The following is a 53,654-nucleotide window of genomic DNA, read 5'->3' as shown; positions in this document are numbered from 1 at the left end:
TCTTTTCTATTTTCTACCACAACTAAGAATTTTAAATGTAGAAAAACTGGACTTCACAATTGTTATGTTTTCCCACTATATCTAGTTTTGAAATCCCGGACCACTCCTGTAACAGGTCAGTCCCATCCCAGACAGCACCAGCATGCTGCACTGTGGTGAGATTCTGTTTCTGTCCTCATTTACCTTCCCTCCTTTGCTAAGAAGCAGAGACTGGAGCAGAGAGGAGGGACACTTGGGGCCACCAGGCAGAGTACAGGGTTCTCCCACATTTTAGCCCAGAGTAAGCTCCCCTGGGCATTCCTTCACAACCTTTGTCCCCATCAGTGTGACCATTATTTAATTGTGCACCTTCCTAACTTTATCTATAGGTGAAAATGCAGTTTCACCATGCTGAACTGTGGTTATGGAGATAAAGAAACTATACTTCTGTATAATGACATGAGAGTCTGAGGTGTGTTTGTTGTGCTGTTTCCTGAGATTAAAGGTGATTTGGGATAACCTTTCTGAATTCGCCCCTGAAATCATTGTCACAAACATACAAAGTTGCTCATAATTGTGCTTTTCAGATACAGATCTACTTCTGTATTTTCAGAACCACACCACTTCCAAACACGTAATTTCATTTCTAGTAATTTCTAGTATAGGAGGTAAACGTAAAATAAAAACTAAGGTCATGTATTAAGTTCACATTGTAGCAATTGTAGCAGGAGAACCGTCAGCCCTAGGCATTATGTAGACTGGGCTTTAGTGAGTGGGAAAAACCCTGACACATTTTAGAGGAAAGGGTGTGCAAAGGCATGAACAGTTTGTGTCACAGCTTGTGTGTGAATGCATGTCATTTTCAATAATGAGTGTATGACTGTGTGTTATTTTATGTGACTGTGTGACTGGATTGTGATTGTGTCACTGTGTGTACAGGTCAGGTGCGAAGAGAACAGGAAGGACTCTTGTCACTCTGCCAGCAAATATGTTCACTCTGTGCACATTTTGTTTGACACTGAAGTGTTAAATATGAAATTTATGTACAGTTGGAACCAAGTCATCTGTTTCTTTCTATTTATGCTTTTGATTACTCATGTGCCCTGTCTGACCATTGTGATCATGGATGGGACCTGTCCAATATCAGGGCCAGGGAGGTCAGGTCCCCTGCACTGTTCTTAGCATCCAACATGATCCCAATGGAAAAAAAAAAAAAAAAAAAACAACCACAGTGAAGCTTGAAACCCTTGGATCCAGGAGGGAATCTTGCAGGAGATCTATGGTACACATCCCAGTCCTCAGAGTCCCACACCCCACAGTGGTGTTAGTACTTCTTCCTGCAGGGAGAGGGTCTCCTCCTAAGGATGGATGTGAGATGTACTAAGATCCTGTGTTTGGAGCACTGAGCTGGCAGCCCTTTCAGTTATCCATATGGATCCTGAGATGATGGGTGAGGCCCACCATGCCTGAGCCTGATGAGGCCTGACAGCAGATGGAGGGTCCATGGGATCTGGAATCAGAACAGGGTGGGGGCACACCTGGGGTTCAGACACCATGTGCAGTCATGTCCACCTGTCAGATGGGTGCAGAGCTACACACAGACAAATCACCGTCAGGATGCCTGCAGAACTCAGAGTCAGGGATGGAAATTTAAAAAGACATCAAGGAGCAGCATGTGTACTAAGATGTGCCATCAAGCATATTTTCAGCAGCTGAGCAGGTAGTTGAAAATTAGGAAATGCTATCAAGAAACATTATGCCTTCACTTTTCCATAAAAGCCACATCAGTACGAAGAGTATAACAACACTTAGAAACACACATGAACTATCCATACAAGAAGGTACTCCCCCCACACACTCAAGGACACATAAAATTGCACTTGAAGGTAAATCAAACAGTAGAATTCACCTACACACAGATGCACATATTAACTAACACACTCACACACCTAGAAACAGAGCACACATAAATAGGCATGAGAGGGAAGGTCTATGTGAAGACATTTTTTGAACATGGAGAGGAATTGCAGGCTACTTGAAGAATCCTTTTCCAAGCGTCTCTCTGCACCTGTTCACCTGATGGGCCCCAGGCACCCACTGTCATGAGCAGTCCCTGGAACCCAAACCCATTCCTGACCCTAAAGAAAGACTTTAGTGTCTAGACTGGCACTGTCTTGCTCCATGTGTACGGTACACTACCTTATGACCAAGTCCTTGGTGATCTTGGAGATCAGCTTCAGGGAGAGCCAGATCCAGGACATGTCCCTGGGTCAAGATTCTGCTCTATAGGGGAAGTTGTGGTGTGCACTACACCTGGTCCCATGTGCCCTACTCTGGTAGCCGTGCTCTGGGATTCACCAGTCCTGATGCTGACATGTGCAGCTGACTCCTGACAGGACACCTGGGAAAAAGGGACACATTGAGTAAGGGACACCTCACCTTTTAGGCTCTTTACACACATTACCTAAAACTCTCAAAAGTCAGTTCCTGTGAAGGAGAAGATCTGTAAGCATGGTGTGTCGAGACACACTATTGTCCTTGTGCTCACCCCCAGCTGACAGAAAGGAAAACACAATCTTTCAAGTGGGTTGTGCTCTCCCTGGGACCTGGTTCTCACTGACACATGGGGAGGCCTTTGATCTGTGAGCTGTGGGAGACTCAGAACATATATTAAGTCATGCATGGACACACACACCACACACAGACACATGTCAACACTTTAACATGTGTGTGCACACACATACACACAATCACAATTTTCAACACAACTTCAAGAACCTCAGGAAGGGTGTCTGCCCCCATGTCCCTGAGGTGCAGGGGAGACCATGATCCTCAGGGAACCAGAATGGCTGAATCTGGACCCTAGAAAACATCCAGATTCTGGCTGCTGGGACTGGTGAGTGTTCCCTTCTATGACAGGACTCTGGAGAGTGATTAAGTTAGGGATGGCTGAATTAGAGGTGTTGACCTGGGGATTATCATGAATTCTCCAGTTGGGACATAAATGGAATCACGTGGCCTTTTCAAAAAGAAACCAAAGAACACCAGAGTAACAATACTGTGATTGTTGAAACAGAGTTGGGATGCATTTGCACATCCACCCATTAAATGAGGGGCGAGAGGGTAACAGGTGGCAGGGGGGACAGGGACCTGAGGGTGGAGGTGCTGGGGGATGATCAGGACACCAGTAGGATAAGGGGTGCCAGCCAGAAGGAAGGAAATGTGTGAGGACATTGTGTGCATGTTGGAGAACTGAGAGCCTGAGCTCAGCACACAGGGGCCTGGACAGGGCTGGGCTCTACTTTGTGGGAAATGGTTCCAACCACAGGGAAGAAGAGAGCACTCAGGGTGGTTCACTGTCAAGGAAGATAAAGGACACTATGGACCTGGTGAAGGAAAGGTCCCAGGTACAGCTGGAATCTCATCTGCAAACAGATACCTTCACTTCCTCCTTTGCTGTCTGCAGTGAGAGTGTGGGAATGAGAGCCACACAGAAGGAAGAAGTGTCCCTGGACACAGCTGAGAGTTTGGAGAGGAAATCCCTGATCCCAAGCCAAAGCCCCTTGCTTCCTGCCCAGACCCACAGCTGCCCCTGCATTTGTTCTCTGTGGTTGATATGATCTGAGCTCCCCCTGCAGCCCAGCCCTCCTGGCTCCCCTAAGGAGGTTTGCGTCTGGGCTCACGCTGACTTCCCCTCACTGTGTCTCTCGCACAGTAATACATGGCCGTGTCCTCAGCTGTCAGGCTGCTCAGCTCCATGAAGGCTGTGTTCGTGGACTTGTCTGCAGTTATGGTGAGTCTGCCCTGTAACTTCTGTGCATAGTTTGTGCTACCACTGTTAGGGTAAATTCTCCCCATCCACTCAAGGCCTTGACCTGGGGCCTGCCACACCCAGCTCATATAGTTGCTGGTGAAGGTGTATCCAGAAGCCTTGCAGGAGACCTTCACTGAGGCCCCAGACTTCCTCACCTCAGCCCCAGACTGCACCAGCTGCACCTGGGAGTGGACACCTGTGGAGAGGAGGCAGGAAGGGATGAAAATATCTCTTGACTATCCCTGGCCCCCTCCTCAACCCAGGAACAAAGGAGCCACTTACCTGTAGCCACTGCCACCAGGAAGAGGGCTTTCCAGCTCCAGTCCATGGTGAGGGGCTGTGCAGTCAGGACTTCTTAAGGGTAGAGTGTAGATGTGGGTGATACTCTCAGGGCACAGACAGACCCACATTTAACCCTGTCTACCTCTTCATATTTACATATTCATGAGGCACAGTGTTTCATAGCTGAACACTTCACTCCACCTGGGAGAACTAGAGGACACAGGGTCCATGCTCAGTGGAAGACTCAATGTCCACATCCCAGTCACTGTTGTAAAATGTGTGTCCCCTGTCAGGTCCCTCATCTCTGAGGAGACACAACTTCTTGCACTGAAGAACAGGCCCCCACAGCACATGATCCTCATTAAGAACCCACCTTCGAGTGACACAGAGACCACCTGGACCATTTCTGTACTCAATGCCTGAATGTCCTTCCTTTAATAGTGTGTCTCCCAAAAGCTGCACCCAGTGAGTGAATGAAACAACACCCCTCCCCAGCTCCTGCCAATTCAGATATAAGGAAACTATAGAAATATCCTTATTGAGTGTGGTCCTCATGTTTTATTTGGTTGGATAAATTCTCTGGAGGAATTGGATGTTAATAGTCACCTCATGTGTGAAATATTTTTTAAAGATTTTATTTATTTATTTTCAGAGAGGGAAGGGGGGTGAGAATGAGAGAGACAGAGAAACATCAACGTAAGGTTGCTGGGGGTCATGGTCTGGAATCCAGGAATGTACCCTCATTGGGAATTGAACCTGCGACACTTTGTTTCACAGCCCATGCTCAATCCACTGAGCTACGCCAGCCAATCATTTGTGGAATATTTTAGATGATTTACTGAAAAGAGGAAGACTGAGACCCTCACTGGAAGTCTTGCCCAATCTCTCTCTGCACCTGCTCCTGGACAGCAGCCCTGAGCTCCTCTTCTGCTCCCTGATGCCTGGACTGTACTCTCAAAGGGAGGGTCCTGTCTGGGCTCATAGGACATAAGATTCTCATCATCTCTAGTACAGAATAAAAGGCTTAATCTTACTTTAGGCTGCTCCCTCAGGGACACAAGGTGATTTGACATCTCTGGCCACTGAATTGGCTGTACTAAATCCCAATGACTGGACAGGGAAACCCATAGCCAGGGCTCTTTGAGGCCACCAAGGAGCTTCTTCCTTGGAGCTACATGATGCACTGACTCAGCCAACTCCCCAGAGCCCTGAACATCAATGGGACTTGGGGTCTCTTATGTCCTCAGGTTCCTGTCTTTGCAGGTCCCATATCAGGATCCCAGCATGTGGCACTGATCATACTGCCCATCTCCTGCTCAATAAATCACACACACACACACGCACACACACACACACACACACACACACACACTGTGATGATGTCCATGGTACTGAACCTCAGATCTCCCTTCTCCACACTTCCTGGCACATGCACAGGACCCCATTCTGAGCTGAATCTTGTGAGTGACCTGCTTTGACAACAGACCAAGAAAAAACACATGTGATGTGAAGACGTGAGATTGCTTGCTCTTGTGAGTTCCTTCCTGTTCTCCTGCACCTGGGACCTGTAAAGTCTCTGGTGAGAAGGGTTCGGGATTGCCCTAGGGAGGGTCAGATCCAGGGGACCTTGTCCAGTCAGTGTAGCCAACACTGGCCCAACATTTTGGGGGGTATCACTGACCTATAGCTCACAGGTCCCCATTCTGAAAGGGTGCAGCCTGGAGACAGGAGTCCTGGTCAGAGTCCCTGTGGTGCAAGGACTGGTTTGTTTTTTACTTTGCCCCAAGTCTTTAGCTCCCCCTGCAGTTCAGCCTTTTTGTCTTTGCACAGGGAGGTGTGTATCTGAGCTCACCCTGACTTTATTTCTCTGAGTCTCTCGCTGAGTAGTACAGGGAGGTGTCTGTCTGCACATTGACAATGTTATGAATCATCCCTTTAGATGGAGCATCTGCCCGTCACCTAAAGTGTCTCCTGACTTTAGATTCTTCCCAATAAGACCTACCCCCTCCAGCCCTATTTTGTTGAGCCTCTAACATGGATTTAGTATAAAGTCAGTGAATGTACCATAATTTGCTGTGTATAATGAACACATTTTTGCCCAAATTTTTGAGGAAAAAAGAGGGCTGTGCACTATACATGGATGATAGAACACCCTTATCTATATAAATATTTAATCCTTTTATTTGTGCTTATCCATTAAAATAATAATTCTAGAAATCAATAAAATATCCATATGCAGCTTTAGCTGGTGTAGCTCAGGGGATTGATCGTGGGCTGTGAACCAAAATGCCCCAGGTTCCATTCCCAGTCAAGTTACATGCCTGGTTGGCAGGCCATGACCCCCAGCAACTGCACATTGATGTTTCTCTCTCTCTCTCTCTCCCCCTCCCTTCCCTCTCTAAAAATAAATAAATAAAATCTTTAAAAATTATCTATATGCAAAATAATACTCAGACATATGATAATCAGTTGTGTTTCTAAATATACCTAAATAAAAATGGAAATAAAATATTGAAATTAAAGTTTTATTCCTGAAAATTTTGGACAGAAACATAGGTGCACAGTATACCCAGCAACGTATGGTAAATTACACCATTTACACAAAAATCTCAGTGGTGCTGAGATACAGGAAAAGCTGCAAGGACACAGCCCAGACTGGGCACAACTAAGCCTAAAAATAAGGCTCAGTCCAAGGCTCAGGAATGCTGCTGTGCCAGCCCCCCACTCACACTCACAAGGAGCTACAAGGATTTCAATCCTAGTGGAAATGCAGACGCTGTTTTTAAAATCACTGCTAGGAATGCAGAAGGTCCTACTGGAACACAGATGGTGAAGAAGAATATACTCCAGAGATTATGCTGTCAGTGGAAACAGCTGGACAACAGTTGAAGGAACACAACCTCCCTTCAACATCCCTGTGCAGCAAATACATTCAAGACAAGTGCATTCAGGAGCACAGATTCCACACTGCCAGCCCCTGGTCACAGGCTCCCTTTTCAGGAGAGAAGGTGTCAGCGTCCATCATTCAAGATCAAGCTGCTGGCTGGTGAGTTTGAGCTTCAGGCAGCTGCCACCAAGTGACAGGATTCGCTCTGTCCAGTTGACCCCAGGCCTGAGATGGAGGCCTTGTCCTGGGCACAGCACCCTTGGGACCCAGGTTCACTGAATTCCTCATCCTGATTTGCTGGCAGGGCTCACCCACCAGAACAGGTGGGTCATGCAGACAGGAGCTGCCAGGTATCGAGATCTCAGCACTCAGGTATTTCTGAGTGTGGAGCACAGCCATCTTTGTCACCACCAGCAGGTGAATAACCCACCTCTAAGTTTTGTCTGGAAAAAGGGTAAAGTTCAGCCATCAGGTAGAGTTCCAGATCTTTTCCCATGGGTTTCAATTCCCATGGTCACTGTGTGAGGTGGAAGTCCATTGCAGGCGATGGGTAGTCAGTGGAGTGTGTGCTGCCCTGGGACCTTGTGCTTGTGGGGGAACCAAAGACAGAGGCACCTGGAGGAGACAGCTGCTGTCAGGACAACAGCAGACCTGATGGTGGGTGCTGTGCATTCACAGGAGCCTGGAGGTGTTTGTTTCCCTGTGGGGAGCCGTCCCTCCCTCTGGACCCTGCTGAGAATGAGGGGACCCTCATTACGTGAAGTGCAGCTTCCCACCTGGTCACGGTGAGAAAGGGGCAGAAATCCCACCCTCCCACTGTCCTCCTAGGATCGCCCTGTGAGCACCAGCACACACCCCTTTCTGCCAGGTTCTCTGAGCCTGGCATATTCCAGGTTGAGTGATCACTGACAGAGACCTTTATTCTGTCTATATCAGCTGATCATTACTTTCACTGATGAGTAGAAATCCACTCATGGATGTTCCCTAGTTCGCTAATTGTACAATTAGAAGGACTTTTGGGATGTTTTAGCTTCTACTAGCACAGATAAAGGGGCCATATATATGTGCTTATGTGTTACTATTAACATAGAATTCATAGTGGTTCAAACACTTTTCTGTGATATTTTAAGTATAATTTCATAAGAAAATGTGATGCAATTTTTTATGACAGGAAAAAAAATAGGAACTTGGTGAAGAAGAGCTGTATGGACCCTCATGATATTTCCCCTTGTTTATTGTCTGCAGTGAGAACTTCAGAAATCAAATTCACAGAGAAGAAGGCTGTGTGTCTGGATGCAGCTGAGTATTTCCAGAGGAAATCCCTGCTGCCAAGAGGAAGCCCCATCCTTCCCAACCAGGCCCAACCTGCCCCTGGGGCTGTTTTCTGTGGTTAGTGAGGAAAGGGCACCCCCTGTCATCCTGACCACTCCCTGCAACCAAGCTTTTTTATCTCCCACAGGGAGGTTTGTGCCTGGGCTCACACTGACTTTTCCTCACTGTGTGTCTTACACAGGAATACACAGCTGTGTCCTCGGCTGTGAAACTGTTACAGAACACAACAAGGGGGGCCTGGGATGATATACTATTGAAAGAAGGCCCCGGGTCCGTTATGTCTGCCGCCCTAGGAAAGAAGTCTCTCAATGCCAGAGATTCGTGAAAAGGAAAGGAAATGTTTATTTAATGCTATACTAACTTAAAGTAGTGACCTAATGTCTTTATCAAAAAATCCTAAAGTCCCTAAAAACACCCACAAACACACAGTCCTTCCTTCCTTTCCCCTTTGCCCAGTCCAGAGTACTGTATCTCAGGAAAGGAAATAGAAGTCCATGGCTCAGGCAGTCCTCTGGTTCTTCTCAGTTAGTAATCCCTCTTGACTGGGAGACCTCCCTGGGTTCCCTGCACCCTCGGCTGAGTTGCCAGGATCTCTGCTAAAACCAGGTAATGTTTCCCCTTTCTAAAGCTGTAGGGGTCCCCACTCTGGCACAGGCACGTGGTCCTCTCTCCCAGGGCCACAGGAGTCCCCAATCTGCCAGGCCACATGGTTCTCTCTCTCTCTCAGGGCTGCGGGAGTCTCCACTCTGTCAAGGCTGCGTGGTTCTCCCTCCATGGCTGCCGTGTCTGGGTTTAAATCCCCCATGCCAATCTTCTTCTGCAGCCCCATTTCCAACTCCTCCTACACTTGGTCACACTTGTCCATAATCTGCTGTATTCTCCAGCTTTTCTGGTCACCATCGTGGGTCTGGGCAGGTGTCACCCCATGTCCTGGAGCCAATCTTCTCCCAGCTCTCAAGCAGGTGCTGTAACTCAGGGGACCTGCCTCCCAGGTCCCATCTTGGGGGGGGGGGTCCCTTTCCATCCCCCTGGCCTTGAGCATGGCCATAGCTATTTAGCATATCTAAGTGACCAGCCAAAGGCTATAGGTATGCTAAATGACCATGCCATGGATTAGCTGCAAAGCTGCCCTGCATGTTCTTGCTCTGTGTGCCCCTTCCCCCAACTCACACCTGTGGTAGAAGGGGTGGAGACATCTTAAAATCTTCTGGACACCTTGAGTTCTGGACCCCATTTCAAATGCCTATTTGGGGTCCCCCGTTTTGGCTGCACCCTGTAACAAGACTGCTCAGTGTTAAATAAACTTGCCTCTTGGAGGTGTCCCTGGTGATGCTGAGCCAGGATTTCAGGGCTGGGTTCTATTCTGTACTTCCACCACTCCATATATCACAGACCCACTGCAGCCCCTTCTCTGGAGCCTGGAGGGTGCATTGCACGTGACAGCTTTTAAAAGAGAACCCAGAGACAGCACAGGAGAGGGAGAAGGTCTGCGGGGTTTTCATCAGTCCTGGTCCTGACTCCTGCAGCTACACATGGGGCAGGACACCTGGGGACAAGGTACATCAGTTCTTGTCAATCAGGTACAGTCACCACTATGCTATATACCTATGCCTGACATCTGAGACACTCACCCAGGAGGCCTGTCAGCAGGCACAGGAAGAGACTCAGCAGTCTCATCTTCTGGGGCACAACTCTGTCTTCCCAGAGACCTCAGCCCCATGTGAGGAGAGAGCTGTGAGCACCCAACCCCAGGGGAGGATTTACCCTGGAGCTGAGAGAGAAATTCACATGTGGGGCAGCCTTTCCTGTAAAGTGGGGAGGGACTTAGATCAGGTACCCTCGTCATTCTGGAACCTCTGTAGGGACATCACTTCTTGTAATCTCACTCACCATGTGCATCAGGGACACAGGACACCCTGGTTTATGAGACTCATTGGAATGAGATTAAGGGACGGCCTCAACTTTCCAAGCATAAGAAGAAATGGTGGACCAGATGAGAAGGTGACATTCAGATTTTCATACACTTTTCAACCTGGTATGAAATGTTTTAATAAGCATTCTTCAGATGCTTATTAAATATGAAAACTATAATATATCCATAATGCCCAAATATGTGTATCATAATATAAATAAAAATAGTATGTACTTTTCCATATAAAAATAATGCCAAATCATATTCAAAGTCACATTTCTCTTCATTCATCACTGTTTCTTGACCTGAGAAACTACCTCCCAAGCACAGACAGGTGGTGCGTTATTGACACTTGATGTTGGAAGTGTGACTGTGGCTACAGCTCCCAGTGCAGACTCTTCCCTGTTGCAATCCCAGGACACACTGCAAGGACTCCAAACTAATCACATCAGAAATAAATTTTTGCATGCAGAGAAAACTAGAAATGAGAATAATGATTACGCCTGTGTCACTCATAACAACTCAGAATTCTTCACATGTGAAAGCATCATTGGAGCTGATTAACTGACCTGTTTTCTCAGCCTACTGTTGCCAGTGATGTTGGGCTCCAGAGGGAAGGAAATGAAGATTATCCTAGGACAGATTTGCTCACAGGAAAGGGAACTCCCACCCAGACATGAAACCCTCACTCCAGCCTCCCTTGGCCCTATTTCTGGTGATCATCACTGTGGGCAGAGGGTTCTGGGCTCTCCCATGAAGCATATACCATTCTTAATGTATAATAAACATTTTTGCATCAAACACATGATTTGGAAGTCTTTGCAATGGCTTAATGAAACTTTGTTAGGACACATTCATTTAATTTTAATAAAGTCTAACTTACCAATATTTTAATGGGTTTTCTGTAGAGAGTTTTTACACACACACACACACACACACACACACACACACACACACACAGAAAAACAAACCTGGAAGAATAGCCTACTTCTGTTGTCCCAGTTGACTGATTGTAGCCAGCCATAGGGGCTAGAATAGGCTCTGGAGCCAGGAGTGGAGCACTGCTGGGGAAAAAATCCATAAATCTACACAATCAACAAAAGAAAAAAATCAAACAAAATATAGCCAGAGACATTGAAATTAAGAACAATCTAACAATAGCCTTAGGAGGAGGGGGAGGAGGCAGTGAAGAGAACAGTTCTCAGGAAGGACTATAAAGGTCACATGGACAAAAACAAGGGGGAGGGTGGAAACAAAGGAGGGAGGTGGGTTTGGCCGGGGTGGAGGGAGGGGTCCGGAGAAAATGCAGACAATGGTAATTGAACAACAATAAAGTAACTTAAAAAAATCCATAAAACTGGAAGTGACTTTGGAACTTGGTAAGGAGTGGATGCTGGACTAATTGTGAGTCACATGACACGAACATGGATAATTTTCATTAACAGAGTGTTACTGGAAATGCAGATTTAAAGGCATTTTAAATGAGGACCGAGCTGATAGTACAGGACATATAGAGGGATATCATGTCATTACAAATAGCTAAATATTTATTGACAAGTGTTATTGAAAATAGAAACTTTAATGATTCTGCAGGTAGAAATCAAGGGAAATAAGGCACATGTCATCACAAATGGGCAGACAGGAATTGTGGTTTTCCACATGCAATGTCCCTTTATTTTAAAATACAGCAGTATCTATGTTCTAGAAATCATTTTAGAGGTTGATTCCACAACAGCCCCACCTGTTGTTTGGCTCATGTCCTCTAAGAAGCTGAGGACATGGGATAACAAACTGATTCCGACACACAGGTTGGACCAAGACCCCTGTCCAATTCTATCTCATCATTTCCTTACTTATAATCATTCTTCACATTTTGTGTTCACCAGGTAGTTACTCATAAGGAATCATTACCTCACTTGTTTTTTGTTTTTTTTTTTTTTTCTAATTTTGATGACCGTTAATTGGAATAGGTACTCGGACTCTATTTTATGTTATGCTTGCCAGCTGACAAATGACAATTCATCCCTGCCTCTACTCCATCTTTCTCACACATGAATTCTGATAATAAAGATTCTGCCTTCCCTTTAGGTGCCACTGGGGACTGAAACCACACAAGCCCATGTAAGTAGTATCTCCCTCTCCCACAACCTTGAGAAAATAAAGCACTGAGCCAGCCTCCATTTCCAGCTCTATCAAAGCTCATCTGACTTGCTGTTTGTCCTTTCCCCTTCCTCCCAGATATTTCACTCTGCGTGTAATGAATGCTACATGTCCCCTTGGTGAGTATGTTTTCACCAGCATGGGCATCCACAGCAACCTCTCATGGGTCCCTCTGCTTCTATGTGGTGTCACCTCCCCTTGGTGCGTGAGAATGTTGCCAAGTCAATGACTGTCACCACCAGACATATTTCCCCTCTGGTGTTGGGTCCATATGCAGTTTCTGGTTCCCACTGCCCAGCAGGCACGTGTCCTCCTGATGGCCAGCTTGGACACTAAGCTGAACCAGGGCAGGGTTCACTACTGCCTCCAACAGAGCTTCTGCTTAGATTCAGCAGATGTGGGTCAGAGGGTCTGATGATTCATTGGAATTGTGCACAAGGGTGATTGAAGAGACTGTTTAATGGCCATGTGATAATGTTGTCTACCTTGACAATAGCATTTTCTAACACAGAGAGTTCAGAAGTGAGCTCAGATTAAGGGACCAGAGAAGTTTCCTGAGGGGAATTGTTAAAGGAAAAGGAAAATAGACAAGAAACCCACCCAAACCGCCAACTTCACCTGCACCTGGAATGGTCATTGTGTTCAGGGAGGTAGGAGCACCCTGGTGGTCCCAACACCTCCTGCAGTGAGGAGGTTTGTGTCTGCACTCACACAGACACCCCTCACTGTGTCTGTCACACAGTAATACACAGCTGTATCCTTAGTTCTCAGGCTGCTTATTTGCAGGTTACAGCCTCTTCTTGCCATTGTCTCTGGAGATGGTGAATTAGCCTTTCACAGAGGTGGCATATTATGTGGTAGTAGCATTCACATTAATATCTGAGGCCCACTCCAGCCCCTTCCCTGGAGATGGGCAGAACCAGTTCATTTGGTAGCTGCTGCAGCTGGACAGGGAGGCCATGCAGGATAATTTCAGAGTCCCTCCAGGATGCACCAAACCTTCTCCAGACTACACCTATTACACCTAACACTGGGCACCTTCAAACACAAAGATGTCAGGTCAGTAAACTGTCACCCCTCCACTGTTTCTCTCAGTCATATCCACTCACACACTCAGTGCTTCTTGTCCTCATAAATTACCTCTTAAAATGGAAGCAAGAAAAGTCCAGATGAGCCCATACTCCATGCTGTGTGAGCTATATACTATCCTGACCAGGGACTGGAAACACATTGGAATCCCAGGCTGGCCTTATGTGCCAGAGCTTCAGGGTAGGGGCTAGGGTGCTATTCATGAGTAGACATGACTTGTTTACGTGTTCTCCTACTACACACACAGTTCCGGGTTGGGAGACCTGCAGAGAAGACAGTGCCTCCGATGCAGGTGCAAGTCTCCTGTGGACTCTGGTCATGATAGAATTTCAATACATAAACACAGAATTCTGAACCAGCATGGGGTATGTCCAGGTGACCATGTCTGGTGTAAGTAAGCCCAGAAACTGGCCCTTTGCCCTCCTTCCTGGTCCCACTTCTCCCCTGAAACTAATCCAGGGAAGACTGGAGCATGCCCATCTAGGCCATAGGGGCCCTTTTCTATATGAAATAATGAGGGAGTGCCTGTGTCTAGTGTTACCTACATTCCAGTTCTGGACACAAGTGCACATGTGGGAAAGAGAACACGGGCTCACATCTTGTAGGAGGGGGATCAGTTTACACAGTGGTGGTGGTGCCCTCTGACCTGAATGTCTCTGGCTTCCTGACCTTCAAAGACACAAAGCAGACACAGTGTTGAGGGGGTGCTTTTCTATTATTAGACTCAGAGTGACAGAGAAAGTACAAATTCACAGAACTTATGGAGAAACTATCCATTTAAAACAACTGGAAGGGCCATTTTTAGAGGGTTTCACAGCATAGACACTTATCAAAAACTTTAATAAGTAATAGAAAAAAATAATTAGTGAAATAAAAGTGAATCATAATACTTACCATCAGTAAGATTGACTTCGGTTGTCTGAATTATGCTTGGTTCTGTGAATCCTAAATGGAGACACAAGGAGATGAGACTCCGGGAGAAGGAAGTGATGCGACCACTGACCTCAGGTGACCTGTTCATGGCTGTGGATAATGAGGAAGAGGCCATGGGACAAGAATTTAGTTCTACATTCTGGAAAATGCAAACTCCCTGTCTGAGACTGTTCAGACAGCATACTATAGAATAGTATATGAAATGGAGAAGACAAATACCTTATATGTACAACCCATGGACCTGAACTGGGGTGGAGGCGATTCAGGATTGTAGGGGGATGCAAGGTGGAGGGAAATAACAGGGTTAAAAAATGGGACAGTTGCCCTGGCTGGCGTAGCTCAGTGAATTGAGATTGGGCTGCAAACCAAAGTGTCGCAGGTTCAATTCCCAGTCAGGGTACATGCCTGGGTTGCAGGCCACAGCCCCCAGCAACCGCACATTGATGTCTCTGTCTCTCTCTGTCTCTCTCTGTCTCTCTCTCTCTCTCCCCCTTCCTTCTATAAAAATAAATAAATAAAATATTTTTAAAAATGGGAGAGTTCCAATAGCATAATTAATAAATATAATTTTAGAAATATGCTATTTTAAGTATTGATCAGTATAATTTATTGTTGATCAATATAGTAAATCACTCTTTCAGTTACTCATCTCATATTCATTTCTCCTTTCTGACAATAGTCTTAATCACTTTACACCTGCATTAATACTGGCTTATTTGCTGTTGATAGTGTGATTGGGGGTGGAGGTAATCTTTGTGAGTGTGCACTTGTTTCCTGGTCTGTGTGGTTTTGTCCTGTCAGTGTTAACAAAACTCTTCAGAAGATGTGGTGGGTGGAGTGACACTTAGTCAGCCAGCTGGAGAGAAGCACCCACACAAGGCTGACAGTGATCAGAAGGGAGAGAGGAGGGGATAAAGGAGGAAAAGGCCAAAGGGTTTACAGGAGCATTTATAAAGGACACAGGGACAACAACAAGGGGGTGGAACTGGGGGAAGGAGGTGGGGAGGACTGGGGTAATGGGGAGGGTTGGGGGAAAGGCATAAAACTGTACTTGAAAAACAATTAAAATTGTAATAAATAACTAAATAAATTTAGCTCTAAAAAAAAGAAAAATGACTCAATGACAACCAAACCCCAACTACAACTAGAAAGCTGACATAACTGGCAGAAAGGGCACGCAAAGAGCATCAGGCTGAGGAGATCAAGGTAATGCACCACTGAGTCCCACACATATCCTACAATAGAAGGTCACAACACATAGTCAAGGAGACAAAACAGGTATTTAACAGAAATTAATGCACAGCTGTGTCCTCAGCTCTCAGACTGCCCAGCTCCATGCCAGCTGTGCTCATGGCTGTGTCTGTGGTCATGGTGACTCTGCCCAGGGAACTCTGTGTATAGATTGCAGCACTATGTTGAGGGTCAACAGGCCCCATACACCCTGCTCTTTTCCTTGGGCCTGTCTTCCCCAGTGCACAGCTCAGCTGGTGAAGGTGTGTCCAGAAACCTTGCAGGGGACCTTCACCAAGGCCACAGGTGTCCTCACTTCAGCAACTGCCTGAACTGGATGTACCTGGGAGTGGACACCTGTGCAGAGTGATCAGGGGTGGCTTGAAATCTCCTTTCCCTGTCTCTGGCCCCCTCCTCAACCCAGAAATTGGGATTCTCCTTACCTCTGGCAACTGCCTTCAGGAAGAGGGCTCTCCAGCTCCAGTCCAGGGTGAGGGGCTGTGAAGTCAGCACTTCTGTGGAGGATAGTATTTGTGAATGATGCTCAGGGCACAATCATACCCACATTCAACCTAGTCTACCTCTTCTCATTTGCATATGCCTGGAGAAGATTGATTCATAATTGAAGACTTGACTCCACCTGAGAGAAGGTAGAGGACACAAGGAAAATACTTCCAGGGTGTCTAAGGGTCCCAGTCCTACACAGAGTTGTAGAATATTGGTCCCCTGCCAGATCTCTGAGCTCTGTGCTGATACAGCTCCTCCAACTGAGGAACAAGCTCCCACAGGACATGCTCCTCATTGTGAACCCAGCTTTGAGAGACATGCATACCTCCTGGACCGATTCTGGGCTTTAATGTCTGAATGTCTTCTTCCTGGATCAGTGTGTCTTCAAAATTCTCCACCCAGCGAGTTAATAAGACCGACTCTGTTCATGGTTTCTTACAGTCCAGATATAAAGAAGCCTGACAACCATTGACTCTGGTTCTCATGTGTCATGGAGTTTGGTGAAGGCCCTGGTAGAATAGGATATGTACAGTCACCACATGATTGATTCTCCTTTCAGAGTTTTTTTATAAAAAGAAAAGGATGCAGCCCCTCACAGGAAACTTCTTTCCAGCAATCCCTGCACCTGCTCCTGGGGCAACTTCTCTGAACTTCTGGATCCCGCACACTCCTAATGTCATCTCTGCACCACGCTGGGGAGGTTCCTGCCAGGGCTCACAGAGCATGAACTTCTCAGCATCGATGGTTCAGAATGAACTGTTGTGCCCTGCCTTCCAGAAACTTCCTCAGAGATACTGTGTGTTTAATTCTCTGGGCACAGAGAACAGACCTTACTAAACCCCAGTGACTCTGGGGAATCCCATAGCCAGGGCTCTATGAAGTAATCAGAAAGCCCTTTCCCTGGACCTGCCAGATGCATGACACAGACACCCCTGAGCCCTGAAACTCATGAGGGATTTGGGGACCTCTGATGTCCTCAGGTTCCTTTTGGGGAAGGTCCCATCTGAGTGTCCCTGCATGTGGCCCAAATCCCACTGCACTTCTACTGCTCAGTGAATGACAAGCACATGGTGTGATGATTTTCATGGAATGCACTCCAGGTCTCCCTTCATTGTTGTACCTATCACTTGGGCAGTGTCCCAGTGAATTCTAAGTCATGGTATGTCTTTCTAGGTGAGGTCATCTCTGTGTGTGACACTCTAGTATTTAGTTTATTCTTGGTGCTCCATCCATATGAATATCTTCCCTTCAGACCATGCACCCCATGGACCTCAGGTTCCACATCCCACGTGGAGACAGACTCACTGCTCAATGACCTACAGCTGCACCTCTCAGCCCCTGCAGGAATCACCATCTCCTCCTGCACCTGTGTTTCTTGTTCAACCCTCATGGAGTATGCACACTGATCAAGGCATCAGGGATAATAATTCAGACACCATTGGTCATTACGCAGACTGCCTTTCAAAGGAGATACTCTCTATGGTCAGACATGGAGGAGCAGTGGTAATGTTCCCCATGTGGTCTCCATGTCCTCCAAATCCAGCAGCCCATTAGCCACTGAGTTCTCACTTAGTTCTGGGGACCCACAAGAGCATCTGCTTCAGTGCTCACTGTCTGGGAAATGTCACAGGTGGCTCCTTTGGAGGAAACACTGACAGAGTTCCCACTGTTTTGGGACCATGGATCAGTGCTGGATTAACAAGCATGTGTCAGTTGCGTGTGACAACACATGCTTTAAGTGACTGCACATCTCTCCCCTATGTGGGTCTTGTTATCATAATACAGTATCAACTGGAACCTGCATCAAGAAACATTCTTGCTAAGAAAATGTCCACAGTAATCTTACAAATTGAATAAATCTCTGTTATTTCAGTAAATGTCCATCATGAGCTTTTCCACAAGAAAATAAGGTGAAGTTGGTTATTATGCAAGATCAAGATGGAGAACATTCATTTGCAAGATCGATCACTGAGAACCTGAATCCTGTGGTGTGTTGTCAGCTTTGTCTGCTGAGGCTGTCTCAGTGAGCTCTGATGCCATGCAGTTCTGCTCTGTCCATCCTCAGTGAACTTTCCTGAGTCTTCATGAAGCTCTGGAATTTTCAATGGGCCTCACAGGTCTAGGGAGCAGGGACTGTGTTACATAACACCTTTGCAAATTAATGCCACATTAATTAACACCATCCTCCTGTTCATTCACTGAATGAGTGATATTGAAATTTACATTTATATGGAATTGATGCTCATAGTACAGACTGTGAGATTCCCCAAAGTCCATGAGCTGTGGTTTCAGTCAGAAGACCCAGGAGAGCTGTTCCTGTCACTCAGCCTGGTCTATAGGCTGACAACCAGGGTGCCCAGGGCAGGAGGAGACCTCTGTCCCAGCTCTAGAATCCAGCACACAGGGGGGGAAGGGGTTAATTTTCCCTCTTCAGTTTGTTTCAGCCAGTTCCTTAGTGGAATGAAGGGTGTCTGTTCTCACTGGGGCAAACAGTCTGCTTTTCTGAGCCACCATCTCAAAGGTAAGTTCACCTGTAAACACACTTGGACAAACCTGTGTATAACTATCAGCCAAATGTTTGGGCACTTTGTGATCTAGTCAAACTAACACAAATCCAACAGTCACAACAGAAGGGGAAGAGTTCCAAGTAAGAGATAATATGCATCTGCCCAATGCATGTAGACAGAGGTGAACCAACCACTTTAGACTCATTGTGGTGAATGCTTTCTTAGGCACCTACATGTTGAATGTCAGGTGAAGAGGAAGCTCCCTGCCAGAGATGAAACAGAATCTTAATTAACCTCCTTGTGTACTGTATCTGAAGAACCTGTGGGCCCTGAGCACCCCCTGGTGTTTACATCTCCTCCTGCAGGGAGGTTTTTGTCTGAGTTCACACTGACTTCCCCTCTCTCTGCCTTTCTCACAGTAATAACAGCGGGGAGTCCTAGGCTCTCAGGCTGTTCCTTTGCAGGTAGACGGTGCTTTTAGAATAATCTCCTGAGATGATGAATCTGCCTTTTACAGACACAGCATGTTCTGTTGTGTGATTTTTAGCTTTGTTTCTAATAAAACCTATCCACTCCAGTCCCTTTCATGGAGCCTGGAGGATCCAGTTTATATGAGTCACTGAATGTGAATCCAGAACCTTTGCAGGAGAGTCTCAGAGACCCTCCAGGCTGCCTCAGGCACCCACCAGACTCCACCAACTGCACCTCATATTGGACACCTGTGTACAAGAGATTTTCTTTTTTGTTTGTTTGTTTTAAAAAATAATCATTTTTTATTCTTTTTAAGATTTTATTTATTTATTTCTAGAGATGGAAGGGAGGGAGGGAGGGAGGGAGAGAGAGAGAGAGAGACCAATGTGTGGTTGCCTGGGGCCATGGCCTGCAACCTAGGCATGAGCCCTGACTGGGAATTGAACTTGCAATGCTTTGGTTCACAGCCCACGCTCAATCCACTGAGTTATGCCAGCCAGGGCACAAGAGATTTTCATTAATAGTGGACACACATGCACATGCACACAGAATGCCCCAGTCTGTCTGTAATGTTACTACGTAAAAGCATCAGAGCAAGTGCCCAGCTCAGCTCAAACTTTATGGTGGTTTTTCTGGGTTAACTTGCTACAGTGAATGGAAACTACTGAGACCCAGGGGTTTGAGCTGCTGTCCCTGAGGTGCAGGGGCAGCACCTAGTTTTGGTTTATCTGTAAGTGGTGATGCCCATTTCATGCACTTCTCCCTTTAGTGTCAATAAGTCAAGTGCCTTGGTGATGGTCCCCACTTGACTAGAGGGAAAAGCACACTCATTGTGACAGTGCAGGATTTGATGAGGGACTGGTTAGTCTGAGTGCTGCAGAGATATTCTTGTTGTTGCTAATTTCTAACTTTAGTCATTTTAACACAATTTAATCTAAGGCAACATTCCTCATGCACAGTGTTTCATGCTGTTCACCTCTGCATAAATTCCATGTGTGACCTTGTCCATGTGTCAACACACATAGAGAGGTTCATCCCCATCATCACCCTTCTTGGCTGAGGGCAGTGGGCACTACAAGGGCTGCTCTCTTGTTCTTTCAAGACAGAATCTCTGCCCACTTTTCATCTGTGTCCTGAGAATCCATCATCATGGAGAAAGAGTGGGGAGAAGGAAGAATTGCGTGCAGAGAATTTTACCTGCTCTGGACACTTTCTGCTCTCATTTTCTCCCTCCCCCTACACCAAGTGCTTACTGACTATCACCTCAAATGACCAATGAGCACACAGCACAGCAGTCACTATTCTGTAACGTGCTGCTATGATCCAAATGCCACACCTCTTTATTATACACAGTCTCTGGGAAGATTGAAAACTTGACATGATTAGTTAAACTGATAAAACCTAAGTGAATACTGAACCCATTTGCCAAAGCTCTTTCTGAGTGAGTTTAATGTGATGCCTTCAAGATCACATCACCCATGGCCCTGTGACACGGTGACAGGGAGGACCATGTATTTATGGATTTTACCTCCATTGGGGCCTGGATTTTGTCCCATGCTGATGTGGTAAATAATAAAACTGTTCATGGATTATACCCACTTTTAATGATGTCTTCCTGCTACATCTGTTTAGGAGCCTCCCATGACCTTCAGCTAGGAAATTTTGCCTTTGGAAGAAAACAACTGAGAAAACTTACCCTTGAATATCACTGGAATGACACTCAAGCTCTAATTTTCACAACAAATACAGCAGGGCAACCGCAGGGAGTCAGCCCTTGTGGTCATCTAGCACTAGTCTGTTCTGGGTGCTGTAACAAAGTACCAATAAGAGAAATTTATTTCTCACAGACCTGGGTGTGAAAAATCCAGGAATAGGTGCTGACATTTTTGACTACTGGTAAGAATACCTCCCTCGTGGTGGTTGGCTGTAATTTCAGAGGGTGGAAGGGGAAAGGCAGTTTCCTCAATCTTTTATTATAAAAGTACTCATCCTGTTCAAAAGAACTCCACCCCAGGACTGCTATTTGGCCCAAGGCCCCACCTCCTAACACCATCATATGGGCCATGGATTTTAACATGGGAGTATGTGAGCAACACAAACAGCAACCATAGCAACAACAAATGAATCAAAACATGATCCCACCCAGTTGCAAAGCTTCTCCAGCAGACCTCCCCAAACTGAGGATGTGCATTATCCTGTAGAAGCTTCTCATCTTTGGAAGCAGAGAGATGAAGCAAGTCCTTAAGAACAAGCTCAAGTCCCTGCAGCGTGGACAGGTTCCACCCTAGAAATTGAACTAAGACTTCCATATAATTTATTAATGATCCCTTTATCGCTTACACATGGGCATCATCCTCACTTTCTATGAACTAAATTTGTTTTATACCTGTAATGTTCGGTAGCTCTGTGTTCTCACTCATGCCTCCTTGGTGTTCGGTGGAAAAGTGGTCAGGCTCTAGTGTTTCAGGTGTGATGCTGACATGTTAAGATTCACCTACCTCTCCCCACCCTGCAGACACATGGTAGTGAAAGCAAGGATTCTCCCTAGTTTGCTGCAGGTGGGAGGCTGGATCAACACAATCCCCTCCTGTGAGCAGGACCCTCCTCCATCTTCTCAGGGATAAACAATAAGGCCTGAGCCACTTCTTACCTGACGTGATCCAATAATTCCTGACTCACTGAAAAGTCTGCCCTGCTCTCAACAGACTCCTCAATGAAGTGGCAAGCATTTCCATAGTCCCCCTGTGTGGGAGACACCCTAGACCTCCACACCAAGGACTAGTGGGGGACCCACTACCTCTGCATGATGGCCACTGCTGTTGGGGTCATGGCCAAGAAGTCAAGTCAATGAATGTCCCCACCAAAGTTTGTGTCCTTGAGGTTGTATTCATACACCTCTGGTGCCTGCTGTCCAGCATGCATGTGTCCTTCTGCTGACCCGCTTGGACTCTGAGCTTTGTGGGGTTCCTGTGCTCTTGGATCCTGCAAAGACTTTGGTTGGACTCAGCTGATGAAGTTTGGGAGGTTTGGTCATTCATTAGGATGGGAGGAAGCAAACACATGTGACTCTCTGACTTGGGGCATGTGAGAATGGTTTCCTCCTATGACAACAAGCCTCTGTAACTCAGACACTGAAGAGGTCAGAGCAGAAGTACGAAGGGAGGGAGGCTCCCAGGGGGAAACTGTTGTGTGGAGAGTCAACCCCACACCTGCCAGGAAAGCAGCCCTTAAACTGCATCTGCAGCTGCTCCCAGGCTGATGACTGTGCTCAATGTACCCGCATTGCCCCCTGGTGTCTAGAGAGTCCCCTGCAGCCCAGCCGTCTTGTCTCCAGGGAGGTTTAGGCCTGGGCTCACCCTGACTTCCCCTCACTGTGCCTCTGGTACAGTAATACACGGCCGTGTCCTCTGTTTTCAGGTTGGTCATTTTAAGAGAGACTGTGTTGGTAGGGTCGTCTCTGGAGATGGTGAATCTTCCCTGAACTGATGGAGCATACCACTGCTTTGTTCCAGATGGTTGACTAACTTCTGCCACCCACTCCAGCCCCTTCCCTGGAGCCTGGCGGACCCAGTGCATGCTGTAGTTAGGGAAGGTGAATCCAGAGTCTTTGCAGGACAGGCTGAGAGACCCTCCGGGTTGCACCAAGCCTCCCTCAGACTCCACCAGCTGAACTTCTCTCAGGACACCTGCAAACAGAGAAAAAGACTGAGAACAGCCCCTGAGGAGCAGTCTCAGCTGATTCTGATGCAAGGGGACGCACCTTTGACAGTGATGAGGAGGGAAGCCCAGAGGAGTGCAGACCCCATGGTGTGGACACAGAGGATGGACTCACACGGGAGGGCTCCTCACAGGGCGGTGCAGGTGCAAGAGATGAGCTGGTTTTCATGACTTGGGGAGGGTCCACATTTGCATGTCTTTCCTTGTGTTCATGTCTGAACTGTCAGCAAGGCTCCTCCTCCCTGTCTTGGATGCTGGTGGGGGGTCCGGTGGACAAGGATGTCTGTTCCTGGACTGAGAGGCACTCTGCAGGTCTGAATATTCCAGTTCTTTGTCCATGTTTGCCAATAAAACCACTCAGGGGATGAACTGAGAGAGAACTGTTGTGGCAATAGTGTCACCTAGTGGTGGGTCTGAGCTACATAGTTTGATGACACTGGTCTCTACCAGCGTCCTACAAGGCCCACTGTCTGCCACATGGCAGTCACCTCTGGCATGTTTGAAGTGGTGGCAGCTCTGATCCCTCTGCTTTCTCATCCACAGGCAAGTCTCTGCAAGGACACCCTCAGTCTAAAGACCCATAGAGTGGGGATGAACGTGAGGGACATACACCTTCCTCAGTGCCTGGAACACAGACGTTCAGTGCCAGCTCCTCAGCTCTCAGGTAGGTGATGCCTGTCACCTGATCTGCTGCCCCCACTCACACATACAGTTGTCCCTCATGTGACACACCAGGGACTTTGTGACTCTGAGGTGGGGCCCCTTCATGGCAGTTGTCAGTAGAGCTGCAGAGTGAATGCTGAGCCCAAGGGAAAAACTCACTCTCCACAGAGGGAAGTTCCCTGCCCAGGAACCAGGCCCCTTAATACAGCCCCTGGGAGCTGCCCTCCTGAGACCCAGGGTCACTGACCTGCAGTGTGGTGCCTGAGGACACATCAGTAAGTGCAGTGGAGAGAACTGCACAGCTCTGTCCTCCTCACACTGGCACACGGATGATGTGGCCTCACTTGTTGTACTTCTGTCTGAAAAGTAGATTTGAGGTTGAATGTCAAACCAATGTGTGAACTCCATAAAAGGACACAAGCTCTGTTAGATATTTTCACCACTGATATTAACAGCATTACCCACCTTGGAGGCAGAATGGTCTCTGTGAGACCTCACCTCTGGTTAGAGAAGAAACACCTGCTGCAGGCCTGCTATGCCACACCTGGGACAGGTGACCCACTATCACCCCAGTGCCCTCCCCACTGCACTGAGGGATTTAGGTTTATTTGTTTTACTCATTTATGTTTTAATTATTTTATTGTTGTTCAAGCACGCTTGCCAGCATTTAGCCACCACCTTCGCCCACCAGAGCCACCCCAACTTCCCTCCCCTGCTTCCACCCCCTTGATTTTGTCCATGTGTCCTTTATAGATGTCCCTGCAATCCCTTCCCCCTCCCTGGGTTATCTCCTCCCACCTCCCCTCTGGTTACTATCAGTTAGTACTTAATTTCAATGGCTTTCCCTAGATTTTACTTGCTTATTTGTTTTGTTGATTAGATTTCACTCAAAGCTGAGATCATATGGTATCCATCCCTCACTTCCTGGCTCATTTCACTTAGCATAATGCTCTCCAGTTCCATCCATACTGTCCCAAAGCATAGGGGCTGCTTCTTTTTTCTGCTACGTAGTATTCGATCGTGTACATGCACCATTGATTTTAGACCCATTAATTTATTGATGGTTATTCAGGTTATTTCCAGTACTTGGCTCTTGTAATTGTGCTGCTGAGCATTGGGGTGCATAGGTTCTTTTGGATTGGTGTTTCAGGGTTCTTAGAATATAGAATCAGCAGTGGAATTGCCAGGTCAAAAGTCAGTCCCATGTTAAGCTTTCTGAGGAAATTCCATACTGTTGTCCACAGTGGCTGCACCAGTCTGCATTCCCACCAACAGTGCACTAGGGTTCCATTTTCTCTGCATCCTCTCCAACACTTGTTCTTTGTTGATTTGTTTATGATGGCCATTCTCACAGTATGAAGTGGTATCTCATCGTGCTTTTAATTTGCATCTTCCTGATGACTAGTGATGTTGAGCATCTTTTCATATATCTCTGGGCCTTCTGTATGTTGACTGTGGGAAGTGCGTCTTCAAGTTTGTGCCCATTTTTTTTAAGATTTTATTATTTATTTATTTATTTCTAGAGAGGGAAGGGAGGAAGGGAGGAAGAGAGAGAGAGAAACATTAATGTGTGGTTGCTGGGGGTTATGGCCTGCAACCCAGGAATGTACCCTGGCTAGGAATCGAACCTGGGACACTTTGGTTCCCAGCCCGCTCTCAATCCACTGAGCTACGCCAGCCAGGGCCCCCGTTTTTAATTGGGTTGTTTTTCCTCCTGGAAGGGAGTCATGTGAGTTCTTTATAAATTTATGGAGCCAAACACCTGCCCGAGGTATCATTAGCTGAAGAGTTGACCCCACCTGAGAGAAGGTATAAGACACAGGGCCATGTTCGGTGGAAGACTCAGGGTCCAAATCTCAATTAGTGTTGTAGGATATATTTCTCCTGTCAGGTTCCTGAACTCTGTGCAGATATAGCTAATCCAACCAAGTAACAATGCCCGATAGGACCTGGTCCTCATTGTGAATCCACATGTGAGGGACATGGAGACAACCTGGAAGAGTTCTGGACCTGAATGCTAAATGTCTTGTTCCTGTACCAGTATGTCTCCAAAATGTTGCACCTAGTGAGTTAATTACCATCCTGTCCCGAGCTCCTTATAGTTCAGATATAAAGAAAGCATAGAAATAGCCCCATTGACTGTAGATCTCATGTGCATCAGGTGGTCAATTATTTGATACCATAGGATGTTTACAGTCACCTCATGTTCAAGTCTTATTATAGTTTTTTTTTTTTTTTTCATACAAACAGGAGGACACAGGCCTTATAGGAAATCCCCCAGCTTCCTCTGCACCTGTTCCTAAGGCAGAAGCTCTGATGTAATAAGTCCCTCATGTACGCTGCTGTGCAGCCTGTGCAGTGCAGGAGAGGGCCCCATCTGGGTTCACAGGGCATGGGCATCTCAGTGTCTGTAGTCCAAAAGTAGAGGCAGAGACCTTACTTAAGAGTGCTCCCTCATGGACACCTTGTGCTTTGACATCTCTGGAAAAAGAACTGTCCTTTCTAAACCCCAAAGACTCTTCAGGGAACCACATAGACAGGGTTCTTTGAAGCCACCAGGGAGCTCCTTCCTTGGAGCTTTCAGATGCATTGACTCAGCCAACTCCCCTGAGTCCTGAAGCTCTCAGGAGCTTTGGGGACTTGTGATGTCCTCAGGTTCCTGTACTTTCAGGTCCCATCTGAGTATCCCTGCATTTGATATGAATCCCATTGCCCATCTCTTGCTCAATAAATCACACACATACTGTGGTAATATACATGGCACTGAACCCCAAATCTCCCTTCTCCAGACTTCCTAGCGCATACACAGACCCCCATATTCAGTTGAACCTGGTGAGTGACCTGCTTTGACAACAGACCAAAAGGAAATATGATTGATGTGAACAGTGGAGAGCACTTGCCCTTGTGGTTTCCTGTTCTCCCAGCACCTGGAACCTGAAGAGTTCACAGTGTGAAGATTTCTGGTTTGTCCTTGGGAGGGTAAGACCCAGGGGGCCCTTGTCCAGTCACTGTAGCCAAGTCTGACCCAACATTTGGGAGAGATCTCACTGACCCACAGCCACAGGTCCTCATTCTGAGAGCACTCAGCCAGGAGACACTAAGGAAAGACCATGGGGAACACCGGATGGGGATTTCCCTTGTAGCAGAAACAAGGGGTGTTTAAAGAAGAGGGAGCACAGGAAATTGTCCCTGTCTGGTCAGAGTCCCTGTGGTACAGTGATCGAGCTGCTTTTAACTTCCTCCTTCAGAGTCCTGGGCAGCCCATGAAGTTCAGCTCTTTTTTCTTTGTACAGGGAGGGGTGTGTCTGGGATCACAACTTTTGTATTTCTCTAAGTCTCTCACAGTGAACTACATGGAGGTGTCTGTATGCACACTGACAGTGCTGTGAATCATTTCTTTAGATGGAGCTTTTGCCTTTCACAGATGCATAAAAATACGTCACCTGATTTTAGATTCTTTCCAATAAAACCTACCCCCTCCAGCTTACTTTTTTGAGCCTATAGCATGGAGTCAGTATAAAGTCAGTTCATGTAAATCTACAACGTTTAGAGAAGAATCTTAGAGACACTGAGACATAGGAAAATTTGCAAGGACACAGCCCAGACCTAGGCACATCCCTGCTTAAAAATAAGGCTTAATCCTAGGTCCAAAAATGATGCTGGTCCAACTCCACCCCCACACTCAAAACCTTCCTATCATCACGAGGGTGGGATGCAGCTGGAAAAGCAGGAGCAGAGAAATGGTCTGTAGGGAGGACAGAAGGAGCTTACCTCACCCCAAGGAGGGAGTTCAATAAAGAAGTCCTGGGAAAATTGAAATTTCTAGAACTAATAGCAGAGCTAAACTTCTGCCAAGGTCTTCATGGTGACCAAATTCTCCAGAAGAAGCCCTGGCTGATTCACAGAGACACCCACAGTGAAGGTCTAGCTGGAGAATGGCGGGGGCGGGGGGCTCCTGTTCTAGCTGAGTTAGTTAATCATGAGTGTAAGTTAATGGCCCACAACACAGCACAAAAGGACACTTGTGGCTACTGTCCTTTCTGGCAGCTCTGGTTGCAGTAGAAAGTGTGGGAATAACAAAGAGCAAGATCGGGTCCTAATGGGCATACTTCTTAATGGCATTCCCATGGGACACAGGTATCGAGACTGTCCGACACTGGATTTAAAACAACTCTGATTACTTCTTACAACTGAATAGGACATTGTGGGAAGACCTCAGAATCAAAGGTAACCGAGGGTAAGTGATGGAAACCAAAATAAATAATCAAATAAAGAAAATGACAACAACACTGATCCAGAAATGGATTAATCTGCCCACAGGCTCACAAGCAGATCCCTAGTCATCAGGGACTCCAGATCAAAGCCCCAGGAGGAAATCACCTCACCCATGGCAGGATGGTTACTGTAAAAGGACAGAAAATGAAAGTGAAACAGGTCAAGTGTTGCTGAGCATGTGTGGAAAGGGGGCCCTTGCACACTCTGGATGGTAGAATCAAATTGTGCTGCCACATGGAAAACAGGATGTAGGTTCTACCTCTCCTCAAAATTTGAATCCCTGCACGATTGAGCCATGCAGCTTCCAGGTGTTCATTCAGTAATAAACACCAGGACTTGGAAGAGGTACTTGCACTACCCTGTTCACTGCAGCATGATTCACGGCAGTTAATATGTAAAAACCACCTCAGTGTCCATCAGTGGGTGAGTGGATGAAGATGGGCTATACACTTACAGCAGAGTATTAGTCAGAGTCAAAGCAGAGGGAATCCTGCCACAAACCACAATGCAGTTGAAACTAGGTGATACTATGTCTGTGAAATAAAACTGCAATGGAAAGGAAGATATTGCATGAGTCCACTTATACTACTAATTTAAGTTAGATTTTATTCCAGCCACATGTGAAGGCCTCAACACCTGGTGTGGTGAAAGGTGACTGTAGGAGATGGGAGATCAGTGGAGTGCCAGGTGCCCTGGAGTCCTGTGCTGGTGGTAGAGACCTGAGAATGGAGGCACCTGGAGGGGACAGCTGCTATCAGGACATCAGGCCTGGTGGTCAATACTGTGCATTAAACGGAACCCAAAGGTGTGTGCTTCCTTGTGTGGAGCCATTCATCCATCAGGGCCCTTCTGACAATGAGGGGACTGCTATTTGGCTCAGAGTACAGCTCCCCACCCAGGAAAGGGAGGAAGGAACAGAAAGTCTCACCAATCACTGTCATCCTGGGGTGGCCTAGTGAGATTTGTTTTCTCTGATCCAGCTCCTTCCATTCTGAGTGATCACTGAGATCACCTGTGTTGATGTCTTTATCACCTGAATGTTATTTACATTGCTGAGTAGAATTCCATTTGTGGATGTTCCCCAGTTGGTTTATTTATTTATTTTTTTAAAATTTGACTTATTTATTTTAGAGAGAAGGGAAGGGAGTGAGAAAGAGAGGGAGAGAAATATCCCATGAGAGAGACACATAAATCAGTTATTTCTCATATCTCCCCAACTGGGAACCTGACCTGTAATCCAAGCATTTGTCCTGACAGGGAATCAAACCAGTGACCTTTCAGTTTGCAGGCTGGGGCTCAATCCACTGAAACACACCAGCAAGGGCTCCAGTTAGCTCATTTTAAAATAACATGACATTTGAGATGTTTGTAACTTCTAACACAAAGAGGCTGCAATATTTGCATATACTTTTGTGTGAACATAGAGTTTATTGTTCTGGAGAAAACACTCTAGGCAGATCTACAAGATGCATGCTAAGTATATATTTAATATCATAAGAAATTAATTATTTTTTGTCAAGAAAGGATAACAGGACACAGGGGCTTGGTGAAGGAGATGTCTTCAGTACCTGCTGACATATTTCCTGCAAATAGACCGTGCTAACTCTCTGTTTATTGTCTTCAGTGAGAATATGAAAAATTAGATTCACAGTGAAGAATAATGAAGTGTCCCTGGATGCAGCTGAGAGCTCTGAGAGAAAACCCCTGCTCCCAAGAGGAAGCCCCTTCCTTCCTGCCCAGGCCCACACCTGCCCCTGGGTTTGTTATCAGTGGTCTGTGGAACCTGAGAGTCCCCTTGAAGCATAACACGTCTGTCCCCCACAGGGAAGTTTGTATCTGGTCTGAGACTGACTTCCTTTCACTGTGTCACTTGCACAGTAATACACGGCTGTGTCCTCAGCTCTCAGGCTGCTCAGCTCCATGTAGGCTGTGTTTATGGACATATCTGCAGTTATGGTGACTCTGCCCTGGAACTTTTGCGCATAGTTTGTTTGAATATTTTCAGGGTCAATTCTTCCTATCCACTCAAGCCCTTGTCCTGGGGACTGGTGAAACCAGCCCACATAGTAATCTGTGAAGCTGTATCCAGAATCCTTGCAGGAAACATTCACTGAGGCCCCAGGCTTTCTCACCTCAGCCCAAGACTGCACCAGATGCACCTGGGGGTTGACACCTGTGGAGAAGAGACAGAAGTGGAGGTAAATACCCCTCAACCATTCCAGGTCCCCTTCTTAACTCAGGTACTGGAGATCCTCTTACCTGTAGTCACTGCCACCAGCTCCAGCTCCAGTCCATGGTGAGGGGCTGTGTGGTAGGACTTCTGTAGGGGAGGCTGTGGCTGTGGGTGATGCTCTTAGCCCACAGACTGACCCATATTTAATCTAGAGTATATCTTCTAATTTCCATATTCACGAGGCAGAGTTTTTCATAGCTGAAAACTTGACTCCACTTGAAAGAAGGTAAAGGACACAAGGGTCATGCTCACAAGGAATCAGAGTGTCTAAGTGCTAATCAGTGCTGGAATGTATGTCTCCCCTTTCAAGTCCCTGAACTCACTACACATGTAGCTCCTCCACTGAGGAACAAACCCCCACAGGACAATAGTCTCATTGAGATCCCACCTTTGAGTGACACAGAGACAACCTGGACTGGTTCTGGACTTTAATGCCTGAATGTCTTATTCCTGGGTCAGTTTATCTTCAAATTGCTGTACCTAGTTTGTCAATAAATCCATCACTATGTCTAGTTCCTTAAATTCCACATCTAAAAAATGTCTTAGAAATACCCACTTTGCCTGTGGTTCTCTATTCTTATCAAATTTTGTAAATAGGATATTTACAGTTATCTCTTGTCCAACACTCATTTTATATATTTTATGAACAGGAAGACCCAGACCCTCAGAAGAAATCCCTTCCAAGATACCTCTGCACCTGGTCCTGTGGTAACAGCCCTGGATTTGTTGGTCCCATGTGCCTTTAGCTATCCAGCACCTGCCCTGAACAGAATGGTCCCACCTGGGCTCACAGGGCATGGGCATCTCAGCGTCTCTGATGCTTAAAAAATGTGTGTGCAGTGTATGAAGAAGACACTGTGATGGATCAAACATGTCAAAAGTGCTTTGTTAAGTTTCATCATGGAGATTTCTCACTGAAAGATACTCCATGATTGGGTATACTAGTGGAAATTGATAGTGATGAGGTTGACACATTAGATGAGAACAATCAGTTATTTATACCACGTAGGTGATAAAATTATTGGTGAAAATGAAAAAGAAGACTTTTTGACCAACCTACCAATTTGAAAATTAACCCATCATGTTTACTCAGCCATACAAAAATATTTCTATTTGTGACAACATGGATGGATGTAGAGGGTATTATGTTGATTGACATAAGTGTGGCAGATATACAGAAGTACACCATGATCTCACTCATATGTGGAATCTAAAGAACAGAGTAAATAAACAAGCAGAATAAAAACAGACACATAGGCCCTGGGAACAGACTAGAGATTTCTAGGGGGGGGAGATATTTGGGAGCCTGGGTGAAAAATGTAAGTGGATAAAGAAGTACAAATCAGTGGTTATGGATTAAACCAGTGATATAAAATACTGCACAGTCAATAATGTTGCAAATACTATGTATGGTGCCAGGTGGGCACTGGATGCATAGGGCAATCACATCACAAATTGTATAAATGTCTCATTATTTTGCTGTAGGCTAGAAGCTCATATAAAATAATATATAGAATGTCAACAGGAATTCAAAATTAGAAAAAGAAAATTATCCCAAATTCCAGGTAGGCTAAGGAAAGTGTGTGGGTCACAGTGTGACAGGCAGGAGGCATGGCTGAATTCAGGACTGTGCTCACACATGTCATCATTATTGGAAAAATTTGGAAAATGCTCCCAGTTTATTAGAGACTCCCATTGAGAATAATGGCCTAGTACTATTCTCTGGGGGATCATAACTCAGTAAACAACCTGGGGGCTGTTAACCAGGACTTATTATAATAATCTGACTTGCTGAAGGGCCTTCCCTATTCCTTCCAGAGATTCAACTCTAAATGGCAAATGCTTCATATCCCCTTGGGGTGTGTGTTGTCAGCCTTGGCATCCACAGAAAGCTGTGTGGGTCCCTCTGCCTCTTTGTGGTGGTGTCACCTACACTTGGTGCTGTCAGCATGATGCCAAGTCTATGACTGTCACAACTGGGGGTCTCTCTTCTCTGGTGTTGGCTTCATACACCTCTGGTGCCTGCCATCAAACAGGCACATGTCCTGCTGCTGACCAGCTTGGACACAGCTGTGTGGTGCTGTGTTGAGTGTTGGGTCCGGCAGAGCCTCTGGTTAGATTCAGTCTGTGTGGGTTAGAGGTTTGACGATTCATTGGAATTGAGCACGAAAGTGTCTGGGAAAGACTTTTCCATTTGTCCTTGTGGGAAAGTTGTCTGTCTTTACAATATACATTTCTAACTCAGATAACTCAGAGATGAGCACAGAATCAGGAATTCAGAGAGGCTGCCTGAGGGGAACTGTTACGGGAAAAGGAAACATCACAGGAAACCAGCACAAATCTCCTGCAACTGTTCCTGTATTCAGAGACTCTCAAGGCCCCCTGATGGTCACAGCCTGGCCTGTTGGCAGGTTTCTCTCTGGCCTCACACTAAGTCCCACTCTCTGAGTGTATCACACAGTGATACACAGCTGTGCCCTCAGCTCTCAGGATGTTCATTTTCAGAGAGGCAGTGCTCTTAGAATACTCTCTTGAGATGGTGAAACTGCCTTTCAGAGATGTGACATACTCTGTTGTATGAGTGTTAGCTTTGTTTCTTATAACACCTATTCACCCCAGTCTTTTCAGAGGCCAGTGGATCCAGGTTGTATAATAGTCACTGAATGTAAACCCAGAGCCTTTTCAGGAGCGTTTCAGAGACCCACAGGCTGTCTCAGCCCCTCCCCCCTAGACTCCACCATTGCCACTCACACTGGACATCTACAGGCAAGTTATTCCCTTTAGGAGTGGCAGAGTACACAAAAAATCAAATCCCCAGATTCTTTATAATGTTACCATGTAAAAGCAGCAGAGCAAGTGCCCATCTCAGCTAAAACTTCACTATGCTTCTCCTGTGTTAACTGCAGCAGTGGATGCAAACTGCAGAGCCCTGGGGCCTTGAGCTGCTCTCCCAGAAGTGCAGGGAGAGAGGTGAGGCTGGGTTTATCAGCACATGGGGCACCTCATTTGCACTTGCCCCTCCCATAATGGACAGAGAAGTGAAGAATCTTGGTTAGGACCCCCACTCAACTCAAAGGGACAAGCATCATTGCTGAGATAGTGGAAACTTTATAAGAGGCTGATTAGTCTGAGTCCTTTAGGCTTATCATTGTTGATAATTTCTGCCATCAGTTTAATGCAATGCAATTTACAGTGATATTACACATGCACAGTGTGTCAGGCTATTCAGCTCAGAACAAATTCTCTGTCTGACTTTGTCCATGTGTTGACATGCAGAGAGAAGTTCCTCCCCATCATTTTCCTTCCAGGTCTGAGGGCAGTGGGCACTACAAGGGCTACTCTTTGTGCTTTCAACACAGAATCTGTGCCTAATGTTCATCTGTACACTCAGAGTCCATCAGTTTTGAGAAAGAAAGTGGGGAGAAGGAACAAACAAATGTTGAACACTTTAACTGGCTGGGCATACTCTGCACTTAAGCTGTTATCCTGCTGTTCCCAATGGCTTACCAACTGTCACGCCAAGTGACTGAGGTGCTCACAGCACAAGAATTATTCACCTGTGAGGGATTACTATGATTCTAATACTACACTGTCATTAATATATACAAACTCAGGGAAGTTTGAAAAGTGACATTCTTAATTGAAATGATCAAACCTAACTGAACCCTCAAATCCCCTTGACTAAAGCTCCTCCTGAGTGGTGTTAATGTCCACACCTTCAAGGACATTAGCCATGTCCCTGTGATGTGGTGACTGGGAAGACCATGCCTTTATAGATCTTACCTCCAGTGAAACCTGGTCCTGGCTCCATACTGATGTGGTACATAACAAAAAGGTTCATTCATTATGCACTCTTCTAATGCTTCCTTATTATTATGTGTGTTTAGGAGACTCCCATAGCCTTCAACCAGGATTTTTTGTCTGTGGAAGAAAATGCCAAAGAGAATATGCCCTTGAAAATGACTGGGAAGACACCCATGCTGTACATTCCACAACAAATACAGCATTGGATTTCCATGGAGTCAGCCCTTGTGCTCATGTCACACTGGCATGCTATTCACTTCTGGGTGCTGTAACAAAGTACCATGGAACAGGTCATTGGACAACAGGAATTGATTTCTCACAGATATGTAGGTGGCAAATCCAAGAATTGATATTGGCAGTTTTGATGAATGGTGAGAATCTGCTTCATAGGTGGCTGTTTGCTTTGATCTGAGAGGATGGAAGGGAAGGCAGATTCCTTAGTCCTCTGTGGCAAAAGCCCTAATTTTGCTGATGAGAGACCCACCCCAGGACCATCACTTGTGTTAAGGCCACACATGTCATGAATCTCAAATTTTAATATGTGAGTTTTTGAGTGACAAAATAGCCACCCATAGCAACACCAAATAATCAAATGATGACCCCTTCTGCTTGGAAGGATTCTTTAGCAAACATCCTCAAACTGAGCATCCCCATTATCCTGTGAAAGCTTCTCATATTTGCATGCAGAAAGGGGATGCAAGTCATTCAGAACAAGCTGATGACCTTGTAAGAGTGAACATGTCCCACCTTAGAGTTTGAACTAAGATGCCTATAGAATTTATTGCTATTTCCCTTATTGCTTACCTGTAACCATTATTACCACTTTCAAGGGTCCAAATTTGTTTTCTACCCATGGTTGTTTGTTGCCCTGTGTTCTCACTTATGACCCCTACGTGTTCAGTGAAATAAGTAGTCAGGGTCTAGTTTTTGATGTTTGATGCTGACATGTTAGAGCTCACCCATCTCTCTTCTCCTGTGCACAGGTGTGAAATCTGTAGAGAAAGTGGTGATTCTATAGTCTGATGCAGGTGGGAGATTAAAACCATAAAAATCCCTCCTGTGGACAGGACCTTCTTCAAACTTGTCACAGATGAACAATAAGGAGGCCCTGAATGGGCCTCCTTACCTGACATGACTCACTCACTCCTGACTTTCTGAAAAACCTGCACTGCTCTCAACAGGCTCCTTCATGAAGTGGAAAACTTTTTTCATAGCCCTTCTATGTGTGTGACATCATCAGCCTGGGCATCCATACCAAGCTATGGTAGGGGTCACTCTACATGTGCAACTGCTATTGGCGTCATGAACATGGGGTAAAGTCAATGACCATCACCTCTGGTGTCCATTGTCCATCAGACACATGTCCTAATGCTAGGTGACTTGGACTCTGAGCTGTGTTGGGCCTGGGCTGCACTAATGGGTCCAGTGGAATGTCTTGTTGTATTTAGCTGATGGGAACCATGAAGTTTTGATGATTTATTGATGATTCGTTAGCATAAGGCTAAGCAAATGTATTTGACTCTCTGACTTTGGAGCATATGAGAATATTGGCCTCCTGTGAAAACAAGTCTCTGCAATTCAGACACTGAAGAGATCACCACAGAATCATGAAGGTTGATAGGATTTCAGAGCGAAACTACTGTGTGGAGTCAAAGGCACACCTCCCAGGAAACCAACAGTTAACCTGCATCTGCAGCTGCTCCCTAACTGTGTCCTGTGCTCAGTGTGCCCTGATAACCCCCTGTTGTACTGAGCATCCTCTGCAGTTCAGTCCCTTTTGTCTCCCTCAGGGAGGTTTGTGTCTGGGCTCATACTGACTTCCCTCTCTGTGCCTCTCACACAGCAATACAGGGCCATGCCCTCAGTTCTCAAGCTGTTTATTTGCACACGGAGCTTGTTCTGGGCATTGTCTTTGGAGATGGTGAATCTACCCTTCACAGAGTTGGCATAGTATGTACTACCACCACTACTGCTAATTACTGAGACCCACCCCAGCCCCTTCCTGGGAGGCTGGTGGACCCAGATCATTAATTATTTACTGAAGGTGAATACAGAGGTCACACAGGAGAGTCTCAGAGACCCCCATGCTGCACCAAGCCTCCTCCAGACTCCAACAGCTACACCTCACACTGAACTCCTGAAAACACAAAGATATCAGGTCAGGAAATTGTCACCCATCCAGTATTTCCCTCAGTCCTATACATTCACATACTCAATATTTCTCATTCTCCACAAATTACCTTCTGGAATCACAACAAGGAAAATTCAACTGATCCCAAACTCCATGGTGAGAGGTATGTGTTCTGTCCTGAGCAGGAACTGGAGACACCTGGGAATCTGGGTCTGGGCTCCTGTCTCAGAGCTGCAGGGTCAGGACGGGGCTGCTTTTCATGAGCAGAGGGGCCCTATTTGCATGTCCTCCTACTATATAAGGATCTCTCTCATTGGACGGCCACATGAAGGACATGGTTTCAAAATGTGGCATTTCCAATCATGCATGTCTGTTAAGAATTACCCTCCCCCAGTCTTGCCCAATTTGGATCAGTTGGTCAGAGTGTTGTCCTGTAGCCAAGAGGATGTAGTTTTGATCCTATATTTGAGTGCATGTGATTCCTAGTCTGAGCATGTATGGGAAGCCACCAATCAATCTCTTTCTCTCTCCTATTTTTCTTTCTATAAAAGCAATGAAAAATGTCATCCGATGAAGAAAAAGTAGGAATGAAAACAAAATAATTGCTTCCAACATTTAGTTCTGTGCCCTCTCCTATGATCCAGCTGAACCAGGATATGGGAAGACAACCTAGGAGAGTAAAATGGCATAAGTGGAGAGGGATTTAAAATGAGAGATGCCTTTGAGAGCGCCCAGTAATGAACTCACCAAGAGAATCCAACCTTCATGGCCAGAGGAGGCTCATGTTCAGCAGACAAGAATTTTCTCCTGAAACAATTTCCCCTACAAAGGGATCAGAGTATGAACTAAAAACAGTGTGACCATAGAGCACATGGACCCAGTGTTGGAGGAGGTGGCTCCTCTGTGTGGATCACTGGGAGACAGAAGCATGAACTCTACAGAGAAACAGACAGTGCTCCCTGATCATGTTTCTTCAGTGGAGTTCAGTGCTTAATGTCTGACAGCTTAACTGTCTCATTTTTTTTCTAGACTCTGTAGTGAAACCAGGTACCAATGCTAGAGACACAGAAGAAACTCAGTCGTGACCAGATCTGCTTAGGAGATGATGTAGGTAGAGATTGGGGAGTATATATGTTTAAAATTCGGTAATTTCATTATGGGAAACCTTGATGCAAGTCCTTAATACAAAATGAGAGTTAAGTAACATGTCACTGATAAGAATGTTATGTTCTTTATTCATTCATTAAAGGATAAAAAATCATTCAAGTAAGCTCCCATTACTGAAGCTGGTGGATTTAACTTGATATAAACAGTTTATCCTTGGAGGTTCGGCCTTAGGTTCACCATCAGGACCTGTGTTTGTGCACATGTGACATAGCTGTAATCAGAGAGCAGGGCATGAAGTAGGTTTGGGCCCCCTGGTGTGTCAATGGTTAATTTCAGAAGAACCACCCACTCCCTATCATGGTACCTATCCACATATGCATTGGAGCCTTGGTAGTGCTACCTCCATAGCCACACATGATGAGCACACACTGAACTTGAACCCAGTGTTATCAATGTGTGAACTTGAACCCAGTGTTAGCAATGTGTGCCAATGTGTAAATGGCAAAAGGAACTCCATCCATGGGGACACATTAGCATGAATGGTGAGTGAAGCTCATCTGAACTGACACACCTACAGGACTGTCATTCCTCTGTGCTGTGATTTTCCTAATTGTTTTATCAGTTTGATTTCTCACCATTTTTTCTGAAAGAGCCACACATAACATCTGGACTTGGTCAGATAATAAAACACTCACTTGAAAATGTGTCCATGTTCCAGGTTCCAGGTGAGGCCCACACACCTGTGTGGTGCATCTTGCAGGTAGGTGTCATGACTAAATTCCAAGACTGGACTCACAGTTGTTTAGTCTATGTCAAGGGGATTCGTTTCAAACCTTCAATTTATTCAAGTCTCTCATTGAGAACCTGAACCTGATAGCATTTATTGATGGATCACACATCAATATTAAATCTGGAGGTTGGTGACCAGGACTAGGGTAATTGCAGAACCTTAGTAAGTATCCATTCCTCCACTTGATGTAAAATAAGACCAGGCTTCAGAGGGCACTGAAGATCCCAGGTCTTGTCAATCAGGATGAGAACAGGAAGCAAACAGAGGTCTGAGGAGCAGTGTATGAGTTCTATTCTTTGCCACAAAGTGGGTTCTCTCATCTGTGAGAAACCCCATCACACGCACAACTGAGGACTCTGGAAGCACTCACCCATCCTGGGGAATGGAATAATGTGAGGGTGGAACTCAGTGAAAAAGCTAGTATGGAAGCTAAGATAATGCTGTAGTAACTCATTGTGCGGATGAGCAGACTTAACCAGGGTAAGTATCCCATTTGAGCCCTAGAAGGATATATGGAAAGAAATCCAAAACAGTTGCTGTGAAAGGTCAATGTTCAACTCATGATTTTAGTTAAAAAATAATGGAAGACTTTATAGTTGTTCATCTTACTCAAATATTTGATATCACAAGAAAGGTATTTTTGGAATCAGATAATTTCAAACAAATCCTGTTAAACCCCTCTATTAAACTGTGCATGTGGGATAGACACACGGGTTTTATCTGCAATCAATGCTGCAGTGATAACTTCCAAAGACAGAGGAGGTTGTTTCCTGCACCTGTGTTACCAGAGACAGAAACTCCTCAGCAGCTGTGAAGGTAAGACCTGTCCAGAGACCAGGCCTCAAGGGGCCTTTAAACCATTTAGATGATTTCATCCAGCTTCACTGTCCATGGGGAGTGAATATGTTGCATTTCTTGTGCAGGTGTTTCTTTGATGCCTAGGGGTCATCCCCTGACAAACCTGACTGCCTGTTCAGTTGATAGAAGCTGCTTGAGCTTGCATTTTCCCACTTGTTCATTCAGGGAGGGAGATGCTCACAGTAGAGCATGATCACAAAACAGTTCTGTGCAGTGTGGCCAGGGCTCCTACACTCATGGTCACAACCACTCACAATCTCTGCAAAGGCTGAAAAAGCATTTTTACATAAAACTTATTTAAAGCCTCAGAAACCCTGAACACTTGAGTCCCAAACTCCTCCCACTACCACTGGTGACCTGTTGTTCTCTTCCCAGGACACATCAGTTGTCCTCTGTGACATGGGAACTAGAAGAACCATGTAGTCAGTGACGTTCACTCACAGCTGCCCTCCACCCTACTGCATTTAGACAGGAAAATCATGAAAACGGTCCCTATTTTATTCCACTTTCTGAATCTGGTTAGATTCAGCTGAGGTGGGTCAAGATGTTTGATGTGTCATTTGAACTGAGCACAGGAGTGTCTGAAAGAGACTCTTCATATTGTTCATGTGAGAGTGTTGCCTTTGCAGCATATATTTCTGACTCAGAGACTTCAGTGGTGAGCACATAATCAGGAACCCAGAGACGATTTCTGAGGGAAACTGTGAAAGGGGTAGAAACCAGAAGAAAACTGGCCCAAAACTTCAGGTGCACCTGCTGCTGGGATGGCACTCAGGTACCCAGAGCACCACTTAGTGGTTGAAGCTCCTCCCACAGGTAGGTTCCTGTCTGGGCTCACTCTAACTTCTCTTGACCATGTGTCTTGCAAGTAATACACAGCCGTGTCCTCAACTCTCAGGCTTCCCAGCTCCACATTTGCTCTGCTCATGGCTGTGTCTGTGGTCATGGTGACTGCCCTGGGACCTCTGTGCATAGATCACAGCACTCTATTGAGGATAAACTTGGCCCATCCACACTGCTCTTTTCCTTGGGCCTGCCGCACCCAGTGCATAGCATACATGGTGAAGGTGTATCCAGAAGCCTCACAAGAGACCTTCACTGAGGCACCAGGTGTCCTCAATTCAGCACCCACCTGTACCAATTGAACCTGAGCATGGACATTTATGAAGAGCCTTCAGGAGTGGGAACAAATAGATGTTCACTGACCCTGCTCCACTCCTCCACTCAAGAACTAGGAAGCCCCTTACCTCTGGCAAGTGCCATCAGGAGGAGGACTGTCCAGACCCAGTTCATGGTGAGGGGCTGTACCCCAGAACTTCTGTAAGGGACGGTGTCTGTGAATGATGCTCAGGGAACAGAGAGATGCACATTTAAGCTAGTGTACCTCTTCTCATTTGCATATGTATGGGGTAGAGTGTTTCATACCTGAAGACTTGGCCCCACCTGAGAGAAGGTTGAGGACACAGGGGCAATAATCCAGGGGACTCTGAGGGTCCAAGTCCTACACAGTGTTGTAGGATATGAGTCCCCTGGCAGATCTCTGAGCTCTGTGCTGATACAGCTCCTCCCCCCCCTCGAGCAACAAACTCCTGCAGGGCATGCTTGTCATTGTGCACCCACATTTGAGAGACATGGAGACATCCTGGACCAATTCTGGGTTTCAATGTCTGAATGTCTTATTCCTGAATCAGCCTGTCTCCTAAATTTTTCACCAAGTGAGTTAATAAAACCAACCCTCAATGTAATGCCCTGACTTCCAGAAACTTCCTTAGGAACACTGGGTTCTTTAATTCTCTGGGCACAGAGAACTGACTTTACAAAACCCCAGTGACTCTGTAGGAAACGTCATAGCCAGGGCTCTGTGAAGCCACCAGGAAGCTTCTTCCCTGTACCTGCCAGATGCACTGACACAGCCAACAACCCTGACCCGTGAAACTCTTGGGGGATTTTTGGGACCTCTGCCATCCTCAGTTTCTTCTGGTGGAATGTACCACCTGAGTATCCCTGCATGTGGCCTAAAACCCACTGTAATTTTACTGCTAAATGAATGAAAAACACTCTTCATGCACTGGCTGGTGTAGCTCAGTGGATTGAGCACGGGCTGTGAACCAAAATGCCTCATGTTCGATTCCCAGTCAGGGTACATGCATGGGTTGCAGGCCCTGACCCCCCAGCAACCGCACATTGATCTCTCTCTCTCTCTCTCTCTCTCTCTCTCCCTCTCCCTCTCCCTCTCCCTCTCCCTCTTTCTCTCCCTCCCTCCCTTCCTTCTTTATAAATAAAAAAAATCTTAAAACAGAACACTCTTCATGATGATTTTCTTGGTAATGCACACCAGATCTTTCTTTTCTGCTGTACCTATACCTTGGGCAGTGCCCTCAGGGGATTTAGGTCATGGTGTGTCTTTCTAGGTGAGATCATCTCTGTGCCTGATACCCAAGATTTGTCTATGCTTGGTGCTCCATCCATATGGTTATCTCCCCTTCTGACCTTATACTCCATGGACCTCAGACTCCATATCCCACGTGGAGAATGGAGACAGACTCACTGCTCACTGACCCACATCCTCACCTCTCAGTCCCTGCAGGAATCACAATCTCCTCCTGAACCTGTTCAGGATTCTTGTTCAGCCCTCCTGGACGTCTCCACACTGAGCAAGGCATCATGGGTGATAATTCAGACACCACTGGCCATTACTCAGACTCCCTTTCAAAGGTATTCTCTAGGTTCAGTCATGGAGCAGCAATGGTGATGTTCCTCATGTGGTCTCCACATCCTCCAAATCCAGCTGTCCAGCAAACACTGAGTTCTTCCTTAGTTCTGGGGACAGGAAAGAACATCTCTTTCAGTTTTCACTGTTTGGTGAATGTCACAGGTGGCTCCTATGGAAGAGAACCCTGAGAACATTCCTATTTTTAGGACCATGGATCAGTGGTGGATTAACAAGGATGTGTCAGTTATGTGCCCACTACATTATTTGAGTCACTGCATATATACCCTCTACATCCATCTTTTTTCATAATGTATTATAACATTGGAACCTGCATCAAGCAAGCATTCTTTCTAAGCAAATGCCCACAGTAATCTTACTGCTAGAATTAATCTGTATGATTTCAATAAATACTCATGAAGACACGTTGCAGCTGGTTATTGTACAATACCAAGATGGAGAAAAAATTTTAAAAATCAATCACCGAGGATCCTAATCCTGTGCCATGTGATCAGCTTTGACTGGTGAAGCTGTCTCAGTGAGCTCTGACAGCACACAGTTCTTCTCTATTCATCCTCAGGGGTCTTCCCTGAGTCTACATGAGCCTCAGAGGTTTTCCATGGGCCTCACTGGTTAGAGAACAGGGAATGTCAGGTAATAGCTTTTCAAATTTTAATAGGACATGAATTAATGTGATTCTCCTGTTTGTTTACTGATGACAGATTGAATTTACATTTATATGGAATTGATGCTCATAGTACAGACTGAAAATGTCTCAAAGCCTATGAGCTGTGGTTTCAGTCAGCCGACCCAGGAGAGCTGTTGCTGTCACTCAGCCTGGTCTATAGGCTGACAACCAAGGTGCCCAGGGCAGAAGAAATGATGTGTACCAGCTCTAGAATCTAGCACATAGACAGGAAGGGGTTAATTTCCCTCAAGGGTTTGTTTCAGTCAGGACCTTAGTGGAATAAAGGGTGTCCATTCTCACTGGGGCAAACAATCTGCTTTTCTCAGCCACCATTTCCAAGGTAAGTTCACCTGGAAACACACTGGACAACCCCATGAATAACTATTAGCCAAATGTTAGACAACTGTTGATCTAGTCAAACTAACACAAAACTGACAATCACAATAGAGCTACTTAGGGGAAGAGTCCCAAGGCAGAGATAATATGCACCTGTCCAATGCATGCAGATAGAGGTGAACCAAGCACTTTAGACTCATTGTGGTGGTTCCTTTCTTAGATACCTACGTGTTGAATGTCAGGTGGAGAGGAAGCTCCCTGTCAGAGATGAAACAAAACCTTAATTAGCCTCCCTGTGCCCTGTTCCTGCAGAACCTGCGGGCCCTGAGCGCCCCCTGGTGTTTCAAGAACCACCTACAAGGAGGTTTTTGCCTGGGCTCACACTGACTTCCCCTCACTGTGTCTCTAGCACAGTAATACAGAGCAGAGTCCTGGGCTCTCAGGCTGTTCATTTGCAGATAGGCAGTGCTTTGGGAGTCGTCTCTTGAGATGGTGAATCTGCCTTTCACAGATGCAGCATATTCTGTTGTGTGACTGTTAGCTTTGTTTCTAATAAACCCTACCCACTCCAGTCCCTTTCCTGGTGCCTGGCGGATCCAGTGGATGTAGTAGTCACTGAACGTGAATCCAGAACCTTTGCAAGACAGTCTTAGAGACCCTCCAGGCTGCCTCAGGTCCCCACCAGACTCCACCAACTGCACCTCACATCGGACACCTGCAGACAAGAGAAATTCATTAGTACTGGACACACACACACACACACACACAATTCCCCAGTTTCTGTGCAACATTACCATGTAAAAGCATCAGGACAAGTGCCCAGCTCAGCTCCAACTTCATGGTGCTTCTTCTGGGTTAACTGCAGCAGTGAATGCAAACCTTACAGACTCAGGGGCTTGAGCTGCTCTCCCTGAGGTGCAGGGACAGCAACTTGTCTCAGTTTATCTCTAAGTGGAGATGCCCATTTGCATGAACTCCTCCCCTTGGTGTCAAATAAGTCAAGTGCCTTGGTGATGGTCCCCACTTCACTAAAGGGAAAAACACACTCACTGTGACAGTGGAGAGTTTTATGACAGGCTAGTTAGTCTGTGTGCTATAGAGTTATTGTCGTTGTTGCTAATTTCTACCATTGGTCAGTTTAAAACAATTTAACTCACAGTGATATTCTACATGCACAGTGTGCCATACAATTCAGCTCAAAACAAATCCTTTGTATGACAATTGTCCATGTTTTGATATGCAGAGTGAGGTTCATCGCCATCATCAGCCTCCCTGGCTGAGGGCAGTGGGCACTGCAAGGTCTGCTCTCTTCTTCTTTCAAGACAGAATCCGTACCCATTGTGCATCTGTGCACTGAGAGTCCATCATTGTGGAGAAAGAGAGTGGGAAGAAGGAACCAACACATGTAGAGTGTTTTAACTACCCTGGGCACACTCCGGGCTCAGGCTCTTCACCTACCTCCAGCCAATTGCTTAACAAGTGTCACATCAAATGACTGAGGTGCACACAGCACACTAATAATTATTCATGTAGGTGTTACTAAAATCTAAATTCCATGCTGTCATTATCACATACAATCTCTGGGATGTTTGAAAAATGGCATGCTTAGTTAAAATCATTAAACTTACATAAACCCACAGTCCCACTTGGTCAAGGCTACACCCAGGTGGCATTCATGCCCAATCTTCAAGTGCACAGCAGTCATGTCCCTGTTACCTGGTGACTGGAAGAAACATGCATTTTACCCCCAGTGAAATGTGGACCTTCCTCCATGCTGATGTCATCAGTGCTGAAAGTGTTCATGGACTACACCCATTTCTAACGCTGCCTTCCCACTACCTCTGTTTAACAACCTCCCATGACCTTCAACCAGGGAATGTCTCCTGTAAAAGAAAACACTAGGGGAAAACTGCCCTAAAACCTCTCTGGAGGGAAAACAATTCTGTGATTTTTACAACACATATGGTAGCTAAATTCCAGGGAGCCAACCCTTCTGTTCATGTTACACTGCAGTCCTAATCCATTTTGGGTGCTGTAACAAATTAAAATAGATGGGACCATTGGCCAATTATGTACATTAATTTATCATGAATATGACAGCAGGGATTCCAATAATACAACCCAGCAAATTTGACCACTTCTAAGAATTCACTCCTAGGGGACTTTTGTTTGCTGTAGTCTCAGAGGGTGGATAAAGAAAAGGAACTCCCTCAGTCCTTTGTTATAAAGGCCCTAATCCCATTCATGAGAGCTGCACCTGAAGATGGAAGCTCATCCCAAGGCTCCACCTCCTAACACAGCCACAAGTGCCTCAGGTTCTATTGTGTTGATATTTGAGAGACACGGATAGAAGCCCAGAACAAGAAGGAATGGGTCAAATCAGGATTCCAACCTGTTGGAAGACTACTCCAGCAGATCTCTGCAAACTGAGTATCCCCATGAACCTATTTATGGAAGCTTCTCATCTTTGGGAGTAGAAAGGGGACCCAAGCCCATTAGAAAAAAACAAAGAAACAAAAAAAAACAAAAACTGAAGGCCTCGCAGGATGGGCAGTTTCCACCCTAGACCTTAAACTAAGACATTCATGTAAGTTATCATGTTCCCTTTATTGCTTACATATAGGCCATTATTCTCATTTTCTAGGGAATAAAATGTTTGTCTACCCATAAGGAAAGGTTAGCTCTATGTTCTCCCTCGTGTTTCCTAGGTGTTCAGTGGAATAAGTAATCGAGGTGTAGTATTTCATGTTTGATGCTGGCATGTTATGATTCACCCTTCTCTCTCCTCCTGTGAACACCATGGAGGAAATGTGTACAGAAAGTTGGGATTCACAGTAGATTGACACAGGTGGGGGATTGAACCCACACAAGACCCTCTCATGAGCAGGACCCTCCTCAACTTTGTCACAGATGAACAATAAGAACCAGAACCAAACTACTTACCAGGAGTGAACCAGCCATTTCTGAGTTGCTGAAGCCAGCCCTGCTCTAAATGGGATTCACAGTGAAGTGACATTTTGAATGTTTCTCTGTGTGTGTGAACTCATAAGCCTGGGCATCTGTACCAAGGTACAGTGGGGACACTCTACCTTGGTGTGATGTCAACTGCTATTTGTGTAATGAACCTGGATTCCAGTCAATGACCATCACTCTCAGGGGCCTTTGTCCTCTGCACTGGGCTCACACACATCTGGTGTCTGCTGTAAGCATGAATGTGTCTTGATGCTGGCCAACTTGGACTCTGACCTGTGTGGGGCTCGGCTTCAGTGATGGGTCCAGCATAGTCTCTGGTTGTAGTCAGCTGATGTGGGTCAGAACAACTGATTATTTATTAGGGCAGGGGTAAGTAAAAATATGTGGCTCATTGTCTTGGTAAATGTGAGAAAGTTTTTCTCCTGTTATTGCATACCTCTGTAACTCAGATATTTAAGAGGTCAGCACTGAATCATGAGGGAAGGGAGGCTCCCAGAGGGAAACTGTTGTGTGGTAAGTTAACCCCACACCTCCAGAAAAACAGAGCTTAACATACAGCGGTGATCCTGGGGTGACCCTGTATTCAAAGTGCCCACAGCGCCCCCTACAGTTCAGCTCTCTCTTCTCCTGGAGGAAGGTTTGTGCCTTGGCTCACACTGTCTTGCCCTCGCAGTGTTTCTTGCTCAATAATGCAAGGCCCTGTCCTGGGCTCCCAGGCTGTTCATTTTCAGGTATAGATCGTTCTGTATGTGGAGTCTGGAGATGGTTACTTTGCCCTTCACAGAGTTGTCATATTAGGCTGTACCACCATTACTATTAATGACAGAGACCCACTATAGCCCCTTCCCTGGAGCCTGGCTGGACCAGGGCCTATTGTAGATACTGAAGGTGAATCTAGAGACCATGTAGGAGAGTCTCAGACACCTCTCAGGCTGCACTGAACCTCCTCTACAATCCACCAGCTGCATTTCTCACTAGACACCTGCAAACCCAAAGATGTCAGGTCAGAAGAGTCACTGGTCCACTGTTTCTCACAGTCAGATCCACTCATACACTCAATGTCCCTAATTCTCCACAAATTAACTGTTTTAAGAGTAACAAGGAAAACCCAGCTGAGCCCAAACTCCATGGTGAGTGGTCTGTGTTCTGCCCTTAGCATGGAATGGGAACACCTGAGAATCTAGGCTGAGATCCTGTCCCAGAGCTGCAGGGTCAGGAATGGGCTGCTTTTCATGAGCAGATGGGCCCTATTTGCCTGCCATCTACTGTATAGTGATACCTGGGCCTGGACAGTGACATGAAGGGCATGATCCCAGAGTGTGACCTGCCTAAGGATTCATGTCTGTTTAGAATTTCTCCTCACATCTGACCCTGTCCATCCCCACTGACTCAAGTGCTCCAGGAAGTCCCATGATCTGCAATAGTGCATTTTCTTAAAAAGAGGAATTTAACATGAGAGATATATTTGAACATTGCCAGTAATATACACACCAAGAGAAATTAACTCTCATAACTAGAGGGAGAATTAAAAGCTCAGGAGTTTTGTGTTCAGGTGACGGGAATTTTCATCTTACCATGTTTCCTTTACAAAGCAGAGTGTAAGCTAAGAATGGAGTGCGACCCTAGGGCACATTGACGAAGTGTTGGAGGAGGTGGGATACCTGTGTGGGTCATTTGGAGACAGAAGCAAGGACTCTACAGAGAAGCAGACAGTTTTCCCAGGTCGTTTTCCTTCAGTGAATGTTGGTGCTCAATCTTCGGCAGCCTCACTGCCTCATTTAATTTTATTCTGTAGACTCTGGAAAATCCAGGTTCAAACACTGGGGACATGGAAGAAACTCAGTTATGACTATGCCTGCTTAGGTTTGAATATAGGTTGAGGTGGGCAGGGAATATTAAAGTACAGATATTTGATTATGGAAACTTTTTATGCCAATCACAAATATGAAATAACAGATATATGTAAACTTATTGATATGAAAATCAATATTTTTATGTATCCATTGGTTATTCAAGGTGAATTAATCATTCAAATAGCCTTCCATTTTTCCAGCTGGCGGATGTAACTTTTTATAAACTGATCATCATCTGTGGTTCAGCTTTATGTTCAGCATCAGGGTCTGTGTCTGTGTGGACATGTGGCAAACCTCTATCTAATCCTGGAGCAGGAGAGGGCAAATGTAGTGGCCCTCTTGTTCATGAATAGTTAATTTCAGAAGAACCATCTTCTCTCTCTCAGAGTCCCTCTTCTTGTCTGCATTGGGCCCTTGGTACAGCTGCCTCCATGACCATACATGATGGGCATCCACTGAACTTGAACCTGATGTGCAGTGTGTATCGATGTAAGAATGGGAAAATGAACTCTGTACATTAAGGGTGAATTAACTTCATCTGAGCTGATACACATTCAGGATTGACATTTCATTACATCGTGATGTTCCTCATTGTTTAATAAGTTTAATCAGTTCAGTGTATCTTCCTTTCTCCTGAAATAGCCACACATACCATCTGAAGTCACTCAGATAAGAAAGTACTGGCTTGAAAATGTACCCTTGTCCCAGGTTTCAGGTAAGCTCTACACACCTGTGTAGTGTACCTCAGACAGACAGGGGCCATGACTAAATGTCTCAGTTTGGCTCACAATTGTTTAATGTCTATCAGGGGAAATTCTGTTTAAACCTACAATTTATTAGAGACTCTCATGGAGAATCTGAACTGGTTATTTTTTGATGAATCACATATCAGTATTAACCCTACAGGCTTGTAACCAGGACATACTATCATGATAGAACTTTCCATCAGTACCCATCCTTCCATCTGATGTAAAATCAGCACAAACATCAGAAGGCACTGCAGTTCTTAGGGCTTGTACGTCAGGACAAGACCAGAAAAGAAACAGAGGTCAGTGTATGGATTGGAATTCTTTGCAAATAAAGTGAGCCCTCATGTTTCCCCTAATCTCAATCATATGGACAGTTAAGGAAATATGGAAACGTTCATCCATCATGGAGACTGGAATAAGGCGAGGGTGGGGGTCAATTCAGAAACATATGGCATGAAATCTAAGAAGATGCTGTGATAAATCATTATTACAAAAATAATCAGACTTAAGCTATATTATATCCCATCTGAACTCTCAAAGGATGTTATCTAGAGAGGAATCTAAAGTCAATAGCATAATACGCCCATGTCTAGCCTATGACTTCATGTAAAAATGTAGAAAACTTATAACTCTACCTCACTTAGATATGTGGTTTCTCAAGGCAGCTGGCTGTTGCATTAGATAATTCCAAATTAATCTTGTTAAAATCCCCTTTCAAACTGCATGCATGGGGTAGACACACTGGTATCATCTTCAATCAACACTGGTGTGAAAACTCCCAAAAAGATTGGAGGTTGCTTCCTTCTCCTCTATTAGCAGACACAGCAAATCCTGGGCCAGTGCTGAAAATCAGATTGGACCAGGGAGAATCATCAAGAGCCCTCTGAACAATTTCTTCCAGCTCCACCATCAATGTGGCATGAATAAGTTGTACTAATACTGAGTGCATTTCGGTGATGCCTGGAGGTAATTCCCTGACATAGTGTGTGTTGCATTCATCTGGTAGTAGCTGCTTGAATTTGCATTTCCCCCTCCTGCACATGCAATCATGGAGGTCCTTACCATATAGCATTACCACAAAACCAGTGCTGTGCTGTGTACCCAGGACTCCCAAAACTTCATGGTCCCCACCAACTACAATCTCTGAAGAAAATTAAAAACAACACTTTTACATAAAATAATTAAACTTGAGAAACCCTAAACCCTGGCTGGCATAGCTCAGTGGATTGAGCGTGGGCTGCGAACCAAAGTGTCACAGGTTTGATTCCCAGTCAGAGTACATGCCTGGGTTGCAGGCCATGACCCCCCACAACTGCACATTGATGCCCCCCCTCCCTCCCTTCCCTCTCCAAAAATAAATAAATAAAGTCTTTAAAAAAAGAAACCCTGAACTGCCATGTTGAAAGTTCCTAAAAATATTTCTGGTGGACAATCCTCTTCAAATCAGGACACACGAGTCATCCCTGTGACATAGGAATGGAAGGAATGATGTTGTCACTGACTTTCACTCACAAATGGACTCTTCCCTGCTGCATCCAAGTGGGAAAATAGTGAATATGGATCATGTTTATACCCCCTCCTGTCATCCATATATTAAAGGTACCTTTCTAGTGCATTCTAACATGCTCTGTGGTCTTCCATCAGTGAGTTCCATCTGTTGCAGTGAATGTGACAGAAAACTTTCTCATGGACCTCATTGGAAAGAATGTGGAAAGAATCTAATCAGGTGTTTCAGCAGCAAATGGAGCACAGAAACTCCTTAGATTTCTTCTTTGGATTTAGTTTTTTGTGCAAGGAATCACACAAAATCCCAACCAATGGGAAGGACAGTTTAAAAGGGCTCCTTAAACTGATGATTCTCATAGATCCTGGGGAAGTGTCTCATCTTTGGCAGCAGAAAGCTGAGCTAATATTTCAAAAACCTTTGATAAATAAGAGATATTGCCAAAAACAATGGTCCAAGATCCATTCTAACTCCATCATCATCATCATCATCACCATCATCATCATCACCATCATCATCATCATAGTCTTCATTATCTTTATCTTAATCTTCGGCATCATTTGGTAACTTAAAATCATTATTTTCATTTTGTGTAGACATGGTGGTTGTTCACATATAAAGATCGTTTATTTCATTTTTGTTAAGTTTATGGTACTTAAGTGTAATTGGTATTTGTATTTTACTTTATTTTAATTTTGCTGACATCTGAAGGCATATTTGATGAATGCTCTATACCCCCTTGGGGCATGTGTCTGCCATCAGCGTGGGCATCCACACCAAGCTGTTCTGGTACCTTCTGCTCAGTGGGGCTTCACCTACACTTGGTTCTGTGAACATGATGTCATGTGAGTGACAGTCACCACCAGCGGTCTTTGTTCTCTGGCATCGGGTCCACACATCTCTGGTGCTCACTGCCCAGCATGTAAGTGTCCTGCTGAAGCTAGCTTAGGCAATGAGCTGTGTTGGCCTGGGCTGCACTGTAGAGTCCAGCAGAGCCTTTGGTTAGAATCAGCTTAGGTGGGTCAGGAGGCTTGATATTTCATTAGAATTGGGCACAAGTGTGTCTGAAAGAGACTCTGCATTTTTCCACATGAGGATATTTTCTTTCTTTACAACATTTTTTTTTCTAACTCAGATAATTCAGAGCTGAGCTAGGAATCAGAAATTGAGGGTTTCCTTGAGAGAAACTCTTACAGGAGGAGGAAACCAGACTAGAAACCAGTCCAAACATACAACTTCACCTGTTCTTGGGATGGCCCTTCTGTCCCGGGACCCCGAGCACCCCCTGGTATTACCAGATGCTCCTGCAAATAGGTCTGTGTCTGGGATGCCTTCACCTCATGTGTGTCTCTCACAGTAACAAACAGCCATGTCCTTGGATCTCAGGCTGCTAAGCTTCCTATAGGCTGTAGTCATGGACTTACATGCAGTCATGGTGACTCTGCCCTGTGACTTCTCTGCATACTTTGTGTCATTATCTATAGGGTCAACTATTCCCATATACTCAAGTCATTTTCCTTGGGTTGATTCCGCCCAGTGCCTATAGTAGTCTGTGAAGATGTATCCAGAAGTTTTGCCAGAGACCTTCACTGAGGCCCCAGGCTTCACCTCAGCCTTAGACAACACCAGCTTCACCTGAGCATGAGCACCTGTGGAGAGGAGACTGGAGTGGGTGGGAATCCCTTTTGACTGTCCCTGGACTCTTCCTCAACTCAGGGTCTGGGGAGGCCCTTACATGTAGCCAAGGCCACCAGGAAGAAAGCTCTGATTTTGAAGTCCATGGTTATGGACTGTGACACCAGGACTCCTTTAGGGGAGCGTGTGGTTGTGGGTGATGCTTTCAGGGCACAGACAGACCCACATTCAACATAGTCTACCTCTTCTAATTTGCATAACCATGAAGCAGCATGTTTCATATCTGAATACTTGACCCCACCTATGTGAATATGGAGGACACAGCGATCATGCTCACAGGGAGTTAGAGAGTGTAAGTGCTAATCCATGATGTAGGATATGTGTCCTCTTCAAGTCCCTGAGCTCTGTGAAGACATCGCTCCTCCTACTGAGGCTCCCACAGGACAAGATCCTCACTGAGAACACAACGTTAACTTACACACCAGCTGTGCTTGTTCTAGTCTTTGATAGCTGAACATCTCATTCTTGGGTCAGTGCATATTCAACATGTTTCACCTAGTTTGTTAATAAATCCTTCATTGTCCCTAGCTCCTTAAAATTCATTTATAAAAGCACTTTAGAAATACACCCATTGTCTTTGGTTCTATTGTCTTATCAAGCTTGGTAAATGCTCTGACAGAACAGGATATTTGAAGTGGCCTCTTGTCCAACTCGTATTTCAGGTTGTTGTTGTTGTTGTTGTGGTTTTAATGAACAGGAAGATCCAGGCCATTAGAAGTAATCCATCCCCAGAAACCTCTGTAACTGCTGTTAGGGCAGCAGCCCTGAATTCATTGGTTTCTTGTGACTTCTGCTTCCCAGCATATGCCCCGCAGAGGAAAGTCCCACCTGGGCTCACAGGGCATGGATGCCTTAGCGGCACTAATGCAACAAAACAAAACAAAAACAAGGGAAAACAATGTATGGAGAAGGTGTAGCAATTGACCAAACATGTGAAAAACTTTTTGCAAAGTTTTATCATGGAAATTACTTGGTGAATTATACTCCACAACTGGGTAGACCGGTTGAAGTAGATAGTGATCAAATTGACACATTAAATGAGAAAAATTACAGCTATACCACGCAGGTGATAAAATTATTGATGAAAATAAAAAAAAAAATACTTTTTTTTTTTTTTTTTTTTTTTTTTTTTTTACCAACCCACTGATTTGAAGATAAATTCATCCTCTTTATTCAGGCAAAAAAAAAAAAAAAAAAAAAAAAAGAAAGAAAGAAAGAAATAAAATATTTCCATCTGGAACAACATGAATTGATCTAGAGTGTTTTATACTGAGTGAAAAAAGTGTGGCAGATATACAGAAACACCAAATGATCACACTTATATGTGGAATGTAAATAAATAAACAAGAATAGAATTAGGAACATGCTGAGAACAGACTAGGGATTTCCAGTGGGGGGAAATTTGGGAGCCTTATGGAAAAATTAAAGGGGTTAAATAGTACAAATAAGCAGTTACAGACTAAACACAGGGATGTAAAGTATTACACAGTCAATAATATTAAATACCATGTGCAGTGCAAGGTGGGTACTGGGTCTATTGAGACATGACATCACATATTATGTAAATGTCTGACCACTCTCTTGTAGGCTAGAAGCTCATATAAAATAATATATAGAATGATAACATGAATTGAAAAGAAGAAAAATTGCATTATCCCAAATTCCATGAGGCTAAGGCAAAGGTGTGGGTCAGAGTGTGACAGGAAGGAGAAGTGGCTGAACCCGGGACTGTGCTCACAGTTGTCATCTTTATTGGGAAAATTTAGAAAGCCTCTCAGTTTTTCAGAGACTCCCATTGAGGACCACAGCCTAGTATTACTCACTGTGAATCAGTGAACAACCTGGGGGCTGCTAAGCAGTTCTTAGTATAATAATCTGACTTGCTGAAGGGCCTTTCCTGTTCCTCCCAGAGATTTCAATGTTGAGCATGATAAATATTCCATGTCACCTTGGGGTGTGTGTTTTCTGTCAGCTTGGACATCCACACCACAATGTCCTGGGCACCTTTGCCTCTGTGTTATGTCACTTACACTTGGTGCTATGAGCATGTTTCCAATGCAATAATTATCATCACTGGGAAATTTCGACCTCAGGAACTGGGTTCATACATTTCTGGTCCCTGCCGTCAAGCAGGCAACATCCTGCTACTGGCTGGTGTGGACACTAGGTTGTGTGGAACTAGGATGCACTGGTGACTCCACCATAGCCTCTGGTTAGATTCAGCACAAGTAGGTCAGAAGGTTTGATGATTCACTGGAACTGGGCATGAGAGTGCCTGAAGGAGACTGTGCCTTTTGTGTACAAGGTGATAGTTTCTTCCTTTACAGAAGGCTTATCTCACTCACAGATTTCAGAAGTGAACACATAAACACATAAATCCAGTGAACCTCTCTGGATTAGCAATACAGAGAGGTTCACTAAAGGAAACAATTACAGGAAGAGGAAACCAGACAGTAAATGAGCAG

General features: G+C 45.4%; 1 long non-coding RNA gene and 2 gene segments (V, D, J or C); 1 reads left to right on the top strand and 2 right to left on the bottom strand.

Annotated features, from left to right (window-relative positions):
- Positions 1-3,636: 3,636 nt before the first annotated feature.
- On the bottom strand, positions 3,637-4,193 carry LOC118498332. The segment is given in 2 exon segments: positions 3,637-3,989; positions 4,076-4,193. Coding segments are annotated over 2 exon segments (399 nt in total).
- A 17,703-nt stretch (positions 4,194-21,896) lies between these two features.
- Positions 21,897-22,946, bottom strand: LOC118498331. The segment is given in 3 exon segments: positions 21,897-21,919; positions 22,313-22,789; positions 22,864-22,946. Coding segments are annotated over 3 exon segments (546 nt in total).
- A 2,994-nt stretch (positions 22,947-25,940) lies between these two features.
- LOC118498344 lies at positions 25,941-46,587 on the top strand. The gene is made up of 3 exons (XR_004900842.1): positions 25,941-25,950; positions 28,146-28,152; positions 46,482-46,587. It is a non-coding gene; the product is annotated as an uncharacterized LOC118498344 (long non-coding RNA).
- Positions 46,588-53,654: the final 7,067 nt, after the last annotated feature.

This window comes from Phyllostomus discolor, chromosome 15 (assembly GCF_004126475.2).
Source record: "Phyllostomus discolor isolate MPI-MPIP mPhyDis1 chromosome 15, mPhyDis1.pri.v3, whole genome shotgun sequence".
Classification (NCBI taxonomy): domain Eukaryota; kingdom Metazoa; phylum Chordata; class Mammalia; order Chiroptera; family Phyllostomidae; genus Phyllostomus; species Phyllostomus discolor.
Note: the sequence above shows the minus strand (reverse complement) of the source record. Positions and strands in the feature narration are given on the sequence as shown.